The 72,089-nt window shown below is 37.8% G+C and overlaps 2 protein-coding genes and 2 pseudogenes across 2 annotated transcripts in view; 2 read left to right on the forward strand and 2 right to left on the reverse strand.

Annotated features, from left to right (window-relative positions):
• Nucleotides 1-11,242: 11,242 nt before the first annotated feature.
• LOC113774064 lies at nt 11,243-12,161 on the forward strand (annotated as a pseudogene).
• A 10,889-nt stretch (nt 12,162-23,050) lies between these two features.
• Nucleotides 23,051-23,969, forward strand: LOC113774065 (annotated as a pseudogene).
• Nucleotides 23,970-37,466: 13,497 nt separating this feature from the next.
• LOC113774066 lies at nt 37,467-38,408 on the reverse strand. The gene is made up of 2 exons (XM_027318636.1): nt 37,859-38,408; nt 37,467-37,603 (listed from the first exon to the last, which is right to left on the reverse strand). The coding sequence occupies exons 1-2, from the start codon at nt 38,406-38,408 to the stop codon at nt 37,467-37,469; spliced, it is 687 nt and encodes a 228-aa protein (XP_027174437.1).
• Nucleotides 38,409-66,172: 27,764 nt separating this feature from the next.
• LOC113774067 (uncharacterized protein K02A2.6-like) overlaps nt 66,173-72,089 on the reverse strand; it is a 13,443-nt gene continuing 7,526 nt past the window's right edge. The window contains exons 2-3 of the mRNA XM_027318638.1: nt 66,323-66,450; nt 66,173-66,232 (exon numbers count right to left, since the gene is read on the reverse strand). Coding sequence (XP_027174439.1) covers nt 66,173-66,232; nt 66,323-66,450 — 188 coding nt within the window. The remainder of the gene's footprint in view (nt 66,233-66,322; nt 66,451-72,089) is intronic.

Below are 72,089 nucleotides of genomic sequence, written 5' to 3' on the forward strand. Positions count from 1 at the left end.
GAAAGGTGACATTTGGTGATGATGTGAAAGCTAAGACAATTGGAATAGGTGATGTTGGTAAGGATGGTGAAACTTTTGTTCATAATGTGCTCTTGGTTGATAACTTAGGTTATAACTTGCTTAGTGTTAGTCAATTGTGTGATAAAGACTTGAATGTGTTGTTTAAAAAGCATGAATGCATTGTGCTTGATTCCAAATATAATGTTGTGTTCAAAGGTAAGAGGTTTAACGACATATATATTGTGGTTCTTGATAAAATTGATTCATCTAGCTTCAAATGTCTTAAAGCTTCAAATGAAGATCCTTGGTTGTGGCATAGGAGACTTTGTCATTTTAACATGGATTTACTAAAGGAAATTTCGAAAAAGGAGCTGGTTAGAGGCTTGCCAAAAATCAGTTTTGAAAAGGATAAAATTTGTGATGCATGTCAATTTGGAAAGCAAACAAAAGTTTCTTTTAAACCAAAGAAGTGTGTATCAACTTCTAAACCTTTAGAACTCTTGCATCTTGACTTATTTGGTCCTATTCAAATCACTAGCTTGGGAGGTAAGAAATACTACTTTGTGATTGTGGATGATTATTCTAGATATACTTGGGTGATATTTCTTGCTCATAAGGATGATGCCTTCAAGAATTTCACTTCATTGTTTGCTAAAGTGCAAAATCTGCTTGGTTTAAAAATTGTTAGGATTAGAAGTGATAATGGAACGGAATTCAAGTATTGTGGTTTTCCAGAATTTTGTGATCATAATGGCATAACACATGAGTTTTCAATTGCAAGAACTCCAAACAAAATGGTGTTGTAGAAAGGAAAAATAGGACACTACAAGAGGCTGCTAGAACTATGTTAAGTGAATGTAGTTTGCCAAATACCTTTGGGGTGAAGCGGTAAACACTGCATGTTATGTGATGAATAGAATCCTTTTGAGACCCATTTTGAATAAAACATCTTATGAACTGATTTTTGATAAGAAACCTATGGTTGGATATTTCAAAGTCTTTGGTTGTAAATGTTTTATTTTAAATTTAAAGGAACATCTTGGTAAGTTTGAGAAAAAATCTGATGAAGGAATATTTTTGGGATATTATGAGAACAAAAGAGGATATAGAGTCTTTAATGGAAGGACTCTTGTGATAGAAGAAGCCATACACATAACATTTGATGAAACTAATGATGATAATTCCAAAAGTTCGTGTGAGGATGATGATGTAGGTGTTCGTGAAGGAATGGAAAAGCTAAAAATTGGAGATGGAGGAAACTCTAAACCGGAAGCAAAGGAAATGGAGAATGAAGCTCATGAAGATCAAGAAAGGGAAGATGAGGACAAAAATGATGATTCATTCAAAGATCTTCCCAAGGCTTGGAAATTTAGCCAAAATCATCCAAAAGAACTTATAATTGGTGATCCCTCCGAGAAGGTAAACACTCGTTCCTCATCTAAGAAATTGATAGACAATTTTGCTTTAGTTTCTCTTTTTGAACCTAAAAATATCAATGATGCCTTAAAGGATGAAAACTGGATTTTGGCAATGCAAGAGGAACTCAATCAATTTGAATGAAATGAGGTTTGGACACTAGTTGATAGACCTCAAAATCACCTTATCATTTACACTAAGTGGGTATTTAGAAATAAGCTGGATGATAAAGGTGTAGTTGTAAGAAATAAAGCCAGATTAGTTGCAAAAGGGTATGCTCAAGAAGAAGGTATTGATTTTGATGAAACATTTGCTCCCGTAGCTAGATTAGAATTAATTAGAATGCTTCTTGCTTTTGCTTGCTTCAAAGGTTTTAAACTGTTTCAAATGGATGTTAAAAGTGCCTTCTTAAACGGTTTTATTGATCAAGAAGTATATGTGGATCAACCCCCCGGTTTTGAAAATTCAAAATTTCCAAATCATGTGTTTAAACTCTCAAAAGCATTGTATGGGCTAAAACAAGCTCCAAGAGCTTGGTATGAAAGATTGAGTGGTTTCTTGATTGAAAATAATTTCAAAAGAGGAGTTGTGGACACCACACTGTTTACTAAGCAAGTGCTAAATGAACTCCTTATCGTGCAAATATATGTAGATGATATTATTTTTGGTGCTACTAATGAGTATCTATGCAAGGATTTTTCCACCATTATGCAAAGTGAATTTGAAATGAGTATGATGGGAGAATTAAATTTCTTCCTTGGATTTCAAATACATCAAGCCATAGAGGGCATTTTCATAAATCAAGCAAAATACACTAAGGAATTGCTGAAAAGATTTGGCATGGAGGACTCAAAACAAGTTGGAACTCCAATGTGCACTTCAACAAAACTTGACAAAGATGAAGAAGGTAAACATGTGGATGAAAAGCACTATAGAGGTATGATTGGAAGCTTACTTTATTTAACCGCAAGTAGACCCGATATTATGTTTTCTGTTTGCTTGTGTGCTAGATTTCAATCTTGTCCAAAAGAATCACATTTGAATGCTGTTAAAAGGATTTTTAGGTATTTGAAAGGTACATTAGACTATGGTCTTTGGTATGCTAGATCTAGTGAGTTTGCACTATATGGATATTCGGATGCTGATTTTGGAGGTTGTCGTGTGGAAGGAAAGAGTACTAGTGGAACTTGTCACTTTCTTGGTAATTGCTTAGTCTCTTGGTTTAGCAAGAAACAAAATGCAATCTCTTTGTCTACATCTGAAGCGGAATATATTGCCGCTAGTGCATGTTGTGCTCAACTTTTATGGATGAAACATACCTTGAATGATTTTGGATTGTCATATGACTGCATGCCTATATTCTGTGATAATACTAGTGCTATCAATTTGACCAAAAATCCAATTCAACATTCTAGGACAAAGCATATAGATATAAAACACCACTTTATTCGCGATCTTGTTCAAAAAGGTGAAGTATGTGTAAATTATGTTTGTTCTAAAGATCAATTTGCTGATATTTTTACAAAAGCTTTGCTATTAGATCAGTTCATTCATCTAAGATCAAAATTAGGGATAATCGAAAAATCATCTTAAAATTTTTCAAAGCCTTCGGACGTCCGAAAGAAGATGAACGGACGTCCGATAATGTTCTTCAGCTATTTTTCCAGAAAACACCTGTTCGGACGAAGCTGTCGGACGCACGACTTTGTTCGGCCGTCCGACAGTGCAACGGTTCACTTTTTAAAGTAACTTTCTTCCTCATTTGCTTCAAACTCTTCTTCTTCTATTTCCTCTCGGACGAAAACTCTCTCGTTTCTCACTCTCAAATTCGTACCATTCTGAAGCTCTCATTCCCAAATTGACTCAACCAAAACTTTTCCTGATCGATTGCGATTCGTTTCTCCTGATCATTTCACCAAATCGCATAACATTTCGCAAATTTTCAAATTTCCCTCAAAACCCTATTTTCTCATAACTGCTCTGTCCAATCTTCTTCAAGGTCTTTTTGTCCCAAAATTTCTGTGTGATTCACTTCCATACTACTGTGTGCATCATTTGCATCCTTCATTCCACACATTTCGCACAATGGTGAATCTAAGAGGAGGGAAGGTCACTGCTGGACGCAAGCATCCACTCAGGGATGAGGATGATGATGTTCCTACGGTCAAACGATCATCCAAACGCGTCAAGAGGGGAGCGGTAAAGGGTCAAATGTCACGGCCTACACCACAACTTACCCCTCAGCCTGAATCTGGACAGGGAACCTCATCTCAACCGCCTCCAAAATCAACCACAGTCCCTACATTCTTTGATGATGCTGCAAAAGACAAACACTCCTGGATATCCCAGAAAGGTGTCATCCCTCAACGCACCGTAAATTCTTCTGAATTTCGCCAAATAGGTTTAGAATCCATTCTGAGTCTGTTTGCTTTCCAGAAATGGTCACATCTCATTTCTATGCCTAATGTCTATTATCCTGAAATGCTGTTTCAATTCTTTGCCAATCTTAGGAAAGGCACTGATCAAACTGAGATTATGTCCAGGGTTAATGGGGTAGACTTAGTCTTTGATTCTGAAATTGTGAATGATATTTTAAAAACTACTATTGAACCTGGATGCAAGAGTAAAATTGCAAATTTCTTTTCCTATGAAGAGCATCCTACTGCTGATAATCATTTTGATGGGGCTAAGATGTTGACTTATTTTAAAAGAAGTTTTTCTGCCCCTGCTGATGCTAAACTGAATGATCTTGCCCCTGTGAATCTAATTGCCTTTTCAATCATTTCAAACCTGCTTGTGCCTACTGATGGCCATAGAACAGATGCAAACAAAATGGAATTGTATCTCTTTTACTGTTTTCGAGAAAAGATTCGTATTGATTTTGGTTTTGTCATGTGCAAGTTTTTACTTCGCTATGCCACTGATTCTCGTAGAAAATTATCTTATGGAAAATTTCTTCAAAAGATTTTTGAGTTTTACAAAGTACCAATTCTAGGTGTTTGTCCCAAAGAAGCATCTTCTTATGCCTTTACCAAAGGATATTTTGAAAGGAAAAATCTTGTCTTTAAGGATAATCTATGGGCTTATAAGGGGGCATCATCTAGTGAACCTAGGTCTAAGGCTGCACATGATCCACTACACACTCCATCTGTTGCACTCACTTCCATTCATCCCAGGAAGTCTGCCACTAAGGCATCTTCCTCCTCCAATGATGAAGTGATTGAGCTCCTTCGTGAACTCAAACAGCATGTTCTTCTTCTGGAACATGGTCTAATGCTCACCATGTCCTCTGAGCAACAAACAGCCTACCTAGACAAAAAAAAACCTTCTTTTTCCCCCACCTGTGGTTGAGGAAGTTTCCCATGGCAAAGAGCCACGCCCCACTGATCCAAGTTCATCAATTCCAGACCCGAGCTCATTAACTCCCGTGACTCCTCATGGCCCTTCCACATCAGATAAAGGCAAGGCACCAGTTGAAGAAGCTGCTGAAGATGATGAAGAAACTGAAGAGGAGGACCTCTCCCAATATCAGCTTTCTCGAAGGACACATGGATCCACCTAGTTCACCATTTAGGATCACATAGGGTCATTTGCATCTTGTTTGACTATTTCATGTGTTTCTAGTGTTTGTGGTGTTCAACAATGGACATGTAGATGTAATGCTTATGTTTATGTTGTGTTCGTTTAGTACTTTTTGATGGATGATTATGGCTGTAATGGTTATGGATATGTGGATGGATGTTTAAGTATTTTGAATGATGAATGTGTGGATGTGATGAATGTTTTTGTTATTAGTTCTCCGTGATATATGTGATTGATTGGCCTTTTCTGATAACAAAAAGGGGGAGAGGACTGGATTGGATTGATTGATGATTTAATTGACATTGAATTGGTAAAATGTTGGATGTTGGCTGCTTAATTGTTATGTTTTTGGATAATTGATTAATTCGGTAGGGTAGCCAAGTGAGGGGGAGTTTTTCAAATTTTTGCTCTATGATCCACTAAGTAAGGGGGAGTTTTTGTCAATTGAGAAAGGGGGAGCTTATATTGCAATCATCAAATCTCATTTCAAACCATTGTTTTGTCATCATCAAAAAGGGGGAGAATGTTATTCTTGGTTTTGATGATCACAAAGTATCTTGAAATGTTTATCTAACTCTCTTCAAATATAAGTGTTTTTTGCCTATCAAAGAATCAGGTACGAATATGTTAAGAAATGAAAATCAACCAAAAGAAGAAGCAAAAATAGGACACTCATGTCGGACGTCCGAAGGAATCTGTCGGACGTCCGAAAGGATGAAGAACATCAAGAAGGAAACTCTATCGGACGCTCGTAAGGAAGCATCGGACGTCCTGAAGGATCGGACGCATGCTTCGGACGCACATCAATCTCATCGGACGTCCTAAAAATTCCAAAAAGCTTTGATAACTCTCTGGACGACGTTCGGACACAGAAGCTCGGACTATAAAATCCCATCGGACGTCCGAACAACAACTTGACTGATTTACGGATGATGGGATTAGACGATGACTAAGCTGTCGGACGTCCGACAGCCCCAACGGCTAGCTGACTCTTCATCTGCCTTCTATCCGTTGGAAGCATTAATGAAACCCATTTTTGGTCCCCTTCAAATACAAACGATTCTAAACGAAGAAGGGACTTTTGCACACTTTGTTTACAAGATCTCAAGAGATATTTTAGCTTGAAAATAGTCTCCAAGACAAGATTTGTTCTCCAAGTGGTGTGAATTTCTTGTGAGCATTTCTTTTGTGGTTGAAAGTTTTATTAGTGTAGCTTTGTTGAGGGTTATCTGAGTGATTGTAAAACTTCTTAGCTTGACTAAGTGAGGCTTAGGGCAAGGAGGAAGTGCTCCCTCCATTGTACATCTAGTTGATCATCTTTCATCAAAGAGAAGTTGCTCAACCTAGTGATTGGTCTTCAAGTTTGAAGAAAGCTTGGTAGACAATCGGTTTGATATTCTATCTTATTCTTTTGTTTAATAAATTTCTCATTGCTTATCTATACTTGTTTTCTAATCAACATTGCTCTCTTCTTCTAATCTACTTGGTTGATCATTACTAGAAAAGAAGGTAAATTTTTATTAAAGAAAAATTGCATAAATTTGATTAAGATTTTAATCAACCTAATTCACCCCCCTCTTAGGTTGTCTTTGGGCCTTACAACTTTTGGAAGCTGTATATTTTGGGAATGTAAGATATTTTTAGTAGCTTATGATGTAAGACTTGAACGATTATTAAGGAATTGACTTCTTTCATATGTTCGACTTTTAGTATCGATTGGTTATTCTTAAGTTTGAATTTAATTTGTACCGAATCCTGGCGAGAGTTGGGCAGGCGTCCCGCGGATACCTTTGGGTTCGCACTTGGGAGAAGTGTGGGCGTCACAGGTTTGGGATCCCAAGCACTCAGTATAATCGATGAGATAATATTTTCAACAAATTTTCAAGTCATGTATATGTATATCAGTTCACTTGTAAACAATTCACTTGTAAACAGGATAACAAGAGTTTAAACAAATTTAGGTCGGGTGCGATAAAATATACACTTGTCTTTTCATTTGCAATTCAAGATATATAGCAGTATCAATCAACTAGGCGCATTGAGCATCATTTAAGCAAAATTGGGTCGAGTGTGATAAAATATACACTCGTCTATTGCAATAGCAATTCAAGATATCTAGCAATTTCAGGCAACAAGGTACATTTCAATTAACAAGTCACATTGTCCTAACATGCAATTGAAACACTCACCAATTGATTTCAATCTTTCTATTCCAAACCTTGGTTCTCTCTCTTGGACACTCTTGAATCCTGTGAACAGATAATACATCAAGAGTCTAGCAACTCAAAGCGAATAGAAATAAGAAACTTGAAACTTCAAAACTTCACTCAGAAGACACATCAATTTGCCGGTTTTTTCCCGAATATAACTTCCAAAAGGGCAAAATTTTTTTGTTCAAATCAAAGGGTAAAATCACGTGCATACTAAAACAATATTTCAAACATAATATGGAGTAAAAATATGTCAATTATAGTCAAGAATTTGGAAGAAAACTGATCAAGGCTTTCGATGTTCAAAGGTGAAAATTTTCGACTAAAAACCGGTTTAGAAAAAACTCATTTCCTTTTGCTTAAACCTCTTTGTTTTGTCTCAAATCTAACTTGTATGTGAAAATCAAGGGTTTCTCAAGTAATTCGAGTAAAGGTAGATCAAAACCAGCTCAAACCTAAAATTCAAAAGCTCGAAATCAACATACTTGTGAAGATCAAAATATTAGCAAGTATCTTGCAAAATTTATCAAAACCATCCCAAACTTCCAATTCAAACAAGAATTTCCAGCAACTTGTCATTAAATTCCTTTCCTCTAATTTCAAAATTTCAACCTTATCTTCATGGCAAAAATATAATAAATCATGACTAGCATAACATGTGTCATACGGTATATATTCTTGGTAAAAATATCTAATTTGAACCTAGGCTATGCACTTCATGAATCAAAGTTGGAAAATTGATAACATAACTTGAAAAACATGCAAGTTTCCATAAAATCCTTCTTTTTCATCAAAATTGCATATAAAACTCGAAACTAAACTAACTACATTATGCACCAAAATTGAAATTTTTGCAACATAATTTAAAAACCATAAAATCCTCGTACAAGTTCTTCTTTTAACTTCTATTATCTCATTCATCAACTAAATTCAAAAGAAAGGAAGAAAACTAGAAATTCTAGTAAAGTTCTCTTTACCTCCAAACCCAAAGATGGCAAGCAAATCAAGAAAGTTACAAGGCTTTTTCCCTCTAAAACTTCTCCAATAGTTTCCTACCATGCTTGACTCAAGGATTTATGGAGTGGACTAGGATTTTTTTCCTTATTTTCTCACTAATGAAACAAGGAATCAAGGCTTGTTTTCTCTTGTTTTCTTTCTTGTTTTCTCCCTAAAGAAGGAAGAAGAAGAAATGGTGTTGGAATAATAGCTTGGTTTAAGATAAACATTAACTCTTAGTTTTGATCAAGAAGTTGTAGTAGAATGACAAGTGGCGAGTCAAGGGAAATCTTTATCTAATTGGTCAAGAAGTTGTAGTAGAGTGACAAGTGGCAAGCCAAGGGAAATCCTTATCTAATTGGTCAAGAAGTTGTAGTTGTTTGACAAGTGGTAAAATAAGGAGTAATATCTATCTAGTGGTATCTAATTCAAGGATGGATAAGAACTCATTTAAACTTTTGTTATACTTATAAATGGGTAAAACATATTTTTCTTACATCATAAAAATAATGTTCAATTACAACGAACTTACATAAAAGCGGGGCCAAGGGGTTGTAACATCTCTTACAAAAAGATCTAGACCATTCAGCATAACCTTTTGAATCAGAAAAAAAAAATTCTTTTACATATGCAAATTTCACAGAAGGTTGCTGAATTTTACACTACAAACAATTCATTCATTAATATAAAAACAATTTTATTACCAATAATCAAATTTATTGCACCAACTGGACATTGCAGTTAAGATTCATGAGAAAACTTTTACAAGTAAATATCTTTCACTAATTGTATTTCTTCAATAGAATAGTCTATATAAGAGGCATCCTAAGCAAATTGAAAAATATAGAGGCTACAACAAAGGGATCAAGTTTTCACAAAAAGGGTCAAAATTAGTGCAAAAGGTCTTATATCATACAGAATGTGCAAAGTACCTTCAACATCATCATCTTCTTCATCCTCATCATTATCGTCCTCAACCACAGGTTCCTCAGGCTATAAAAGAGCATAGTTATTAAATTATGTTAGGAGAAGTAAGATTTTAGCCAACAACAAGACAGGAATGGAAGAATTTGAATGGCAGATTAACCACATTGAAAAGATCTTGGCCAGTCTCTTGTATTTCTATTGACAACACGATACTGCAGAATCACAACCATACAATAAAAGAAGGGAGGAGTGCATCAAAGACACTGAATTATTAATTGGGTTTCAGGGACCAAGAATCCAGTTGTTTGTTAAATTTGAAGGAGTTTAATGCAGCCCTGAATGAAGTCTGTTATTGACACTTATAAGTTGCATCTATAAATTGACATAAATCTAGTACCCATTATTTTTATTTCACCTAGTCACATAACCTAAAACTACTATCAAGGGACAAACTCTATTGCTCAAATGGGCCAGTGAACTACAAAGTGACATCTGCTAAAGACATTGTAGCAGGTAATCTCCACCAAGTTGGAGATGCATTAAATGAAGTATCGAACCATCACTTCAAATCTTTAGTAGCAAAAAAAAAATTTCAATAAACATGAGACAGAACCGGAACTAAATCGACTTAATGATACCAGGCATCATTGCCTATCAATAAATTATGTATTTTACATCATTTAGGTACATGCGAGATACTTGTAGACAACAATATCTTAAAAACTGCAAGCCTTGGCTAGATTGATTATCAACCTTAAAGTATTATTTTACCTATAAGTCAGTGAGTGTAGTATGTCACCATAGTGTGCTACACAACTAAAATTAGGACAACCCTTTGATAAATCACTCTAAAAAGTTATTAAACTACTAAATTGCAAGCCAATGTTAACAAAAGAAAAGTACTTCTCAACTAATTATTGCCAAGTATACCATACTTTTATGAGTAACGGAGGATATGAAAAATACATCATGAATTGTTCATTATGGATAGTTGCATTCCTCTCAAACAATCATCCAAATTACATAATTGATACTTTAGAAATACTCCTTCATTTCTACCTGCAACAACAAGGAGTTATGATCAACAGGTTTTTTATGAAGCCAATGGCAATTCCATAATCAGTTTTCAAAAAGGTAATTTCATTTTAGTCAATTGCAATGGTTTCATGGAAGCTCCTCGTGCAGTTCCACATGCACACAATTGAAAATATTTTTTCTTTCCATTCAAAAGATTGCATCTTTTTGCCTAATAGTCTTTTTACAATCGCTTGTTCAAAAAATAATTTAAAAACTTGACTCCAGCATTATTCATTAACTAGCCTTCATTTTCAACACATTTTTTGGATTTGAAGTATACATCCTATTCAATCAGTAGCCACAAAATACCAAGAGAGGCTATATCTTTGCGTTCTAATTGAATATAAAAGTGTTCATTCTTGTTCATATCCCAATTCCTTTCATCAAAATTGATCAGTTTCCATCAAAATATACGAAACCACAGAATCACTTAAACCCCAATACTAACTGTAGACACCAAATTTTTGGTGTAATTTCATTTACTTTTAGTTTTTATTTGTAGTGTTAGTTTTATTCATTTTTTAGTTTTAGTTTCTAGTTTTATTTTTATTTTTAAGTTTTATCATAGAATTTCTTGAAAAAAAAAAGGAAAAAAGAAAAAAGGGAAAAAGCATTCCAAAAAATATGATTTAGTCGTTTGTAATTTAAATTCAATGTTTTCTTGAAAGTGAAAAAAAGAAAAAGTGAAAAAAAACGATGAAAATGGAAAATGAAAAAAAGGATTTGGAAATTGCACTTTGTTTTTTCATGTTTATTTATTTTTTCACCCAATGTTAATTAAATTGTTTTTGTTATTTATTTTTATTATTATCAATTTTGTTTTAAAAAAAAATAAAAAAAAATGGAGGATACGCGACAGCAAGCTGCGTTTTTTCGCAGCTTGCAAAGAGGGGCTCGGGCAGGCCTTAGCTGCAAATATAGGAGAGATGGCTGGGGTTTTAGGGTTGTGAGGTTTCCATATAAATAGAAAGAGAGCCAGCAGCCGCAGGGGAGAGGTTCTCGGATGAGGTGAAAAAGAAAACAGCGGAGAGAAAATGAGAGCTTTGGTTGGCGGCGGTAGAAAGAAGAAGGCTGCGGAGGCTTATTGGAGTGAAGGACTGAAAAGAACTAGAAAGCTACTAGGGTTTCTGGGGAGCGATAGAGAGCGGGGGACGGCAAAAAGAAAGAAAAACTGAGAGGAGAGAATGGCTAAAAAACTGGAGAGAGCAAGGAAAGTTTGGGGGGCTAGCAGCGATCCCACCGAAGATGGGTCTGGCGAACAGCAGCGAAGGTTATCTTCATCCCTGATGAGGAGTGCCAGAAGCCCGACCTCCTCGTCACCTCCAGTGACTACCTCCGGGTCGCCGACGATGGAACCCGCGTCGACATGAAGGGCCTCCTCAACAACTACCGCAACAGCAAGTTCTCCGGCCCCCTCACCTCCTTTGACTGGAACGAGGCAGAACCCAAGCGCATCGGCGCCTCCAGCATCGACACCACCTGCACCATCTGAGACATCGACCGCGAGACCGTCGACACCCAGCTCATCGCCCGCGACAAGGAGCACTCCACCCTTATCTACGAGAGCTCCGAGCCCAATACGCCGCTTGTCCGCCTTGGTTGGAACGAACAGGACCCCCGGTACATGGCCACTATCGTTATGGACAGCGCCAAGGTAGTCGTCCTGGACATCCGCTTCCCACGCTTCCAGTCGTGGAGCTGCAGCGGCATCAGGCCAGTACCAACACCATCGCCTGGACTCCCCACAGCTCGTGCCACATCTGCACTGCTGGAGATGACTCCCAGGCCCTCATTTGGGATCTCTCTTCCATGGGCTAGCCCACTGAGGGTGGATTGGACCCTATTCTCGTTTACACTGCCGGTGCCGAAGTTGAGCAGCCACGGTGGTCCTCTTCCCAGCCTGATTGGGTTGCCATCGCCTTCTCGAATAAGCTTCAGATGCTGAAGGTATGACTCGTGTTTCATTGTCTGGATCCCAGGTAATCGCTACCGTAGCTGCAATAATCGTTTTCTTATCCCTTGTTTGGATTGCATGCATTTTTTAGAACTGAGTATGATATTTTTCTGAGTTGCTTGTTCACTTGGATCATGGTTGCTTAATCTAAAGTTGTTAGTTGCTTAATCCTAGTTGAAGTTGTGTATTTGAACTAGAAAATCTGGGTCAGTTTGCAAGCAAAGTGCAGCAATTTCATTCTTGGTTGATTGAAGCTTAATAGAAAATAGCTGCAGAAAATGATATCTGAAAAATGCAGAAATGTTTTCGATGTTCGCGGCTGGTCTTTCTTTTGTTCGTTCATATGTTCCAGTAGCAGTTTTCCTTGCGTTTCTGTGAATCTTGGGGTTTGCTTAAGAGCATGTTTGAGGGGTTTTTGGTTTGGGCAGCATTACGCCAGATTTTAGTTGCTGTTTTTCTTTTACAAGGCATGCGTGTGATTAGCAACTTAGAAAATAACAGCCATCAACCCGGATTTTCCTGATTTGATCTAGCAATGATAGTGTATTATTTGGCTTGGTTGATGATTTGGGGGATTGTCTTATGATCATTTGATTCAAAAGTTGTTATTGGTTGGTAATGTTTGGGTTGGTAATGAAGCAACAGGCTGCGGTTGAAGGTAAACCAGAAGATGAGAAACAAAGGCTTCGTGCATGCATGAAATAATTCTTTAAAATTGCCTCTTAACCCCCTCAAGTTTCACCTTATGCTACTATGACCCACAAAATTGAGAAAAACTAATCAATTGGGTCCCTGTGATTTTTGCAGCAATGCATTATGACCCAACCAATTGAATAATGGCAGCTTTAATTTTTGCAATTGCGTTGCTTGCTTTACTTCAATTAACTACCATGCTCTGTCATTTGCATTTAAGCCATAACTTTAGAGGCTTTACGATCAAGTGAGCTTTGTTTTTGTACATTTTCTTTAATTTTCCCAAATAAATTGGTACCTTGACCATTTCTTTTATTTTGGAGGATAAATTAGTAACTTCACCTCATTAGGGCGTCAATTCAAGGGAGGTACACTCTATCCCTCATTTGCACTTCATTTTTTCCTACGTGCTCCTACGTGTTATGTGAATATGCATGTCTACTTCGCTTTACTTGCTTCCCTTTAATTCCTTGCGTTTATCTCATTTACTTTACTTTTATTTAAGTTATTCATTATGGGGTATGTGTACAGCTCTTGGCTTGTAATAGCTAGGGCTTGGCGAGCTTTCTTGTCCATTTTCCCTTTCCCCCTTTGTCTAAGGTATTCATTATGGGGTATGTGTACACCTCTTGGCTTGTAATAGATAGGGCTTGGAGGAGCATTCGATGAAGACCTATCGAAGACGTGTGCCTAGCTAGCAAATGTAATAGTTAGGGCTTTAATTGCCTTATGTGTCTTGCCTGCTTAGTTGTTACATGTTAATTTGCTTTGTTAGGGCCTTGCATCTAGTCGAGCATGCTAAATGTTATGTGCTACGTGTTTACGAGTGTTTTGGCATGTCTACTTGCTTTCATAACCATGAATGAATGTGATGGATGAATGTACGTCACCACACTAGTCCAATGCTAGTTGTGGCAAGGGCTAGTCCAACGCTAGACTCAATAGGATTTTTCCTTTGTTTTTCATTAATGCATTATTTGCCTGTTCACTACATATCATGCATTTTTCCTTAGTTTTATCATCTGGCATGCTCCTTGATTCCCCTTTCCCCTCACTTTAGGTCTTGCATCTCATGCTAGTTAGGGTACATTTGCCTGAAGAGTCCCCTTAAATATGGGATATAGACGAGTGTGGCTTTTCTAAGCCTTAGCACGCTTATATTCCCTCTACAAAAGGGAAAATTGAGTCACAATTTAGGTCTCCCCGTACCCGTCCTGCTTGCATTCCCTAGGCTCATGCATTCTCAATCCACTCTATCATCACACTTTCACTTTTGTCTCATTTGCACACATGCACCTTTTTATCACTTTCACTTGCACACGAACACTTTTTTATCTTCACTTGCACACGAACACTTTTATCTTCACTTGCACACGAACACTTTTTTCTTCACTCGCACACGAGTACTTTCATCTTCATTTGCACACCGACACTTTCGCACTTTTCTTTAAATTGCATACATGCATTTTTGCCCACTTGCACTTGGAGTATATCAAAGACATTTGCACACCTCCACTTATATCGTATTTTTATCAATCTTCCCACTTCACAAACTCACATTTTCACATAGCATGCATTCCACTCATTTTTACGTCATTTAGGATTACATGTGACCTCTCCAAAGGATCATTATTGGGCTTCACAATTAATGTGATTGGCACCACTCAACCTTTGAAGAGAAATTTCCCCCATGTCCCCCTAGGTCTAGGCTTTTGCATTCATATAGACATATCCAACACGCGATACATACCTTGGGTAGAAAAATTAGGAAAAATTGGTTTAAGTCACGCAACTAGCCTTGGCTAGGTCGAAGGGGTGCCTTGGATTTTTATCCTTGCCTTCCCCTTCGTCAAATGTGACCCCCGATCCCTCTTTTGGTTACGTAGACCCAAAAAGTTCTTTAAAAGGGTTTATTTACTTTTTTCATTCAAAAACAAAAAATCATTTTTGGGTGACTTGGTACACCCTAACTCGATACCAAGTGGCGACTCCATTTTCATTAAAAAAAACCCTTTTTGAACTTCACTTGGCCAAATCGTCGCATTCTTAAGTCCCATGGCCTTTTTACTTTTCATTTCGCACACGTTCACATGTATATCACACTCACACCACACACCACTCACATCATCAAAAAGTGGGGCGCGACAGTTGGCGACTCCACTGGGGACTTCCTAAGTGGGTCCAAGCATTTGATTTAGCCATTCTTTTCCTTTTTCTACCCCTTTTATGTATAGCATGTGGATATTAGGGTTGCATTTCTCATTTTAGGGCTTTTTGTCCTCGTATGCGTATCAAACTACTCCCTCGCTCACGTATGTATGATTGGTTGATTGGATGTATATTTTACTTGTTTCATGTAGCGCTTTGCATTGCATTTGGGTGGGGGAACATACCCTAGAGCCTCGCATTGGTTCTTGATCCCTCCCCTCCAAATGAGCACTAGCATACGTGCATACGCTTTATATTTATCCCTTCTTTATTTTTCCTTTTAGTGGCTTGTCACGCCACTCCACCCTATTAGGATTTTAGGCGACTCACTTGGACTTGTGATCGCGACACGATGTGTGCGTAGCATGATCCAATGGGTCACTCAATTTTCCATTTTAAGCTTGGGTTCATAGCCCTTAGCTTTTAGTGGAAGGTTGAGGATTTTTGATAGATTCACTCATAACACGTAGCCGCGACACGATGTGTGCGTAGCGGTGTTTGGGGAATCGCTCGAGCCACCGACAAAGAACCTTGGGATTGAGGACCCTTGGTTTCCAAGTCTGAAGGCTCGGGGACCTAAAACCTATCGAGTCTAGCTGCATTAGTGAGCCCAACCTCATGCATCCATATTAGAATTGCCTAAGGTAGAGTCTGCCTTACCCTATTAGGGACACGATTCACGAGGGGAGGGATCCAACCCCTCTTTCCCTTTTATTGCTTTATTTCTTTGTATTGATTTCGTTGCTACAATGTGTTATGTGTATTTATCTGGCTGAACTAACTTTTCTTGGTTTTGTGTCCCCATTGCATTCACAAACCCTAGCAAATAAGAGGTCTGGCATGACCTTCTTTTAGAACCTACCCTCGTAGATAGGTTATTGCACGTTTAAAGATTTTGGGATATTGCATTCATAGATTAATAATTGCATAGCATTCTAAGCCTACCTTGGCGTAATAAAGGGTCCCTTAGGTCATGTTTCATTTCGAATTGCATATTTTACTGCTTTAATAAAATGGCATCATGCATAAACCCTAGAAAGGGAATGCCATTTAGGGGATCCCGTGTCAGGAATAAACCACCTTGTGTCTCGGATACTTAATCCAAAGAGACTTGCACGTTTACATTTTGTACCATCCAAAGGGGTATTGCACAAGGTAAGGTAGGATCCGATCGTCTTCATAGAGTGATCTTTGGAATATGAGCATCTAATAATCACTTTTTGGCCATTTTATCAAAAATTGGTAAAAATCCCTTGCGTGAAGGACATTAATTTGAAGAAATTCACAAATGATTCCTCCTATTGAGACGATAAATAAATTGAGGCCAAAATTTGATTTTTAGAAGGTCATAGACTAATGCACCTCAATAATTTTGAAATAACCAATGGCCGGACAATTCAACCAATCCATTTTGCCAATTCATTCAATAAATCATCAATTCATTTGACCAATTTACCCTTTTAGGGTCACCTGGTCGATTTTTGAATAAATCATCAATTCATTTGACCAATTTACCCTTTTAGGGTCACCTGGTCGATTTTTGAATAAATCATCAATTCATTTGACCAACTTACCCTTTTTAGGGTCACCTGGTCGATTTTGAATAAATCGTCAATTCATTTGACCAATTTACCCTTTTTAGGGTCGTTCGGCCGATTTTTGAATAAATCACTAATTCAATTTCATTCATTTGGCCAATTTACCCATTTTTAGGGCAACCGAGCCGATTTTGAATAAATCAAGTTTCGTTCAATCTATTTGATCAACTTACCCTTTTTAGGGTGATCTGATTAATTTTGGATAAATTAAATTTCATTCAATTCATTTGACCTGTTTCCCTTTTTTAGGGTAATCCGGTCGATTTTTAATAAATTATCAATTTCATTTGATCAATTAGGGTTTCAATGTCGAATTTCAAAATGGAAAACCTAGTCGATTTTGAGAAAACATCCATTGCATCCAGCCATTTGATCAGTTGGAGTTTTGACCCATGCTTCACTGAGAAAAGTTGTCAAAACGAATTCCAATCTCTTCGATAGGAGGTTCGTCAAGGTCAAACCCGTGCGTTTTGTAAATTCTTGTATCGATCAAAAGTGATCAATCCATTCGGACGTTGACCTCATTTTGACAAAGTGTCTCTCGTCACTCCAATTGACCAAATTTTTCAAAATTATTTTTCACTCAATGAGTTGATCAGATCCGTCAGGTATGGTATAGTGCCTACCCTAGAGGATTGCATTTTCATGCTAGGCCTACCCTTGGCACAAAAAGGGTTCCCCCATAGGACATGCATACCAATTTTATAGTCTTGATTACTAACTCTGGGTATTTTTCTTTTGTTTTCCCCCCTTCCCTGCATTCATAAAAATATTTCAATAAAGGGAAAATATTTTTCTATATCTGATGGCACTTTCGATCTAATAAAGTGTCAAAACTGCAAGTGTTATTTGATTCTTGGGCAGATCCTACAACGAAAACATAAATGATTTATCTGGAAGCTCTACGCTAAAGCCTCTGAGAGATGTTGTAATTGTTTTCCAAAGGAAAATTTTGTATATTTGATTTGTTAATACATTTTGTTCCCAAAAGAAAAGAGACAAAAAGTGTATATGTGGAGCTCTTTACAAGTCTCTCTCTTCTCATTTGTACCATAATTGAATGAGAAATTTTGTTTCAAACTTTTTCAGCAATAAAATTTTTGGACAATTTTTGTTTTGTGTATATTTATGTACATTTCATTCTTTATTCTTACTCATTGGAGATTTCATGATGAATTTTGACAAATAAGACCAAATTAAGATTTTTCAACCTCCAACCTGAAAATTCACAAGTGTATGCTTTCAAAAATCCTTGTGTACACTAGATTGCTGATCCGAGTTATACAATAAGAGTGGTCAGAAAGGAAAAGGATGAGCGATCACTCAAAAGGCCCAATGAGATACCTTCACTTAACCCCAAAATAAAATCAGTCACATTGATTGATAAATTGCAAATTGGGGCCATCCTTGCTTGAAAAATGCCTATTGGTTTAACCAGATTCAATTCACATCTAAGTGAAAGCAAAAATGTGCATTATTCTTGTTTGTTTTGAAAATTTGGAATGATACTTCGAGCATTCTTTTCTCTACCTATACACATTTTATCATTTGCTCTCCCATTTGAGCCTTTGAAAGAATAATTTCGTTTCAAATAAAAGCCCTAATGATCACTACCCTTCATTGGAAAATTTTCAAATATCAAAAGAGGAATGGATTTTCAATGACCATTTCGTTACTTTGGTTGTCATGAAGTGTAAGAATGATGCTTTGGCCATCATTTCTACAACTTAAACACTGTTTTATCTCTTGCATCCCCGTTTAAGCTAAAATTGGTGGTTCTTTTCAAAGCACCTATGATCGCACCCCATATTGGGGGAAGGAGATTGGGGAGATTTGATTTTTACTTGGGCTTCAATTTTGGAAAAAAAAAGAAAGAAGAAAAGAAAGAAGAGAATGTTAAAAGAAAAGGGGAAAGGGAACCGCAAATTGGGAAATTTGATTCCACTTGGGTTCCAATTTTGAAAAGGAAGAGATTTGTCCGCACGGACCGCTTATGTTTCATAGATATGGATGAACAAGGGTCTTCCTCAGTCAGTAATTCAGATACATGCAAAAAAAAAAAAAATTTCGCATTAACGAAAGTTTCCTTTCAGAGTTATTGTAAGGGACGGAACAAAGGTCAGGCCCTCTTCTTTTCCAATCAAACATTCTATCCCTAGTTATCCCTTTTGAGCCATCAGAATAAAATATTTCGTTTGGCGACCCCTGAGAATCGCAAACCCCACACTGGGGCAAGTTTGAGTTGAAAAGGAAAATTTCAAGAAGTGAAAAGGTGAAAAGCCACAAAATTAAAAGACGAAAGAAGGAAAGAGAACCTCAGTTCAAAAAATAAACTGGGGCAAATTTTGTGAAATTTCAAAGAATGGCAGAAATGCAAAAAAATCAAAGGAAAAAGAAAATGAAAGAGAAAAAGCCTCAATTGAGCATAAACTGGGGCAAAATTCTGATTTAACCCTAAAATAGGGTTGGCGCAACAATGCGATCTCAGATTCTTCAGACCATTTTTAAAATCTGCCTTCAAGCCTTAACTTTTCTAAAACACCATACCTGACCCCATTACAAAAATCGAAAGTCCTGACTTCTGTTCTTTGCAATGGCCCTGTCAAGAAAATTTCTGATGCCGAAAATTTTAGCTGTATTTCTGAATTGCTTGAGTATGGGGGCTGACGCTACTCACCATGGAAAACTCACCAGATCAAAGAAAAGAAAACGGAAAAGCAAAAGGGAAAAATGAAATACAAAAGATTCGATGGTGAAGTCCCTATTGAGTGATCAAACAAAGTTCAGAATCTTCGAGTTCAAAATAGGGGCAATTTTGGAAAAATGCGATTTGTGGTGCAATGTCCTTGAAAGTCTTATCCTTCAACTATCGTTTCAAGCCACATTACAAGTTCATAAAGTCCATAGTTGACTTATTCCTTCATGACAATCCAAAGTGAGGATTATGCTCGTAAGAAATCCATCAATCATTCGTGATCATGGGGGTATAACCAGTTTTCACAGGTTTAGCTATCGCTTCTACCCATTTTGTTCATATGTGGACTAAGTTTCCTTAAGAAATAAGGGTGACAAACTCTTTGCTTTCACTAAGATGTGACATTGAATGGATTACTTACAATTGGGGCACAAAAATGAGACAGATTCTGACCTCCCATTTCCTTAGCCATTTCAAAAATAAAGTCACTTGATTGGTCCTGAAAGATGAGCCAACCAGAAGTGGTGACCCGTTACCCTAAACACCAATGCTAAAAGTGAGGAAGAAATCTTCTTGAATTTGGTGTTACTTCGAGGAATTCATCATGAAATTTCTGCATGAGTTCAAACTTGACGTTTAAAGTTTCTTTACATTGTTGTATATGTGCATTCTTTTCTAAATTTTAGAAAGTGCGGTTTTTCTTTGTTCAAATAAATGGGAAATCATCTGAACGAATTTTTGCAATCAAGGGAGCCCACACTGGGGCAAAATTTTATTTAATAAGCCCATACTGGGGCAAATTTTTTTTGTAATATATTTTGAGGGTTTTGTCCAAAAATCAAATAATAACATTTTTTCGAATCAATCCCGCTGCTCTTTTTCTGGAATTTAAGTGCATGTCATGCTTTGTTAAGCCCCTGTGCAGGTATTCATGGTTCAAAATGACGGAAAGCATCCAGTAAGGCGGAAGGCCGATACTGCAAAGAGAAGCAAGAAGAAGGAGGAAAAATGGACGCTACACTGAGGCAAAGTATTTTGAAAAAATTCTCTCGGAAAAATCCGAAAGGGAGGAAAAACTCAAAAAGAAAAAGAAAGAAAAAGAAAGGAAAAATTAAAGATCCCGTTGGGCCTGGATTTCGTGCCGCCAACCTCACAGGGATCACGTTGGGCCTGGATTTCGTGCCGCCAACATTCCAAAAATCACGTTGGGCTTGGACTTCGGTGCCGCCAACATCTCAAACATCACTACGTTGGGCCTGGACTTGGTGCCGCCAACATTCCAAAGATCAAGTTGGGCCTGGATTTCATGCCGCCAACATTTCAAAGATCAAGTTGGGCCTGGATTTAATGCCGCCAACATTTCAAACATCCCGTTGGGCCTGGATTTTGTGCCGCCAACTTCCCAAACATCACGTTGGGCTTGAATTTCGTGCCGCCAACCTCGCAAATGTCACGTTGGGACCGGGTTTTATCCCGCCAATCTCGGCAGGACCGGGTTTAATCCCGCTGACCGCTTATCTCACATTGGGACCGGGTTTTGTCCCGCCAATCTCGGCAGGACCGGGTCTAATCCCGCTGACCGCTTACTTCGGCAGGACCGGGTTTTATCCCGCTGACCGCTTATCTCGGCAGGACCGGGTTTTATCCCGCTGACCGCTTACTTCGGCAGGACCGGGTTTTATCCCGCTGACCGCTTATCTCGGCAGGACCGGGTTTAATCCCGCTGACCGCTTATGCTCTGGCAGGACCGGCGTTTATACCCCGCTGACCGTCTTATTCTCACATTGGACCGGGTTTAATTCCCGCTGACCGCTTTCTATCTCACATTTGGGACCGGGTTTTGTCCCGCCAATCTCGGCAGAGACCGGGTTCTAATCCCGCTGCACCGCCTTATTCGTTGGGACCGGAGGTTTATCCGCAATTCTCGGCAGACCGAAAGTTTATCCCGGATGACCGCATCTCACATTGGGACCGGGTTTTGTCCCGCCAATCTCGGCAGGACCGGGTTTAATCCCGCTGACCGCTTACTTCGTTGGGACCGGGTTTCATCCCGCCAACCTCGGCAGGACCGGGTTTTATCCCGCTGACCGTCCACACCCCGTCAGGCTCAGATGTTGTCTCACTGACCAATTCATCATACTGGGGCAAATTTTGAAAAGATTTCCTCAAAAGATCAGAAAAATCAAAAAATCAAAAATCCAAAAATCTGAAAAATCAAAAAATCAAAAAAATCCAAAAATCAAAAATCAAATCAAGTTCTCACGACAGGTTCGGGTTTGATCCCACTGTCTGATTGTCAAGACATTTCATTTTCACCGCCACTGGAGCGTGAGGTTAGTCCCGCCAGTGCGCCTTTCATTTTACCCCGCCGCTAGCCGTGGGTCAGTCCCACTAGCATGCGTCCCGTTTAAATTCCTGTTCGGGTCAGTCCCGTTTAAATTCCTGTTCGGGTCTATCCGGTGGGTCTATCCCATTTACTTTTCAGTCCGGGTCTATCCCGTGGGTCTATCCCATTTACATTTCTATCCGGGTCTATCCCGTGGGTCTATCCCATTTACTTTTCAGTCCGGGTCTATCCCGTGGGTCTATCCCATTTATTTTTGTCCGGGTCTATCCCGTGGGGTCTATCCCATTTACATTTCTGTCCGGGTCTATCCCGTGATTTCCCACATTTCTGTCCGGGTCTATCCCGTGGGTCTATCCCATTTACATTTCTGTCGGGGTCTATCCCGTTTACATTTCTGTTAGGGTCTATCCCGTGGGTCTATCCCATTTACATTTCTGTCCGGGTCTATCCCATTTAAATTTTTGTTCGGGTCTATCCCGTGGGTCTATCCCATTTACATTTCTGTCCGGGTCTATCCCGTGGGTCTATCCCATTTAAATTCTTGTTCGGGCCAGTCCCGTTTTAAATTCTTGTTCGGGTCAGTCCCGTTTTAAATTTCTTGTTCAGATCAGTCCATTATAAATTTCTCGTCCCAGTCAATCTCGTCAAAATGGGTCAGTCCCCATCGTTCGAGTCATTCACAACCGAATAACACAGGTAAGTATTCGGTGTCTACTTCTTTGTCTCAAGTTTTTTCAAAACTCAGACAAAGAGGGGCAAACTGTAGACACCAAATTTTTGGTGTAATTTCATTTACTTTTAGTTTTTATTTGTAGTGTTAGTTTTATTCATTTTTTAGTTTTAGTTTCTAGTTTTATTTTTATTTTTAAGTTTTATCATAGAATTTCTTGAAAAAAAAAAGGAAAAAAGAAAAAAGGGAAAAAGCATTCCAAAAAATATGATTTAGTCGTTTGTAATTTAAATTCAATGTTTTCTTGAAAGTGAAAAAAAGAAAAAGTGAAAAAAAACGATGAAAATGGAAAATGAAAAAAAGGATTTGGAAATTGCACTTTGTTTTTTCATGTTTATTTATTTTTTCACCCAATGTTAATTAAATTGTTTTTGTTATTTATTTTTATTATTATCAATTTTGTTTTAAAAAAAAATAAAAAAAAATGGAGGATACGCGACAGCAAGCTGCGTTTTTTCGCAGCTTGCAAAGAGGGGCTCGGGCAGGCCTTAGCTGCAAATATAGGAGAGATGGCTGGGGTTTTAGGGTTGTGAGGTTTCCATATAAATAGAAAGAGAGCCAGCAGCCGCAGGGGAGAGGTTCTCGGATGAGGTGAAAAAGAAAACAGCGGAGAGAAAATGAGAGCTTTGGTTGGCGGCGGTAGAAAGAAGAAGGCTGCGGAGGCTTATTGGAGTGAAGGACTGAAAAGAACTAGAAAGCCACTAGGGTTTCTGGGGAGCGATAGAGAGCGGGGGACGGCAAAAAGAAAGAAAAACTGAGAGGAGAGAATGGCTAAAAAACTGGAGAGAGCAGGGAAAGTTTGGGGGGCTAGCAGCGATCCCACCGAAGATGGGTCTGGCGAACAGCAGCGAAGGTTATCTTCATCCCTGATGAGGAGTGCCAGAAGCCCGACCTCCTCGTCACCTCCAGTGACTACCTCCGGGTCGCCGACGATGGAACCCGCGTCGACATGAAGGGCCTCCTCAACAACTACCGCAACAGCAAGTTCTCCGGCCCCCTCACCTCCTTTGACTGGAACGAGGCAGAACCCAAGCGCATCGGCGCCTCCAGCATCGACACCACCTGCACCATCTGAGACATCGACCGCGAGACCGTCGACACCCAGCTCATCGCCCGCGACAAGGAGCACTCCACCCTTATCTACGAGAGCTCCGAGCCCAATACGCCGCTTGTCCGCCTTGGTTGGAACGAACAGGACCCCCGGTACATGGCCACTATCGTTATGGACAGCGCCAAGGTAGTCGTCCTGGACATCCGCTTCCCACGCTTCCAGTCGTGGAGCTGCAGCGGCATCAGGCCAGTACCAACACCATCGCCTGGACTCCCCACAGCTCGTGCCACATCTGCACTGCTGGAGATGACTCCCAGGCCCTCATTTGGGATCTCTCTTCCATGGGCTAGCCCACTGAGGGTGGATTGGACCCCATTCTCGTTTACACTGCCGGTGCCGAAATTGAGCAGCCACGGTGGTCCTCTTCCCAGCCTGATTGGGTTGCCATCGCCTTCTCGAATAAGCTTCAGATGCTGAAGGTATGACTCGTGTTTCATTGTCTGGATCCCAGGTAATCGCTACCGTAGCTGCAATAATCGTTTTCTTATCCCTTGTTTGGATTGCATGCATTTTTTAGAACTGAGTATGATATTTTTCTGAGTTGCTTGTTCACTTGGATCATGGTTGCTTAATCTAAAGTTGTTAGTTGCTTAATCCTAGTTGAAGTTGTGTATTTGAACTAGAAAATCTGGGTCAGTTTGCAAGCAAAGTGCAGCAATTTCATTCTTGGTTGATTGAAGCTTAATAGAAAATAGCTGCAGAAAATGATATCTGAAAAATGCAGAAATGTTTTCGATGTTCGCGGCTGGTCTTTCTTTTGTTCGTTCATATGTTCCAGTAGCAGTTTTCCTTGCGTTTCTGTGAATCTTGGGGTTTGCTTAAGAGCATGTTTGAGGGGTTTTTGGTTTGGGCAGCATTACGCCAGATTTTAGTTGCTGTTTTTCTTTTACAAGGCATGCGTGTGATTAGCAACTTAGAAAATAACAGCCATCAACCCGGATTTTCCTGATTTGATCTAGCAATGATAGTGTATTATTTGGCTTGGTTGATGATTTGGGGGATTGTCTTATGATCATTTGATTCAAAAGTTGTTATTGGTTGGTAATGTTTGGGTTGGTAATGAAGCAACAGGCTGCGGTTGAAGGTAAACCAGAAGATGAGAAACAAAGGCTTCGTGCATGCATGAAATAATTCTTTAAAATTGCCTCTTAACCCCCTCAAGTTTCACCTTATGCTACTATGACCCACAAAATTGAGAAAAACTAATCAATTGGGTCCCTGTGATTTTTGCAGCAATGCATTATGACCCAACCAATTGAATAATGGCAGCTTTAATTTTTGCAATTGCGTTGCTTGCTTTACTTCAATTAACTACCATGCTCTGTCATTTGCATTTAAGCCATAACTTTAGAGGCTTTACGATCAAGTGAGCTTTGTTTTTGTACATTTTCTTTAATTTTCCCAAATAAATTGGTACCTTGACCATTTCTTTTATTTTGGAGGATAAATTAGTAACTTCACCTCATTAGGGCGTCAATTCAAGGGAGGTACACTCTATCCCTCATTTGCACTTCATTTTTTCCTACGTGCTCCTACGTGTTATGTGAATATGCATGTCTACTTCGCTTTACTTGCTTCCCTTTAATTCCTTGCGTTTATCTCATTTACTTTACTTTTATTTAAGTTATTCATTATGGGGTATGTGTACACCTCTTGGCTTGTAATAGATAGGGCTTGGCGAGCTTTCTTGTCCATTTTCCCTTTCCCCCTTTGTCTAAGGTATTCATTATGGGGTATGTGTACACCTCTTGGCTTGTAATAGATAGGGCTTGGAGGAGCATTCGATGAAGACCTATCGAAGACGTGTGCCTAGCTAGCAAATGTAATAGTTAGGGCTTTAATTGCCTTATGTGTCTTGCCTGCTTAGTTGTTACATGTTAATTTGCTTTGTTAGGGCCTTGCATCTAGTCGAGCATGCTAAATGTTATGTGCTACGTGTTTACGAGTGTTTTGGCATGTCTACTTGCTTTCATAACCATGAATGAATGTGATGGATGAATGTACGTCACCACACTAGTCCAATGCTAGTTGTGGCAAGGGCTAGTCCAACGCTAGACCCAATAGGATTTTTCCTTTGTTTTTCATTAATGCATTATTTGCCTGTTCACTACATATCATGCATTTTTCCTTAGTTTTATCATCTGGCATGCTCCTTGATTCCCCTTTCCCCTCACTTTAGGTCTTGCATCTCATGCTAGTTAGGGTACATTTGCCTGAAGAGTCCCCTTAAATATGGGATATAGACGAGTGTGGCTTTTCTAAGCCTTAGCACGCTTATATTCCTTCTACAAAAGGGAAAATTGAGTCACAATTTAGGTCTCCCCGTACCCGTCCTGCTTGCATTCCCTAGGCTCATGCATTCTCAATCCACTCTATCATCACACTTTCACTTTTGTCTCATTTGCACACATGCACCTTTTTATCACTTTCACTTGCACACGAACACTTTTTTATCTTCACTTGCACACGAACACTTTTATCTTCACTTGCACACGAACACTTTTTTCTTCACTCGCACACGAGTACTTTCATCTTCATTTGCACACCGACACTTTCGCACTTTTCTTTAAATTGCATACATGCATTTTTGCCCACTTGCACTTGGAGTATATCAAAGACATTTGCACACCTCCACTTATATCGTATTTTTATCAATCTTCCCACTTCACAAACTCACATTTTCACATAGCATGCATTCCACTCATTTTTACGTCATTTAGGATTACATGTGACCTCTCCAAAGGATCATTATTGGGCTTCACAATTAATGTGATTGGCACCACTCAACCTTTGAAGAGAAATTTCCCCCATGTCCCCCTAGGTCTAGGCTTTTGCATTCATATAGACATATCCAACACGCGATACATACCTTGGGTAGAAAAATTAGGAAAAATTGGTTTAAGTCACGCAACTAGCCTTGGCTAGGTCGAAGGGGTGCCTTGGATTTTTATCCTTGCCTTCCCCTTCGTCAAATGTGACCCCCGATCCCTCTTTTGGTTACGTAGACCCAAAAAGTTCTTTAAAAGGGTTTATTTACTTTTTTCATTCAAAAACAAAAAATCATTTTTGGGTGACTTGGTACACCCTAACTCGATACCAAGTGGCGACTCCATTTTCATTAAAAAAACCCTTTTTGAACTTCACTTGGCCAAATCGTCGCATTCTTAAGTCCCATGGCCTTTTTACTTTTCATTTCGCACACGTTCACATGTATATCACACTCACACCACACACCACTCACATCATCAAAAAGTGGGGCGCGACACTAACACAAATTTATCTTCTAAATATAACTATACCTCAACTTTCATTGATCAATCTGGCAAAACACACACACACACAAACACATACATAAACCAAAAGATACATTGAACTAAAAATAATGAATTTTTGTGCAACTGAATGAGCAAATAGATAACTAGTTTCCTTTAAGAAAAATTATAGATAGTAAAAATTTATGCCAAAAAAATGATAGATATAAGAGTGATAAGGATTACATTGATTTTTCTTGCACGAGATGAGCAGTCAAGAGTTCTTCCTGAGTCTGAGTAGTCATGCTGTCGGAGAGGATGTGTCGTTTGTGTGTGTTTTAGAGAGAGGATTTGGGGTGAAAGAAGAGAAACCCTCAAAGAACTCTAAACACTAGCAGTAGAAAATTTTGGCTTGTAATTTGTATCCTCAAACTATTACTGACTTTCAATTTGTAGCCCTACTTTATCAATTTTCACAATTTAGTGAGAGTTGCATTATCAACTTGTAGGACATTGCTCTAATTAGCTGAGAACCAAAAGAGTTCAAGAGTTATCTTTGAATTTAAAAACATAAATAGCTCTAGATGGATAAGGATATTTTTAGATTACAAAATTTAAAGCTTTTCTTACTAAAATAATAGAAGAATCAGTAATCCTCAGCTTAATTGAACAATCCATCATTTATTGAACAAATAAGATATTTGTTTTGACCCAATCTGATAATTAGACCAATTAGTTGTAAGAGGAATGTGAGTTACGTGTAACTACTTTATAAGCTGAATCCATATATAGAAAATTTGGGATGCAATGAAGATCAGCTTGAATGTGAATTGTAATCTTCTCTCCCAAATAATCAATTCTACTCTGAACTCTATCTTCCCTATCCTTTCTGCTCTGTTTTCTTCTTCCCCGATGGTTCTTCTTTTTCCTCTCCTTTTATCTTCCTCAATTCCTTAATTCTTCAGCCTTGATCATTACAATTGGTATCAGAGCTTGCGGTCCTCGGATTGCAAGTTTCGATTACCTCAAAGATATCATTATTTTTTCGAATCTTCTCTCTGTTCCTCTCTCATTTCTGCTCTTCCTTGTCCCTTCTTTTCCTTCAACTCTTCTATTAATCTGCATTCTTCTTTTATTTCCTTTATTTTCTCTCTTTTCCTTCTTTTCAAATTGATTCTTGCTTAATCAAATGGGGGCACAAGAATCTGAGTTTCACAATTTAATGGAAGTAAATGCAGCAGAATGCAAATCTAGGCCAGACAAGATCGATTCGGAGTTAAGGAGTAGGATGATTTCATTTGCAACTACATTTAATGAATTCCTAAGAACCCTAATTAGAGAGGGGCGATTAAGAGAGGATTATCCAATTTTGGATGAAAATGAGTGGCTTTCAACTGTGTCTAATCAAGCCAAACGGATGGAAGGAAATTTCATGAATCAAATTCTTGAAGAAGTAGAGGAATCAAATTCCGAGGAGGTCCCTCTTTCAACATCTACCCCAATCAAGAAGTGGACTAATGCACATTTGGCAAAGGTAGAAACAGACGAGTTTGAAGTCCTCCATGGTGAAATGGAAGAATATTTGGAAGGTGACTATGGTTTTGCAATTGAAGAACACCACCTGTTTGGTGAAAGTTCAAAGCTTCCTTCTTCATCCATTTCAGTTCAAAAGGAGTTGGAACATTTAACATTGAGCAATGAAAGAGAATTAGAATTCAAGAATCAACTTCTCGAACTTGAGACCGTGAAAATGGATGAGCAATTGAATATGGAGGAAAATAGTATTGTTGAAATGCCCTTCATTGAGGACGATGGAATCTTGAAAAATCTGGATGAACCTCCAGTGGAGGATACCAAAGAGGTGGGAATAGGGGATGGAGAGAATGAAATCTTTCAAGAGGAATAACCATCCCATGTTTCTTACTGAAGGAATAACCTTGAATCCTGGGTATCAAGAGGTAAAAACAGATTGTAGCTTTGAAGTCTTCTCCCCTTCAAGAAGTGCACAGGATGAATGTTCTTCTTATGTTGGAGTTACAGGTTCTGTTTTGGGGATAGTTGAGAACTGGGATCCTAATGCGAATCAAGTGACTGTTGAAACCGATTACAGCAATGAAGGCAATGATGGAATGATTTATACACACAATTTGCAGGCTAATGTTTCGTTGGAGACAAAGTTGATCAAGCCAAATGGGATTTTTTATTTGGGAGTTGCAAAATTCCAAGATGAATCCAAACATTGTTCTGATGATGATGAAACTAATAGGTATGAGCTTTTCCTTGAACCAAGTGAAGGCAAGAATCATTCTGATTCTGTAATGGAAACGAGTCATATTGAATTGAGTGAGGATTTTAATGATAAACTCCATATCTTGATTCATCATTCAAAGTTACTGCATCATGTTCTTGATGAACTTGCATCTTCCATCAGTTCTTATAGAGGTTCGTTAAGCATGAATGAGGATTGTTTGGGTCTTCTTGATGATGTCTCTGATTTTCATGATCTATTGAGTAAAACTAAGGTTGATATAAGGCTCATTTTCTTGTTTGATGACATTTATGGAAATCATGCTGCTGTTGATATAAGAAAGATTAAATGCTTGGCTTTCATTGATACTGACTCACGAGGAATTGATCTCAAGCCGGAGATAGAGATGATTAGTTGGATTGAGTATCAAGATTTAGGGAAAATCCAGGCTGAAATTTTGACGAATCTGCAGAAGTTAATGAGGGTTGGAGATAATGCTTGTAATCCCAGTTATGGGCCATTCAAGATGTTATGGTCTAGATTCTCCAAAATATTACTAGTCATACCTGAAGAGGAGGATTGCTCAAGAGTTGTTCCAAGGTATTTGGGTTTAGTTTTTAGTCACCTATGAAGATGGGACTATAGTTGTATGCTGCACAATGATGAGCAGATTACTAAGAAATGGCATAGTGAAGATGGTCTAGCCAAATTACAGAGGATGTGAGTGCTAGCTTATTTGTCCCTTGCTAAGATTGAATTTAGTGTAAAGGGGTTCATGGAAGATAGAAGTAATGGTCAAGGAAACTCTACTCTTGTAACTCTGCATTTACAGTGTTTAAACCAGACAATGCACAAAGATGTTGAGTCAGGTCATATGATGCTTTATGCTCAGTCCAGTATTGAGATTGGAGATTTTATTCCAGTAGGAGTTTATGAACTTAGTTCCAGAACAAAAAAATGTCACTATACTAGCTAGAACAAGGGAAAATATGGTTGCTGAGTGTGCCTTCTCTACTCTTACAAATCTAGAAAGTGATCTTTCTTGCCTTGTTGTCATGATATTAGAGGTTGCATTGGGTAAGAGGCCTATTGAAGACGACATAATCTTGATCATTAATTGGGACCGGGACTTGATGATGACAAATGACAGCTTTTAAGTCACCCAAGTGCTGATTCTATTGCATAATTCTGTCTTAAAGTTGGCCCAGTATAGAATTAAATAGAGGCATGACGACTTGGGTGAAGTTTTTGGGCTGAAAATGATTTGGACAGTTGCTATTATTCCAATTGGAAAATTCCAGTGCTACAGAGCTTGCAAATCACATTTTGCATGGGATCCAGGTGGTGGTGAATTAACTCAGATAATGGAAGATGAGAGCATAGTTACCATGTTTTTGCCTTGAAGCTAAGACTCACGATCAACTTTGCATTCACTAGACTCGTGTTCAAGGGGATCAATTTGTTTCTAGTTTAGACTTTTCAGAGTTCAATCCTAGAGACTAGGATGTTTAACGGGGAGGCATTGTTATGACCCAATCTGATAATTAGACCAATTAGTTGTAAGAGAAATGTGAGTTACGTGTAACTTCTTTGTAAGTTGAATCTATATATAGAAAATTTGGGATGTAATGAAGATCAGCTTGCATGTGAATTGTAATATTCTCTCCCAAATAATAAATTCTACTCTGAACTCTAGCTTCCCTATCCTTTTTGCTCTGTTCTCTTCTTCCCCGATGGTTCTTCTCTTTCCTCTCCTTTTATCTCCCTCAATTCCTTAATTCTTCAACCTTGATCAGTACAGTATTAAAGTATTAAAATTAACTGTTGAAGAGAGTATAATAGATAATAGTTAATAGTTCAAGAAAGTATTGCAATTAACACTAAATTGGCGATGGGATTGAAAGGTGTTAACAATTACTCTAGTCTTGAACTTATATGAGTCAAACTAGAGCTCTTTGAAAATACAATCAACTCTAGGTTGGACTTATTATTGGGAGCTCGTCAAACTCGAGTTCAAGTAGTGTCATTTTTAGATTAATCAAACTCAAGTATGGCACTATTCGAATTTATTTCGGCTCATTTACCCCATGCGTTAGTAAAAAATATTTTAAATTTGAGAATATATATATTAATAAAGAACTATGGCTCCTAAGTATATCAAGAATAAAGAGTTATGGTAATGGAGGAAGGGTGAAAAAAAAATCTGACTGTTTGATGGAAAGGGGAAGGTGGGAGGGTAAAGAGGAAAAAAAACTATGGCTCCAAAGTACACTTAAGATGGAGTAAAGACGGAAACATCATATAGTTATTCTAGTCAAGAAAATTTTACTTGAAAAGTGTACAATTTGATTTAAGAAACTATAAAAAATAATGATGCAATATAACAAAGAACTATGGCTCATTTAGGTTGGGTTACTAATTTCTGATTGATTCGTGTCAAGATAAAAGTCATCTTGTGTTTGTCATCTTTTTAAGATTATAATTTCCATTAGATAGCCATGTTTGGTATTCCCTTGTTTGGTATGCTGAAAAAGCCTGAAATGGAAAGGCTTTTCCAACTTATAGATTCTTTTCCAATGTATGGTATGTCACTTTTTTGTTGGAAAGGCCTTTTTTTTCCTTAAAAACCTATTCTAACATTTTTCAGGAATCCCATCCCCCAGCCAAATATAGGGAGAACTCAATCCTACTCTGTTCAAGAAACACCTAAATTATAGTAAGATATGCCTAAACTATAGGGGTCAAATTTTCTCTTCCATACATCTCTACCTTTTATATACGTGTCAAGTTACGTTATTTTGTAAGTTAATAATGTTTCTCATTTTTTAGTCATAAATAATTTTAATTCTATTAAATATTGACATCTTTTCTCTTTGTTAACATCTTTTAGTTTACAAAATTGGATTATGTGATGACATTTGTCAATATGTATTCAAAAAAGAAGAAGAAAAACACTACTAGTTCATCTGCTAAGTCACAAGAATACTTTTTTATTTATAAATAGAAATGAATCACGAAAACATAATAATTGACACGTATACAATTTGAGCATTCAGTTTGGCTAAATTGGTAATAAACTATTATAATCTTATGTTATTAAAAAGTTATTTTTTTATTATTAAGTCATATATCTCTAAATCAACTCTTGTTTGGTTGTGTAGTTGCAAATCAAACTCACAAAAAAACTACCAATTTAGCCTAGGACGCTAGTGCCGAACAAAATGAAAGAAGAAATGTTTTATGTCATATTTAGAGTAGCTAAGTCAACATAATAAATTTTCATTCTATTGGACTTTCTCAATATGATTATATCAAATGTTAGAAATGAAAAACACATTTCATTCTAACTTCAAGTATCTAACACTAGAATGATAGATAGTTTCTCATCCATTCTGATAGGAAAAAAATTCTAGTTAGAAAGACATTTCCATTTTGAACCTTTTACTACATATCAAATTGGAGACGGAGGGAGAATTAACATATTGTGAATATAGTAATTGGTTTGTGGAAGAATTCTATTATCTAAACCAGTCTTACTAGTGTACTTTAAACCATAATTGATCCATGGTTATACAATACCTAGTCATGTTGATTTGGAATCTTTATGTATCTCACTCAAGAAAGAAAAAATATCATATTTTGATAATTGACGGTTGGGAATCGACTATAAGTCTCACTATCTCATCGTAAGTTCATATTAATAGGACTAAACCATCACCAAACCACCATTTCTCATAGATCCAGAATAAACAAATGTTCAAAACAGCACCCCTTCACCCTAAAAAAATTACAAGTTTAACAAAGCTACCAACTCCTTCACAAAAAAAGAGAAAATTGTAAAGCTAATAACCTAACATCATAAACATGATATTAGATTATCATTATTTCAAGTATGGGAATTCAAAGAAAGAAACTCAGACCCTACAATATTAGTTTTTATCTATAATAGTCAAAATTGCTAATCTATCCTTACCATATGGATTGGGTTAGCATTCACATATAGTATTTTAATAACATAGTCAAATTTTCAATTAAATGTGTAAGTTATATACGTTACATAGAACAAATTGGTAATGATTTTTTTAGTTTTATTGGTGTTTAAATGATTTCTTTCTTTGAGGTTTTATTATATAAGATTATGAGTTTTTAATTTCAATAAGTTTTGGAACCTAAAATTCTAATTGGAATACAATTAGAATAGCTAATAATTTTTAGCATTTATTTAGTGTATTAGTAGTGTAAGTTATGTTTAGCTAACTTTTCATTGCCAATGAATATGTATAGCTGAAATAGAAAAACTATTACTACAAATATGTTATGATAGGTACAATTCATAAGAGAAAACTATTCTATTATTTTCTATTTCATAGTTAGGCAAGAAAAAGTAGGTACTTGTATGGATATACTTTCTTAGTTATGCAGATTAAAGAGAGTGACGACAAGTGTGGTTGGACTGTTATATTCTCGAGGTGAAAACTAGAGAACCTTTAACACTAGAGTAAATTCTTCCATAGAGGTTTGAATCACCTCAAAAGAGCAAGATATCTATGCCTCAATCCTTCACACTTGTGTAATATTATATTGTTATTGTCTAACTTTTTCTATTTAATATTTAACCTCTTGTCTAGCTGAACAATAATTTTAAGGTGATTCACATCAAAATGGTGGAGGAGAAAAGTTCTCTTCTATCTTAATTTGATGAAGATGATGTACATTGTAATGGAGAAAATCCCAAGAAAGTCTCAACCAATAAGAAGAATGATGAGAAAAGAAAAAATTCATGAAAAAAAAATCAAGAAATAGGAAAACTATGAATTCCATTACAAGACTATTTATCAAATTGTCTTTTTGATGAGTTTTGTGATTTTTATCAGAACTCCTATCCTTCTACTAAAAAAATTTGGAGAGTTGTGCATAAAATATATGATATTAAAAAAGCAAGTGCAAAGAAATATGTTGCAAGCACCTATTTCAAATTTCAAATGTTGAATGACAAATCAGTGGTAGTTCAAACTCTTGAACTCCAAATGATCTTACATAAGTTAAGGTTCAAAGGAATTCAAATTGATAAACAACTTCAAGTTGCTGCAATAGTGACAAGCTTCCACCATTTTAGAAGGAATTCTGAAGGAGCTTGTGCCACAAGCAAAAGGAATTTCTTTTGGAGAGTCTCATTACCTGCCTAAGGATTGTAGAAAAAATTATAAACCAAAATGCCAAAGGTAGGCAAAATGGTAATGAAAATAGTACTGCCAAAGTGAATCCCATTGCTTCCAACAACATATCCAACAAGAAGAATGCCAAAAATAATACCCCACTAAAACCAAAGAAAAAGAATATGAAATGCAGGCATAAGAACCATTATTCAAACCAGCATAGAAATAATTTCTACCACAAAAACTAAAACCAAGGAACCCCTTCCAAATTTGCTCCTTTCCAATTTATAGGTATTTTGTGTGTGGAAAGCAAAGACATTTTGTTAAAGCATACAGATACTGAAAATGTGGGACTATACTGCACACTAACGTTATGGAAAAATCATTTGTGCCTATGATTGTAGAACTCAACATATTTGGAGATTCCGATGGTTGGTAGGTAGACACAAATGCTTTTAAACATGTGTGCTTTGACCACGATTGTTTAAAGAGTTACACACCGATTGAAAAGAAAAGCAAGTTATGCTTAGTGGCTCGCATACTATTAAAGTTTTAGGTGTTGGTGTAGTTGAACTAAATTTTATTTTTGACCAAATACTTCTTAAGGATGTGCTTCACACTTATGAAATGAGAAAAAAATTTGGATTTCTTCTATATGAGGTTGGCTCAATTGAATTATTGAGTCTGATAGTTATGTGATTATAAAATGGTGCTTTTATTTGTAAAGGATATGCATGTGATAACATGATAAGTTAAATGTTGTGAACATCAACAAAGATTCTTCTAGTTTTGTTTACATGCTTTTTCTCTGTGAATTTTTGGCATGCACCACTATGTCATATAAACAGCATGTAAAAAGTCTTTTTTTTTTTTAAGAAGAACACTAAGATTTTATTGATAAAACGACAGAGTACATAGAGCTACAGTTATCATCTATGCGTGAAGCAGCAAAAGGAGAGCTACTCTCTCGCAGATTGCCACCACAGGGAAGTGAATTCTTGGCTGTCCAAGTATACTGAGGCTCACATTACAAGCGGAAGTTGTTGAAGTGAAGTGCAAAACAACTCGGATGCCAGACGGAACCCCGCTAATTTATCTGCTGAAGAGTTTTCTTCTTTAAAAACGTGTGACACGGGCTCCGACAAAGAGGAAAGCAACGCCCTTATGCGTCTTAACGTATTGCATAGGGGCCACTGGGACGTCTCTCCCGCATTAAGTAAATGAACCAAACTCTTAGAATCTACCTCCACTAGCAGGGGACCCCTGACTAGATCCTTACACAGCTGAAGACCATACAACAATGATGAGCTTTCTGCCCTCAAGACATCCATCTCCCCAAATTTCTTGTAATAAGCAAAAATTAGGCAGCCCTCGGAGTCCTGGAGTAAGCCAACCCCGTGAGCTCGATTGTGCTAGACACCAGCTTCCGTATTCAACTTGACATAGCGCGCCGGAGGACGCTTCCAGGACACTGCATGTGCACTTTTCCTCCTCGCCACTTGGATGCACAGCTGCGCCCAAGGGTCTGCCGCGTCACCCCTAAAGTGGCACACAGAGAATTTTCTTGCCATCCCCAGCTGTTGCACAAAACCATCGAAGTGCGCCTTGTTCCTAGACTTCTAAAGGAACCACAGTATTACTATCGGGACAACAGTCCTTATGTGGTCTCGTGTTACTAGTGAGGTCGAGCTAAACCATGACAAGACCACCGCAGACATTGAAGAGGAGTGAGAATCAAGAATTCCAAACCTCTGTCGAAAAGAGCTCCATACTTCCATTGCTATTGGGCTTGTCACGAAGAGGTGAGCAAGTGATTCTTCCTGCGAAAGACAACATGAGCATCGTGATGCCAGGGAGACTTCACGTCGTTTCAAGGTCACATCCAAGGGAACCAGATTTCGCAACACCTTCCATGCGAAGAAAGACAGCTTCAGCGGCGATAAGCTGTTCCAAAGGAAACCGTCTATCAGTGAGGTGTTGCGTTTTTGTCGGTTAATCTCCCAAGCAGACTTGATTGAGAAATCCCTAGAGGTTGAGCCCACCCAAACCATATAGTTGTACTGATCCGGGAATAGATGGATTTCCTGGATCTGGTTAAGCAGGTGAGCAGACACCCAGTGTCTCAGCTTCTCGACATTACAACCCCTGTCATCAAAGAACTCGGCGAGCAGCATGTGTGACGGGTCATTAATGGAGAGCAAGTCAACCAGAGGAACCTCGAAAAGCCAACGATCATACCACAAATCTACAAAACCTTTGCCCACCTACCATCTAATGTTGCTCTCCGCTACCCTTCTAATTCCCTCCAACCGCCTCCATACAGGGGAGGGTCTGGTTACCCGAACTTGGAGCGGATGTTTGCCCCCAACATATTTGGCGTGCATAAAATCTGCCCATAACGATTCATTTTTCCGCAACCGCTACCAAAGCTTGCAAGCAAAGGCTGAGCACATGTCCTCAAAGGAGCGAAAACCCAGTCCACCTTCATCTACTAGGTAACAGATTTTTCCCAAGACATCCAGTGAATGCCCTTCGATCCAGCATTTTTATCCTACAAAAATCATTACATATCCTTCCCAACTTGAGAAAAACTGCCCGGGGAGGATCCAACACTTGCAACAAGTACGAAGGCATTGAGGTAAGGACATGCCGCAGTAACACTAATTTACCTCCTGACGAAAGGAGCTGCGAGCTCCAATGGAACAGCCAGCCTCGCATTCTAGCCATGAGGGAATCGAACAGAATACACGTAGTTCTTCCCTTGAATATAGGGGCCCCCAAATACGTGAACGGGAGGTACTGCTGCTGGAAGTGTAACTTTGAGACCACCACTGGCCCATGTTCAGCGGAAGCTCGAGCAGACAGAATGAAGGAGCTTTTGTGAGTATTAATTTTCTGACCCGAAAAAGCCTGGTAGGAGTCGAGGAACAACTTCAAAGAGGCCAACCCATTCTCGGAGTAGCGAGTAAAGATTAAGGTATCATCCGTAAATGCCAAATAAGGAATACGCGACCCAAAGGAGACAAAGAACCGACTCTCATCTTGACAAAACAAATGATGCAGTCCCCGACCCAAGAATTCTACCACCAATAGAAACAAAGCTGGAGAAACCGGGTCTCCCTGACGAACCCCCCTTGAAGATTAGAAGAATCCCGCTGGAGAACTATTGATTAGCACCGAGAACCAATTGTTTGACAAAGTTTGGAAGATTAGATCCACCACCCACTCCTGAAATCCAAATTGCCGGAGCATAAAAATAAGAAAAATTCATTCTACTCTGTCATACACCTTCTCCATGTCCAACTTCAACATCAAGTTCGGGCATTGCAACTTCCTATCAATATCCATTGCCAGTTCCTGTGCTACGAGAATGTTGTCAGTAATACTCCTGCCTGGGACAAGGCCTGATTGCTAAGGTGAGATCAGTTTGGGGAGCAGGTGATTGAGTCGATTCGTCAAAATTTTAGAAATAAATTTGGAGCTTTGGTTACACAAGCTGATAGGTCTAAACTCTTGCCATTTGATCGCCCCTGGCACCTTTGGGATTAACACTAGCAGTGCACTGGAAAATCCACTGGGTTGAGAAGCCCCCTTGAAGAATTCTTGAACCGCTTATAATAACTCATTTTGAATTATTGGCCAACAGGCTTGGTAGAAACCCGCCCCAAAGCAGTCTGGTCCTGGAGAACTATCTTTAGACATCGAGAAAACCACCTCTTTCAATTCCTGTAGGGATGGCAGCTGTTGGAGCTTCATATTGTCCTCATTAGTCAATGAGGGGAGCGAGAAGTCAAAGCATGGAGCAGCCCGGCCCTCCCGTTCTGCCATAAACAACTTTGCAAAGAACTGCTCTACTGACGCTTTGACCTCCTCCTCATCTTCAAGCCAATGACCCGCATCATCCTTAATCCTCAATATAAAATTGACACTCCGCCGCCGCTTAACGAACGAGTGGAAGAATTTGGTATTGACATCTCTTTCCTGAATCCATTTAATTGCCGATTTTTGCTTACAATAATCACATTCGACGCCTAGTGCATGTGCATATTTTGCCCGAGCCTCCTCGAGCTTCATCCTGGATAAGTCATCACGGGCCGCGTCAAACTCTTCCTGTCGTTGCCGTAAATTCTCTTCAGTATCTTTCACTGCTTGGAAGATATCTCCAAACGACTGCCTGCTCCAGTCCTGAAGTTTACTTTTAACATGCATCAGTCATTGAAAGAAACTGAGCATGCCCCCTGCGTGGACAGGTAAGAGCCAAGCGTCTTGCACCACTCCCATGAAATTCAAGTGTTTAGTCCAGACATTGAGGAAGTGGAACGATGAACTTCGCATCATATTCAATCCGCATTTGATCAACAACAGAGCATGATCAGATCTACCCCGCAACAGATGGGACACCTTTGTCACCTCAAACGTGTCCGCCCAAGCCTTATTTGCTAAAACCCTATCCAAACGTTGCCAAACCGCTCCGTTAGTCTAGGTGAAAAGCGGGCCATCAAAGCCAACATCTGAAAACTCACAAGCGAAAATGGCCTCATTAAATTCTTCCATATTGCGCCCGTTTGGCGAGACCCCACCAGATCGTTCACTAGTATTGGAAACCACATTAAAGTCTCCCGCCACCAGCCATGGACCTGAAAACCTCCCTTGGACTTCCTCCATTACTTGCCATAAACCCCGTCGACCCACTCTTGTACATTTGGCATAAACTATCGACACTTGTAGAAAGAAACCCACCCATGATATCACCATATGAACCAGCTGGTCGCCAAGCTCGCGAAATACCAATGATAAATCATCATTCCAGAAGACCCAGATTTTGCCTTCTAGGAATGACTGAGCATTAGAGTAATTCAACTTTCTTCCAAGTAAAGGCAATGTATCAATATTCGCCATAGGCTCCAACAATACCAATAGACGAATACGATTTTGGTAACACAGTTTATGAAGATAATGTTGAGAATATGCCCGGGCAACGCCCCTTATGTTCCAAATAAGAAAATTAATGGGACTAGTCATAAGGGACTAGAGATAATTTAGCTTGAGATAAGTATTGCTATAACCTTTTATTATAGTTAATTGGCCGTCCATATTTTTTGGAGAGATTGTTGAGAAGCTCAATGTTCTTCGTGTCAATCACCGCGCCTCGCAGTAACATAGGATCCAGCAGTGCAGCCTTGCGCAGGTGACATTCGAAACCCGTCTGAAGTTGCTGTAACCCAGTAGCGAGAATAGTCTCCCCCGACTCACGATCCAACGACTTGCTCCAACGTAATGGCTTGGTGCTTGTACGAGTTGAGCGGGTCGAAACGCCAGCTGAACAACAATCTCCAGTCAGCCTTGAATGATCAGTGTTGTCCACAGCACCCAGTGCTTCAAAGGAGTTGAAAACAGGAACTGGTTCCGAGACCCGAACGTGAACTTGCTTGACGAGATCATGCTGCACCAGCAAACCGGGATGTTCTACGCCGGCCTGGGACTCCTCTCCTGACATCACCACTGGTTCCTTATCAGTGTTATCTAGTTGACGGGAAGCTTCCGCAGTGAGAATCATCTCCCCCAACTCCAGCAGTGACGCATGCCGTTCTGTAGGGCAGTGTAGCTTCTGCGACCCAGAGTGCGGCTTGTCATCATCACTACTCCCTTTTTCTGCTAGCTAGTGCCGCGTGCTGTTCCCCTTGAGAAAGAATTGGACACGACATCGAATCTGAAACTGGTACTGGCATAATTCGCTGGGTCTCGTTCAAATGAATACCTCCTGTGCCGACCTGCAGAAACTAAGCAGATGCCTCCAAATTGCTATGTTGTCCATCATCCACAATTTCCTTACCCTTATTGTGCTGAGACTTGGGGCGGTATGCCTGGACAAGTCTATCAAACATCTCCTTCCGACGACCTTGCTTGAGTGATGGATTCTTCATGTAGCAGTCTGCCTCACGATGCCCAATCCTTTCACAAAACCCGTAGAAATCTGGCCAATCTTCATACTCAAGTTTCTGCTATTGCCCCACCTCATCGTCCCCTATCCAAATTCTCCTAACAGGAGGATTCGCCACATCCACCTTGATCAGTAGACATGCAACTGACGGTCGTTTAAGAGTGAGGGTCGCAGAGTCCACCTGTAGTGGTCTTCCAATCAATGACCCAATCTTGAGTAGGTATTTCTTCTCAAACAACGGTAATGGTAACCCTGACAAGGAAACCCACACTGGTGCAATCGAGGATTCCTTATTAATCATGAAATCCATTGTCCACTTGGAGATTGTCATGGGCGAGTTTTGGACAAACCATGTTCTCCTAAAGAAGATCCTAGCGTAGTCCTCTTCCGTGGAAGGCCGAATGAGGACATGTTTTGAGTCAAGCAAACCCACCTCGCAAGAGCTTTTCAATCCGACAGACGTGAAGAATCTCCTGATGTTCTCCATTGGTGGCTTAGAATAATGTAGACACCAAATTTTGATTTTTAGACTTATTTGATTCAATTTTAGGTTTTTATTTTATTTTATTTTGTTTATGTTTCGTGTCTCTCATTTTATTTTAATCGATTTAAGAACATTTTACACTAAATTTTAGGGAAAAAAAGAAAAAGGAAAAAAAGGAAAAGGGAAAAAAGAAAAAAGGAAAAAAGAGAAAAGAAAAAGGAAAAAAATAATAAAAATGGCAAGTGGGGGGGAATGCATTGGGACAAGTGTCCCTTTGTATTTTGGACAACACAACACCTAAGGGATTAGGTGTCTAGACACTTGGTGGTTTAAGGAATTTTGGGGGAACAAAAATCAAGGAAAAAGAGGAAAAGGGGCGGCGGATGGAGCGGGTGAAAGGAAGAAGAGGGGAGAAAATTGAAAGAGGGGAAGGGAGCTTTGGCTATAAAGAAAAAGGAGAAAACAGAGAGAGAGGTTTTTCGGCTGGGCAAAGAAAAACAGAGGAAGAAGAGGATAGAAACAAGAATAGGGAGAAACATCTGAGGGAAATTGGAAAAATCTGGGGGGGGAGCTTCGTGAGAACGGAGCAAAGCGAAGAAAAAACAACGAAAAAAAAAGAGGAAAAAGGGAATGAAGAAGAAAAAGGCTTCGGTCGGAAGAAAGAAAGACAGGGAAATGAAGGAAAACGGAGAGAAATAAAGGGAGGTCTGGGAAAAAATGAGAGGGGGGGAGGAAAAATGAAAGGCGGAGGAGAAGGGAAAGGGGGCTTCGGTGAAGAAACAGAAGAGAGAACAGAGCAAAAAGGAAGGAAAAGAGGAGCGGCGGTCTGAGAGCGGAGAGGAAAGACAAAAAACAGAGCAAAAGGGAAAAACAAAACAGGGGGCTTCGTCTAATCAAAGGGGAAGAGAAAAACAGAGCGGAAGAAAATCAGAAACCAGAGAGGAGGGAACTTCGACTGGGGGCTTCGGAAAAAAAGAGGAAGAACAGAAAAAAGATAGCTTCATCGTGGGGGGCGGCAGACAGGAAAAACAGAAGGAGCAGGAAGGGAGGCCGTGAGCTGCAAAACAAGAAGGAAAAGCAACGAAAAACAGAGGGATTCGGCGGAAAAATAGAAACAGAGGAGAAAAGGAATCAGTAAGGAATTGCTGCTGCCGCCGCCACCACCCCAACTTGCCATTACCGCCTGCGAAGCTTCACTAAGAACATTGTAAACCATTTTCTTCCTTTAAATTTCAGTTTTACTTCTTCAAGTGCAAATTCTGGAAATCCCCAACCCCAAGCATGTTTCTGTGAATTGGTTATTGCGACTTTCTTGATTGATTGTCCGTCATTTTTTGATCGTACGTGCTCTTATGGGATTAATTGGACTGAAAATTTTATTACTGAACAATTTTGGGCCGATTATAGTTCCAATATATCAAAGATTGGTGAAACTTCTAATGCCCCCAATCTGTTCGATGAAATGTCTAGCCGAAAATTCTTGTTGAAAGATGTTTTGTTGCATTTCATGTGTGAAGAAACCGGCTAAGTCGGCCAACCCGTTTCCTCAAGTTTGAGAAATTTTGATGCATTGCTGTCTTCCATTTCTCTATTTCTCCTGTTTCTGGTTGAATGAATTCGAATTGAAATGGTATGAGAAGAAGTTTGTGTGATTTTTGTGTTGATTGGAAAGGGCTAGAATTAAAACTGGTTTTTCGGGTATTGCTTGGTTGTAAGAAAGACGAAAATGACGGTACTGAGGCTTAAACCGTTTGGAGAAGATGATCATTTGACTAGGTTTATAATTTCAGCCCCTCTATCCTCTCTTTCTTCGTAATTTAACCCCAAAGTTTTTAGGACTTCATAATTTGACCCCAAGACTTTTATAAAGGCTTTCAATTGGGTCCCTGTTACAATTTGCAAATTGGTCCTTGAGTTTTATCTTTTCATCAATTTTTGCCCCAAAATTCTAGAAATTAAGATTAGACCCTAAAAAATTTCTGATATTTGCAATTTAGTCCTTGGCAGCTTTAATTTTGCAACTTCATTGCTTGTCTGCTTCAATTAACCACCGTGCTTGGTTTAAATCGCACTTAATTCATAATTTTAAGGGCTTTATGACCAAGTGAGTTTGCCTCTTGCATATTTTCTCTAATTTTCCCAAATAAATTGGTACCTGACATTTTCTTTGATTTTGGAGGGTAAATAAATAATTTCACTCCATTAGAGCTCCAACTCAAGGGAGGTACACCTTATCCCTTATTCTTGACTTTATTTGACCCTATGTGTCTTATGTGACTTTATGTGCTCAATTGCATGCCTTTTGAATGCTTTCATTTTATTTATTCATTTATTCGCTTTATTTGTTTTAATTTAGAATATTTATTCTATTTTAGTTCAATTTGTAATTATTTGAAAGGCAGTTGAATGCCACAATTGTAATAGTTAGGTTTATTTTAATCATTTATTTTCATTTCCCCTTTTAGATTGTAGTAGGCCCCCCCTCAAATGTAATAGTTAGGGCTTGTTTGCTTTGTGTGTTTTGCATGCTTATGTGCTATGTGTTACCGCTTTCCCTAGGTTTCTACATCTAGATAAGCATGCTTATGTGCTACGTGCTATGTGAAAATATGTGCCTTGCATATCTATTTGCTTTTATTATTATATCTGATTATGTAGATGGAATGCACGTTACCGTGGTTGGTCCAATGCTAGTCATGGTCTTCCCCTCGAGCTCTCACAAGTCCAATGCTTGTGAGAGAGCGTTAGTAAAGGGCTAGTCCAATGCTAGACCCAATAGGGTCGTCCCTCGCTAGTACATATTCGCATGCCCTCACTACATTTTCATGCATTTGCATGATCCTTTCCCTTTTTCCACATGCAAAGTATGATCTTTAGGATTTTGCATTTCACTCTAGTCATTAGGGTCATTTGCCTGATTAGGTTATGGAGTCGCCCTTCTGGTAAGGGGAATGGACGAGTTTGGCTACACCTAGCCTTAGCACGCTCATTCTTTTTTTCTAACCAAAAGGAAAAGCAAAAGTCACGATTTAGGGTCTCCCCGTACCCGTCTTGCTTGCATTCCTTTAGGGTTCATGCATTTCATTTATCCACTATCACTTTACACTTTTACTTCACATTTTATCCCTTGTTCCACATTTTCACTTCACACAACTCTTATTTTGCACATTTTCACTCTGCCACTTGCACTTTATATATATTACCACTGAGCACACATGTACTTCACGCTATCACTTTACATACCTCACCTTGCACCCCTATTTGCACACTCCCACCTACACGCTATTATTTTTATTATTACTTTTTTCACTTCACACAAGCTCATGTTTTAAACATTGCATACATTCATTCCATTGGCATTACTCGTGACCTCTTGGAGGGCTTATCCTTGGCTATCACAACTCATGTGATTTAGTCCGATCGAGCCTCTAAGAGATATCTGTCCCTTTCGATTCCTCATTAGGTTTAGGATTGCATTCATATTAGTTACATCCAAATGCGATACATCTTTTGGTTAGAAATTAGGAAAATCATGACTAAATCATGCAACTAGTTTAGGCTAGGTTGAGATGGTGCTTTAGACATTGTCTTTGCCTTCTCTCTCTTCAACTGTGACCCCCGAACCATTTTTCTCTGATTTATCGTAGATTTTGGAGTCAATCTAAAAAGGTTTTACATTTAAATCCACATTTTTTGGGTGACTCGGTACACCCTAATTCAATACCAAGTGGCGACTCCTACATTTTACCAAAACCTTTTTAGATTACTATTTTTGGCCAAACCGTCGCATTTCAAAGTCCCATGGCCTTTCCCTTTCATTTTCACACACATCACCATTTTTCAAACCATACCTCACTCACTTATCATTCTTATTTTTATTAAAAATGGGGCGCGACAGCTTGGCGACTCCACTGGAGACTTCCTAAGTGGGTCCGAGCATTTGATTTAGTTATTCTTATCCTTTTCTACCCTTTTCATGTATTGGATTTGGATGTTTAGGGTTGCATTTTTCTTTTTTAGAATTTTTACATTTCACGCGTATCAACTCACTCCCTCACTATTGGCGTACGATTGTTTGGATGGATGGATGGTTTATTTATGTGATTCCGCGCTTTGCATTGCATTTGGGTGGGGGGATATTACCCTAGAGCCTCGCGTTGGTTCTCGATCCCTCCCCTCAAAAGAAAAGCACCTCATACGTGCATGCATAATTTTATTTACCCTATTTTTTCTTTATCGTGGGCGTTTCCCACACCACCCTGTAGGATTAGGATTGATTTCCTTAGGTAGACAGATAGTGTGCACTGCGCCCATAGCGATGCGTAAGGGATCACTCGAGCCACCGACCGAAGGCCTTGGGAGTGATGACTCTTCGCCTTTAGGTCTGAAGGCTTGGGAGCCGAAGCCTTATTGTGACAGCCCCACTTTCCCCTAAGGCGAACCAAAGGGGTTAGCGGACTGCCTGCCCAACTCTCGCCAGGACTAACGGTGCAGTTTAGAGCCATCTATTGCGTTTCGGAACTTATAACGCGCGCAAACAAGTCAAACTGGCAAAATAACCCAAAATAAAAAAAATGAAATCCGGAGTCGGCCATGAATAGTAACCGACCCGTCAGAACCCAACCGAAAATCAAGCAAACCTTCACACCTTGAAATTTAGCATTTACAAGCCAAAATGGCATATGAAAATTACTCAAAATTAATACATGTACGGTTGCCAAAATAAAAGTGAAAACGGCCCCAATGGCACATTTAGGGTTTCAATTCATAAACTATACAAAAGAGATATTCATCTAGTTCATTCGGCAACCAATTATCAAAAGTCATTCCAAAAGCAGTCAGATTCCTGTAAGGAAAACAAAAGGAACGGGGTGAGCTAATTGCCCAGTGAGAATACTATCACTCAAGCAACCAAGTACATTTAAGCATCAAGCTTTTCATTCAATACATTAAAAGTAAGCAAAGGCACACATCACATGTGGTGATAAAAGGATACGGGTGGCTCTCAAGAGCCATTTTCCCTCGTTTGCATTTCTTGATCGAACTTCATTGACTCTCCGTCAATTCAAAAGTAACCAACCGTAGACTCCACTTTACTTCCATTCCTTCCACCCAACATACCCCTACCGGGCCCGAACTCCAAACACTTGCACTTTGGTATTACTCGAGTAAACCGGAATCGAGAGTCTCTCATACTACAAGATTCCATATAACATTTCCCCAAGGCACATCAATTGGCACGAACAAGCCCTCGCCGGCTCGATGCAATCAACTACCAATGGGGTTGAGTTCAAAGATAACAATTGTAGTCGTTGGATACTCGTCCAAACGACACCAAGCCATGTACTTTCATTTCATGTAACATGTCGTATAACATTCCAATAACATGGTAAACAATAAGTGAGAGTGATAAAGTACGCTCTCACTTCAATCAATTCACATTCAATTCACTTCAAGCAATTCACATTCAAAGCCATATAGTAACACACAAGTGAGTAGTACACTCACCAAGCTTGCAAATGAGGTTTCATGCACTTCCGTCAGAAGAACGTCGTGCACCAACGTCACGCCCTAAAACATGCAAACAAGTACAATGAGACTCGATAACGAGTCATAAACCAATGCCAAATACGACCCCAATAGGGTTCCATAAGCATATACAAGCATTAGAGAAAACAAGAAAATCCGGAAATGGATTTAGCTTTGCCCTGAAAAAAATAGTTTTTGACCTCTTTTTACGGTAATGGCACCCAAGGCACTACGATTACCGGATGAAGGTTTAAGATACACCGTTTCGAAGCTAAAAGACAGGGCTACAACATTACAGAAGGTCACTCAACCCAGTTTTGAGTGCAACCATGTCAAAAATGCAAGATACTACACCAAAACCGTAAAACAGATTCACAAAATGCATTCTAGCGGAAACATCATAAATCAGGCTATCCAAGTCCAAATCCAGAAATTCCAAAACCAGATGAAATCTAAGAAACAGGGTTACATTTCATCAGAAGGCTTAAACAACCAATTCTGAAGCAATTCCAACCAAAACAATCAATTACAGGCGCAATTCTTACATTCGGATAAAACCAGGACAGCAGGGGTAATTTCGAATTTTCTCATCCTACACTACTCCGATTGACCTGAAATTTTGCAGGCACCTCTAAAATATCATTCGATACAACTTTCATGTTTTAAGCCAATGCCAATTCGGCCTCTAAATAGGAGCTACAAAACCGGGCAGAATGTTCCCAAGAAAACCCTAACTTTCTACAATTTCTTCCAAACCAGAAATTGGTTGCAATTATCCACTTTTTCCACCTTCTAGAGTCATTATACATCATTTCCAATCATTATAGATAGCCACACAATCATGTTCATATTAAAACAGAAAATCACCAATAAATAAAAAACTTCACTAATTCAACCACAAATCAAGATGTAATCCATAAAGTTTCATCACATACCACCACTAATCATAAATTAGGCATCATTAGAGGAAGGAAAGTGGTTCTTCACAACTCACCTTAGAAACAAGAGAGAGAGAGCAATAGGTCCTCTTAGCTTTCCAAATAACTCCACAAATCAACTCACTAACACTTCCTTAAGTGTTTCTATGGAGCAAAAACAAAATCTAATGGTTGATTTAGAAGATTGGAGCAAAGATTGAAGCAACTTGGAGAGTTTTCTTTCTTTCTTTCTTGAGAGTAAGAGCCGGCCACTAGAGAAGAGAAAATGGTGAAATTTTGGTTAATTTTGTGATTTATTTGGTCAAATAGAAAAAGGTGAATAGTGGTCTTATGTAAGAACCAATCCTATGGTGACACTTGTCACCTCATTTAATGCTTGCCTAACTTTTGTCTCCCTCATACCAATCCACTTAGCATCCTCTACTTATCTCTTAACACCCGGTAAATTAATTACAGTATCCAAAACTTAACCTAGTTGGCCGAATTTTTCCGAACTTTTCGCACTAGTGGGTCCCACGTCCGGTATACGCTCTTAATTTCTCAAAACCTATTCGATACTAGAAAAATCATCTAAAAACTATATCTGCTCCTTAAAAATATCTAGAAATTTTTCCTACTCACGAAAATGCAGAAAACAAGCCATGAAAAATAATAAAACCTAGAAAATGGAAAATTACGGGTTCTCACACTTATCGAGTTTAGATGCATTAGTGAACCAAACCTCATGCATCCATAATAGAATTGCCTAGGATAGAGTCGATCTTATCCTGAATTAGGGACACTAGGCACGAGGGGAGGGATTCCAACCCTCTTTCCTTATTTTTGCTTTCTATATTTATTATTTGATTGCCACAACGTGTTATGTGTTGAACTAACTTTCTTTGTTTCTTGTCTTTTGCATTCACAAACGTTGGGAAATAAGAGGTATGGCATGATCTCCTTTTAGAACCTACCCTTGTAAATAGGTTATTGCACGTTTAAAAATTTTGGGTGTATTTCATTCATAAATTAATAATATCATATCATTCTAGGCCCACCCTGGCGTATAAAGGGTCCCTTTAGGTCATGATATCGTTTAAATTGTATATTTTATTGCTTTGATAAAATGGCATCATGCATAAACCGTAGAAGGGAATGCCATTTAGGGGATCCCACGATAGGAATAAACCACCTTATGTCTCGGACATGTAGTCCAATGAGACTTGCATGTTTATGTTTCTTGTACCTTCCAAAGGGGTAGTGCGCAAGGTAAGGTGGGATCCGATCTTCTTCCGTAATCGTAGAACGAATTTTGCACATTAGAATATGAACATCTAACAATCATTTTTTAGCCATTTATCAAAAACTGGTAAAAATCCCTTGCGGAAAGGACATTAATTTGAAGAAATTTACAAATGGTCCTTCTTTGTTGAGACGATAAACATATTGAGGCCAAATCTTGATTTTAGAAGATTCATAGACTAATGCATCGCAATGATTTTTTTTGAAACTACCAATAGGTAGACAATTCAATAAACCATCATTTCCATTCAATTCATTTGATCAAATTATTCATCAAATTCATTCGATTTATTTGGTCAATTCATTCATTTTAGGACAACATCGTCAATTTTGAATAAATCATCCATTTCATTCTTTTGACCAGTTTACCATTTTTAGGGCAATCCGGTCAACTTTGAATAAATTATCAATTTCATCTAATTCATTTGACTAGTTTACCCTTTTTAGGGTAATCCGGTCTATTTTAAATAAATTGTCAATTTCATTCAACCCATTTGACCAATTAGGGTTTCAATGTCGAATTTCAAATTGGGAAACCTAGTCAATTTTGAGAAAACCATCCATTGCATCCAGCCATTTGGTCTGTTGGGGTTTTGACCCATGCTTCACTGAGAAAATTTATCAACGAATTTCATTCTCTCTGATAGGAAGTTCGTCAAGGTCAAACCGGTGCGTTTTTGCAAATTCTTGTATCGATCAAAGTGATCAATCCATTCGGACGTTGTCCTCATTTTGACAAATGTCTCTCGTCACTCCAATTGACCAAATTTTTCAAATTATTTTTCACTCAATAAGTTGATCGGATCCATCAGGTATTGTATAGTGCCTACCCTAGAGGATTGCATTTTCATGATAGGCCAACCCTTGGCGCAAAAGGGCTCCCCCATAGGACACACATACCGATTTTATAATTTTTCTTACTAATTCTGGGTATTTTCTTCTTTTATTTTTCCCCCTCCCCTGCATTTATAAAAGAGATTTCAATGAGGTAAAAATATTCTTTCTATATTTAATAACGATTTTGTCTAATAAATCCTGAAAATTACAAGAATTACTTGATTTTTGGGCAGGCCCTACAATGTAAATTTGAAAATTCATCTGAAAGCGCTCGTGTAAAACATTTAAGAGATTTTATTGCTCAAAGGAAAAAAGGGGGCTATTAAGAGAGAAAAGTGTGTATACATGTGTAAAGGAGTTTTTTAGAAATTTTCTCATATGTATTGCTTTTAAAAATTTTCAAACATTGGCAATAATGAAGCTTTTATTCAGATAATTATTTGTTTTGTATATACTCGTCTACATTTCATTCTTTATTGAGCTCATTAAGAGATTTCATGATGAATTTTAAGAAATGAGCTCAAATTGAGATTTTTTTCAACCTCTTGCCTGAAAATTCACACTAGATTGGTGATCTGAGCTATACAATAAGAGTGTTCGAGATTAAAAGAAATCATTCAAACTGATTGGTCTGCTTCGAAATATCCAATGCAATACCTTTTCTCCTTCACTACACAATCCATATTTTGCCCACTTCTATGGACCCCAAAAAATCAGTCACATTGATTGACAAATTGTAAATTGGGGCAATCTTTGCTCGAAAAAATGCTCACTGGTCTAACCAGATTCAGTCACATCTAAGTGAAAGCAAAAATGTACATTATTTTTATTTGTTTTAAAACTTTGGAATGATACTTTAAACATTTGTTTTTCTATCTATACAGATTTTATCATTTGCTCTCCCATTTGAGCCTTTAAAAGAATAATTTCATTTCAAATAAGAGCCTTAATGATCATTACCCTACATTGGAAAATTTTTAAATATCAAAAGGGAATGAATTCTCAACGAGCCATTCGTTTACTTTGGTTGTCATGAGGCGTAAGAATGATATTTTGGCTATCGTTTCTACAACCTAAACACTGCTTATCCCTTGCATCCTCATTTGAGCTAAAATGGGTGGTTCTTTTCAAAGGTACTTATGATCGCACCCCACAATGGGGAAGGAGATTGGAGAATTTGGAAAAAGGGAAAGAAAAAGCATGAATGCTAAAATTAAATTGGAAAAACTTGATTCTACCATTACTATCTGGGCTTCAATTTTGACGGAAAAGAAAAAAAGAAAGAGTTTTGTCTGACGAACCACTTACGGATGAGCAAGAGTCTTCCTCAGTCAATTAATTCAGATACATGCAAGAAATTTTGCATTAATGAAAGTTTCCTTTCAGGGTCAATGTGAGGAATGGAACGAAAGTCAGACCGTCTTCTTTTCCAATCAAACATTTTATCTCTAGTTATCCCTTTTGAACCTTCAGAATAAACTATTTCGTTTGGCAACCCCTGAGAATCGCAAACCCCACATTGGGGTAAATTGAGTTTTGAAAAAGAAGGAAAAAGAAAAACTCCAAACTGGGGCAAATTTAATTTTTTGAAGGAAGGCCGAAAGAAAAGAAAATGAAAGAAAAGAAAACCTCGGTGAATGAAACGACCGAAGGCCAGAAAAGAGAAGAAAGAAAAGAAAAGAAAAGGAGGAAAATGAAAGAAAAAGCTTCAATGGAGAATGAACTGGGGCAAATTTTGATTTAACCCTAAAATAGGGTTGGCGCAACAATGCGATCTCAGATTATTAAACCACTTTTGAAATCTTCCTTCAAGCCTTAACTTTTCTAAACACCCCACCAGACCCCATTACAAAAGCCGAAAGTCCTGACTTCTATTCTTTGCAATGGCCCTGTCAAGAAAATTTCTGATGCCAAAAAATTTTAGCTGTATTTCTGAATTGCTTAGGTATGGGGTTGACACTACTCACCATGTGAAAACCCACCAGGTCGAGAAAAAGAAAAAGAAGCAAAAAGCAAAATAAGAAAAGTAAATGCAAGAAAAATGCAAAAAAAAATTCGACGCTGAAGTCCCTGGTGAATGATGAGAAAAATGCAAATAAAGTCCGAAATCTGAGTACGAAATGAGAGCAATTTTGAGAAAAATGCGATTTTCAGTGCAATACCCTCGAAAATTTTTTCTTTAACTATCGTTTTCCAGCCGCATTACAAGCTCATAAAGTCCATCGCTGACTTATCTCTCATAACAACTCAAAGCAAGGGTTACGCTCCTAAGAAATCTACCTGTCACTCATGATCATAAGGTTATAACCTGTTTTCGCATGTTTTGGTATCGTTTCTACCCCGCTGTTACAAGCTTACAAAGCTTATGTGTTGACTAAGTCTTCTTAAGAAATAAGGGTGACAAACTATTTGCTTTCACTAAGATGTGATATCGAATGGGCACAAAATAAGACAAATCTTGACCTCCCATTTCCTTTAGCCACTTCCAAGTCAGAAATAACGCCCACTTGATTGGTCCTGAAAGATGAGCCAACAAAAAGTGGTGACCCGTTACTCTAAGCACCGATGCTAAAAGCGAGGAAGAAATCTTCTTGAATTTGGTGTTAGTCTGAGGGATTCATCATGAAATTTCTGCATGAGTTCAAGCTCGACGTTTAAATTTCTTCACATTGTATATATGATTATTCTCTAAATTTTGGAAAGTGTGATTTCTCTTTGTTCAAATAAATGGGGAATCATCTGAACAAATTTTTACAATCAAAGGAGCCCACACTGGGGCAAATTTTTATTTGTGAGATTTCGCGAAATAAGCCCACACTGGGGCAAATTTTTGTAACACATTTGAGGATTTCGCCCAAGAGTCAAGTAATATACTTTTGATTTCAATAACACTATTTTTCATGAGGAATAGTTGCATGTTGTATTTTGGTAAGCCCCCTGTGCAGGTGTTTATAACTGAAAATTGATGAAGAAGCGCGAGAGTGCTACTTATGAACTTTACCCCTGGCACAAAGAAGTGTCACAAGATTCCCAAGGTCTTCAAAATATCAGTATGCATGAGATTAGGTGGGCTAAAGCAGCAAATCGACTTGTTGACAAGGTCGAAGATGATGTGAGATTGATGATGGATCACTGATGTTTAACACCAAAAGAAGGCTTGTCTTGACAACACAGCTTATGCAAAAAATTACTTCGCCTTCCATCAGCAGCAATACTGTCTGTGGATGCTAATTTAGAATATGAGAGTGTGGGTTACTCAGATTAGCATTAGGTGATAACATCAGGAAGTATTAAAGATCAGCATCTGTTGAAAGTCATGGATGATTTCATAGCAAGACCAAGAAAGCTTGAAGATGAATTTTTGCGGTTGGACAAGAGAGTATCAGTTTTGGACTTGGTCATGGAATGTCAAAATCTAGAGAAGTTTTCAGTGATCAATCGTTTTGCTAAATTTCATGATCAAAGGCAGGTTCGGGATTCATCCCACTGACCCAAATAAAGGCAGGCTCGGGTATTCATCCCACTGACCAAATCAAAGAGCATTTGGATCTGTTCATCCCTGGAAAAGTACGATGAAACAATGAACAGTTAGCCATCTTGATTCCAGACAGAGAGGTTTATCTCAACGGAATGTCAGAAATCGAAAGTCTCAAAGTGGCTTGATGTCAAAACAGCTTGCCGAACAAAAATGGACATCACGGATGATAAGATTTGGAAAGGTCACATGAAGACTCATGTTTACACGATTTTCAACAAAAGTTTCAAGTGAAAATGATAACACATCACACTGGGGCAAATTTTTGGATAATTTTCCAAGCTTCACAATATGGCAAAATGCATACCTGAAAAATTTCATGCATGAACGAAAACAATCACACCTTGCACTAGAGTCGGTACTGGAAAGAGTTCTCCAGTGAACAAAGGCGGATCGAAAAATGCTGCAAGCAAGTTTGATCAAAAGGTGCAACAACATGGCAATGCAGAATCAACTATTGGCTCAGATGCAAAAACTTAACCTCTACTGGGGCCAAATTTTGGGCTATTTTCAAGTAAGTATAATAGAATGTTCCGTTTAAATTTTCTGTTCGGGTTGGTCCCGTTTTAAATTTTCTGTTCTGGTCAGTCCCGTTTTAATTTCCTGTTCGGGTCAGTCCCGTTTTAATTTCCTGTTCGAGTCAGTCCCGTTTAAATTTTCTGTTCGGGTCAGTCCCGTTTTAAATTTCTTGCTCGGGTCGGTCCCGTTTTAAATTTTCTACTCGGGTCGGTCCCGTTTTAAATTTTCTGTTTGGGTCAGTCCCGATTTTTAAATTTCTGTTCGGGTCAGTCCGTTTTAAAATTTCCTAGTCCCGTTTAAAATCCTTGTTCGGGTCAGTCCCGCTTTAAATTTCTCGTCTGGGTCAGTCCCATTTTTGAAAATTTTGTTAAAGAGGTCAGTCCTCATTTCAAAAGCGTCAGTCGTTCGAGTCGTTGCAGACCGAATAACACAGGTAAGTATTTGGTGTTTACTTTTTTGTCTCAAGTTTTTTCAAAACTCAGACAAAGAGGGGCAAACTGTAGACACCAAATTTTGATTTTTAGACTTATTTGATTCAATTTTAGGTTTTTATTTTATTTTATTTTATTTTGTTTATGTTTCGTGTCTCTCATTTTATTTTAATCGATTTAAGAGCATTTTACACTAAATTTTAGGGAAAAAAAGAAAAAAAAAGGAAAAGGGAAAAAAGGAAAAAGGAAAAAAGAGAAAAGAAAAAGGAAAAAAAACAATAAAAATGGCAAGTGGGGGGCATGCATTGGGACAAGTGTCCCTTTGTATTTTGGACAACACAACACCTAAGGGATTAGGTGTCTAAACACTTGGTGGTTTAAGGAATTTTGGGGGAACAAAAATCAAGGAAAAAGAGGAAAAGGGGCGGCGGATGGAGCGGCTGAAAGGAAGAAGAGGGGAGAAAATTGAAAGAGGGGAAGGGAGCTTCGGCTATAAAGAAAAAGGAGAAAATAGAGAGAGAGGTTTTTCGGCTGGGCAAAGAAAAACAGAGGAAGAAGAGGATAGAAACAAGAATAGGGAGAAACATCTGAGGAAAATTGGAAAAATTTGGGGGGAGGGAGCTTCGTGACAACGGAACAAAGCGAAGAAAAAACAACGAAAAAAAAAAAGGAAAAAGGGAATGAAGAAGAAAAAGGCTTCGGTCGGAAGAAAGAAAGACATGGAAACGAAGGAAAACGGAGAGAAACAAAGGGAGGTCTGGGAAAAAATGAGAGGGAGGGGAGGAAAAACGAAAGGCGGAGGAGAAGGGAAAGGGGGCTTCGGTGAAGAAACAGAAGAGAGAACAGAGCAAAAAGGAAGGAAAAGAGGAGCGGCGGTCTGAGAGCGGGGAAAGACAAAAAACAGAGCAAAAGGGAAAAACAAAACAGGGGGCGTCTAAGCAAAGGAGAAGAGAAAAACAGAGCGGAAGAAAATCAGAAACCAGAGAGGAGGGAACTTCGTTTGGGGGCTTCGGAAAAAAAGAGGAAGAACAGAAAAAATAGCTGTGTTGTGGGGGGAAGCAGACAGGAAAAACAGAAGGAGCAGGAAGGGAGGCCGTGAGCTGCAAAACAAGAAGGAAAAGCAACGAAAAACAGAGGGATTCGGCGGAAAAATAGAAACAGAGGAGAAAAGGAATCAGTAAGGAATTGCTGCTGCCGCCGCCACCACCCCAACTTGCCATTACCGCCTGCGAAGCTTCACCAAGAACATTGTAAGCCGTGTTCTTCCTTTAAATTTCAGTTTTACTTCTTCAAGTGATAATTCTGGAAATCCCCAACCCCAAGCATGTTTCTGTGAATTGGTTATTGCGACTTTCTTGATTGATTGTCCGTCATTTTTTGATCGTACGTGCTCTTATGGGATTAATTGGACTGAAAATTTTATTATTGAACAATTTTGGGCTGATTATAGTTCCAATATATCAAAGATTGGTGAAACTTCTAATGCCCCCAATCTGTTCGATGAAATGTCTAGCCGAAAATTCTTGTTGAAAGATGTTTTGTTGCATTTCGTGTGTGAAGAAACCGGCTAAGTCGGCCAATCCGTTTCCTCACGTTTGAGAAATTTTGATGCATTGCTATCTTCCATTTCTCTGTTTCTCCTATTTCTGGTTGAATGAATTCGAATTGAAATGGTATGAGAAGAGGTTTGTGTGATTTTTGTGTTGATTGGAAAGGGCTAGAATTAAAACTGATTTTTCAGGTATTGCTTGGTTGTAAGAAAGATGAAAATGGCGGTACTGAGGCTTAAACCGTTTGGAGAAGATGATCATTTGACTAGGTTTATAATTTCAGCCCCTCTATCCTCTCTTTCTTCGTAATTTAACCCCAAAGTTTTTAGGACTTCATAATTTGACCCCAAGACTTTTATAAAGGCTTTCAATTGGGTCCCTGTTACAATTTGCAAATTGGTCCTTGAGTTTTATCTTTCCTTCAATTTTTGCCCCAAAATTATAGAAATTAAGATTAGACCCTAAAATCTTTCTGATATTTGCAATTTAGTCCTTGGCAGCTTTAATTTTACAACTTCATTGCTTGTCTACTTCAATTAACCACCGTGCTTGGTTTAAATCGCACTTAATTAATAATTTTAAGGGCTTTATGACCAAGTGAGTTTGCCTCTTGCATATTTTCTCTAATTTTCCCAAATAAATTGGTACCTGACCTTTTCTTTGATTTTGGAGGGTAAATAAATAATTTCACTCCATTAGAGCTCCAACTCAAGGGAGGTACACCCTATCCCTTATTCTTGACTTTATTTGATCCTATGTGCCTTGTGTGACTTTATATGCTCAATTGCATGCCTTTTGAATGCTTTCATTTTATTTATTCTTTTATTCGCTTTATTTGTTTTAATTTAGTATATTTATTCTATTTTAGTTCAATTTGTAATTATTTGAAAAGCACTTGAATGCCACAATTGTAATAGTTAGGTTTATTTTAATCATTTATTTTCATTTCCCCTTTTAGATTGTAGTAGGCCCCCCCTCAAATGTAATAGTTAGGGCTTGTTTGCTTTGTGTGTTTTGCATGTTTATGTGCTATGTGTTACCGCTTTCCCTAGGTTTCTGCATCTAGATAAGCATGCTTATGTGCTACGTGCTATGTGAAAATATGTGCCTTGCATATCTATTTGCTTTTATTATTATATCTGATTATGTATATGGAATGCACGTTACCGTGGCTGGTCCAATGCTAGTCATGGTCTTCCCCTCGAGCTCTCACAAGCCCAATGCTTGTGAGAGAGCGTTAGTACAGGGCTAGTCCAATGCTAGACCCAATAGGGTCGTCCCTCGCTAGTACATATTCGCATGCCCTCACTACATTTTCATGCATTTGTTAGTATTTTTACATTTTTGCATGATCATTTCCCTTTTCCCACATGCAAAGTATGATCTTTAGGATTTTGCATTTCACTCTAGTCATTAGGGTCATTTGCCTGATTAGGTTAGGGAGTCGCCCTTCTGGTAAGGGGAATGGACGAGTTTGGCTACACATAGCCTTAGCACGCTCATTCTTTTTTTCTAACCAAAAGGAAAAGCAAAAGTCACGATTTAGGGTCTCCTCGTACCCGTCTTGCTTGCATTCCTTTAGGGTTCATGCATTTCATTTATCCACTATCACTTTACACTTTTACTTCACATTCTATCCCTTGTTCCACATTTTCACTTCACACAACTCTTATTTTGCACATTTTCACTCTGTCACTTGCACTTTATATATATTACCACTGAGCACACATGTACTTCACGCTATCACTTTACATACCTCACATTGCACCCCTATTTGCACACTCCCACCTACACGCTATTATTTTTATTATTACTTTTTTCACTTCACACAATCTCATGTTTTAAATATTGCATACATTCATTCCATTGGCATTACTCGTGACCTCTTGGAGGGCTTATCCTTGGCTATCACAACTCATGTGATTTAGTCCGATCGAGCCTCTAAGAGATATCTGTCCCTTTCGATTCCTCATTAGGTTTAGGATTGCATTCATATTAGTTACATCCAAATGCGATACATCTTTTGGTTAGAAATTAGGAAAATCATGACTAAATCATGCAACTAGCTTAGGCTAGGTTGAGAGGGTGCCTTAGACATTGTCTTTGCCTTCCATCTCTTCAACTGTGACCCCCGAACCATTTTTCTCTAATTTATCGTAGATTTTGGAGTCAATCTAAAAAGGTTTTACATTTAAATCCACATTTTTTGGGTGACTTGGTACATCCTAACTCAATACCAAGTGGCGACTCCTACATTTTACCAAAACCTTTTTAGATTACTATTTTTGGTCAAAACGTCGCATTTCAAAGTCCCATGGCCTTTCCCTTTCATTTTCACACACATCACCATTTTTCAAACCATACCTCACTCACTTATCATTCTTATTTTTATTAAAAATGGGGCGCGACAAGTAAGCAAACCTCCCAATCAACACGTTGCTGTAGGGTGCGGCCAGGGACGCCAACTCTTGTTTCGAAAGCACAACAGCTGGTTCGCCTCGATGTTTGCCCAGCAATCCCAGGGCTGGTGCCGAAGAGCCCACTCCAGACACTACATCCGCAAAGGACTTGCCCGAAAGGTGGGGAAGGCTTTTAGAAGAAGGTTTTGGCAGCAGAGATGCCGCCATGGCTGGCAACGGCAGCAGCTAGCCGTCACCTGGACCCTAACCGGCGCCTGAAACCCTATAGGAAGAGATAGTTTTCAGATTTTGTTAGTATCAGGCTCAAGGACTTATAGCGCATGTGAAGAGTCTAAATAATCTTGGTTTGATACCATGAATTTGAAAAATGTGAGTCTTGCAATAAGACAAATCAAAAGAAATCTCCTAAAAGTGTTAAAACAAACTCTCAACTTCTATATTTAATTCATAAGTCTTGTGTGAATTTGAAAGAATTTTAAACTGTGGTGGTAAAAGGTACTTTGTAACTTTTGTTGATGTTTTTTTTAAAAGTATACTTGTATTTACTTACTAAAAAACAAGAGTTATGTTTTTGAAATCTACATAAAAGAAGTAGAAAATCAATTTGATAAAAAATCAAGAGATTTAGAAGTGATAGAGGTAAAGAAAACCAATCACTTTGACTTTAATTCATATATTCAATCATTAGGAATAATTCATGAAACTACATCTCCCTACTTTCTATCTTCTAATAGGGTAGCAGAACGAAAAAATATAATTTTAATTGATTTGACTAATAGTATGGTTGTTAGTTCTAATGCACAATCTAATCCTTGGTGAAGCAATTCTGACCACTTGTTATATTTTAAATGAATTATCTTATAAACATACTAAAGTAACTCCTTTTGAGTTGTGGAAACATTATAAGCCTAATTTAAATTATTTAAAAGTTTGGGATTGCTTAGTTTATGTATGATTAAATGATTCTAAAAGACTAAATTTAGGTGCCAGAGCTTCTACATACGTTTTTGTTGGCTATTCTTTATCAAGTAACGCCTATAGATGCTTAGATTTGGAAAATAATATGGTGATTGAATCTTGAAATGCTATTTTTCATGAAGATAAATTCCTTTACATGTCTAGAAATAGTAAGGGTCAAGAAATCAAGAACGATAATACATGTGTCAATATCTTCTATGGAAAACCAAAAGATGGATGATATTGAGCCTAGAAGAAGTAAAAGAATTAAAATAGAAAATCATTATAGTCAAGATTATTATGTTTATAATTTGGAATAAATTTATAATTCCATTGAAGAGGTTTTATCATCTCTTGACTCAAATTTTTGGTGAGAAGCTGTTAATGATGAGATTGATTTTTTAATAAGACTTACAAATTAGTAGAATCACCATCTAGTTGTAAAATTATTGGCCATAAATGGGTCCTTAAAAATATACATCATAAAAAAAATACTAAGTAAGATTAGTTGCTCAAAATTTCAAGCAAAAAGAGGATAATGATTTCTTTGGTACTTTTTCTCCTGTTTCAAGAGTAGTATCAATATGATTTTTAATTGCTATATAATGAATTTATTCACCAAATGGATTTAAAAATAGCTTTTTTGAATAATGATTTAGATGAAGATATGTGTGTGTGTGTGTGTGTGTGCATATTTACATATGTATTTATTAGCCAACTAGACGGATTTGTTATTTGTGATTAAGAAAATAAAGTGTGTAAATTTAATAAATTCTCATATAACCTAAGACAAGCTCATAAGTAGTGGTATGATCTAAATGTAATTAAATGGTTTTAAATGTGGTGAATGTGATAGATGTTTATATGCTAAAAACATGGATGATCTACATGTGATTATTTGCTTAGATGATTTGTTAATATTTGGCTCCAATGTAAGTGTTGTTGAGAAAATAAAAATATATCTAAAAAGCTATTTTATCATGAAGGACTTGCGTAAAGCTAATATTATGCTTGGAATAAAAATTTTTAAATTGAATAATGGTATTCTTTTGGATCAAACACATTATGTTGAAAAATTGTTAAAGAAATATAACTATGGTGATAGTAAATTTGTAAATGCGCCCTTTGCTCTTAATGCTCATTTATTTTCTACTAAAAATGAAAATGATGTGTGTAACCAAATGATTATGCTAATATAATTGGAAGTTTACGTTATGCAACTAATTGCACACGATTTGATATAACACATGCTATAGGAGTACTAAAAGATTTACTAGTAGACCAAATATTATTCATTCGCATGCAATTGACCATCATATAAAATATTTAGCTAAAATAATCATATAATTTATTCTATGCAAATTTCCCCTACTGATAATGAAGAAATTTGTGATGCAAATTGGAACATATTGTCTAGAGATTCTTTATTAACTACTCTATATATTTGTATGTTAGCTAGTGGTGCTATATGTTGGAAATGAAAGAAGCAATAAATTATCAAAATTCACATAGAAGTTGAGTCAATTATTTTGACTTTTGCTAATGAAGAAGCAAGATGGCTAGGGGATCTTACACATGAGATTCCATTACGAAAAAAACTAGTGCCACCAATGTTGATACATTGTGATAGCATTGTAGCTATTGTCACAGCAAACAATCAATACTACAATGGGAAATCAAGAGCATTAAGGAGAAAGTATAATATTGTTGAAGCATAGGATGGAAATCAAACCATCAATGTGAATTATATAAAGTCAATGGATAATATTACTAATCCCTTGACAAGGCCTCTAGTCAGAGAAAGAGTTTGGAATACCTTCAGAGGGATGGAACTAAAGTTTTTAAATACATAAATCACATGTAAGGATACACAATTCAATGATTAGAAATCCATGAGTTAGGTTCAAAAGGAAAAAGAATTACATGGAGATTTGAAAAATAAAGGTATGCACAACTTTTTATATTTATAGTCCATCCTTATAGTATATGTGCATACATCTTGTAATGTAACTACAATTGAGCTTTATTGCTCTTAATGAAATTTAAAACTCTTATGATTTTTCTTTCTTGTAAGTAAGAGGTCTTGGCCCTCCTCCCCTTATCACCCAATTCAGGATTTTCTACTTATGATCCTAAAAAAACACTTTTAGATGCTAAAAGTACTTTTAAAATATTTGGTGAGTATCGTCCCATAAAATTAGGAGTAGAGTTTTTGGTGTTAAAAACACTTTTAGCAAAAGCTCAAATTTGGTGCTTTTAGAGAAGCTTTTGTGATTTAAAAAATAAAAACATCAAATTTAATTATCTTATCCTACATTATGAACCAAATAAAGAGATAAACACTTTTAAAAATTTTTAAATTACATATTATCTAATACAATAAGTACTTATTGAACTATATTTCAAACAATATATTTAAAAGCACTTGAAATATTAATAAGTAGTTTTATTAAAAGCTTTATTAGGGAATTACTTTTCAATAAACTACCACAATCCCAAACGGGCCCTGAGTTATAATAGCACTCTTAATTGATTTTACCACTATGAGTGTTATGAGTGGAACTGCCCTAAAGAGAATTGAGACTTGTTCTCTTTTACACTCATAAAAGAATTGACATTGAGCAAAGGGCATAAAGTGCTAATTTCAAGAGCTTACGAGGACATCTGACTATCATATATAAATGGTAATATTTAATATTCCAAAAGCACCTATAGTCCAAGACTGTAGTTCACTACTAGATGCGGTATCAGAAATTACTATAACATTATCGTTCCATATAAAATATTATAATATTCTCTCTTATTTTATTCAAATAAGTGAACAATTATTGTAGTATTTTAATGAAATAGTCAAATCCTCAATTAATTGTGTCAGTTACATAGATTACAAGGAGAAGAAATTGGTAACAGGTTATGGGATTTATTGGTATTTGAATGATTTTCTTTGACTAAAACTTTATTATATGAAACTAAGAGTTTTCAATCTCGATAAGTTTTGTAACCTACAATTATAATATGAATATGATTTGGACAGCCAATCAATTTTGGCATTTATTTAGTGTATTATTAGTAGTGTAAGTTATATTTGACTAACTTTTCATCACCTATAAATATGTGTAATTTAGATAGAAGAATTACCACTACAACATATGTTATGAGAGTTACAATCTATCTCATAGTTAAGCAAGGAAAAGAAGGTATTTATAGGGCTATACTCTCTTAGTTGTGCAGACTATAGAGAGTGATAATAAGTATGGTAGGGCTATTGTATCCTGAGGTGACAAACTAGAGAATTTGCCGCATCGGAGTTAATTTTTCCATAGAAGCTTGAACCATCTTAAAGAGAGCATCATTGTATGGTAGGGCTATTGTATCCTGAGATGAAAAACTAGAGAATTTGCCACATCGGAGTTAATTTTTCCATAGATGCTTGAATCCATGCCTCAACCTCCATATTCAAGTATCATTGTATTATTTTTGTCTAACTTTTTCTATTGATTATTTGATTTTTTTTGTTCCTATTGAATTTCAAAAAATGCAACTGATACGTGACCTGCAATCTTATCTGTCTAAATTGATATTTAGCTTACATATAAAAAACCAAAACTGATTACCCTCTTCGAGTATTTACAATCTCATCCAGATTACACATCAATCAAGCAACAAGTCCTAACATGCAGTTAGAACACTCACCAACCGATCAAGATCTATCACCGTCAAGCACAGGATCTGCCTCCTGGCCGCTCTCGAATCATACGATCATATATAGTATAGCACGAAACCATCAAACTTCCACTTGCACACCACACATATATACTCCCAGCATAACAGTCACAAATCATAACTTTTACTTGTAAAAATCAAGGGAAAAGCCACGTATATGGTAGCTCAATTCTTCAAGCATAGTATGGAGCAAAATTATGTTAAGTATAGACAAGAATTTTGAAGAAAAACAGTAAGAGTCTTGGGGTTCAAAGCTGAAAATGTCCAACTATCAAACGTTTTGGGGCAAACATCATTTTCCTCCGTTTAAACTTCTTTGTTTTTGCCCAAAATCAACATGCATGTGAAGATCAAGGTTTTCTCAAGTATCTCAAGCAAAGGTATGTCAAAATTGCCTTAAACTTAAAACTCAAACACTCCCTCTCTCACTTGACCTACAAGGAAAAATTTCCCAGCAACTTGCCCAAGTTTTCTCTAATTAAACCTTCAACTACCACCCCTATTTCCATAGCAAATACAAATCAAACTAACATGTCATGAGGTGTACAATATATCTTCTAGGCAAAGAAATCCATCAAAATATCACATAGATAAAGCTTTAAACTAAGCTAAAGAGATTATTCACCAATGCTGGAAATTTGCAACATAACTTGCAACAACATGAAATCCTTCATAAAAGTCCTTCCTTTACCTTCTATAACATCATACATCAACTAAACTCAAAGATAAGGGAAGAAAACTAGGGTTTCTAGCCAAGTTCACCTCTTTGTCTCCAAAACCTAGGATGGCAAGCAAATCAAGAAGGTTGCAAGGCTTTCTTCCTCCAAGTACTTCTCCAAGAGTTTCCTTCCAAGCTTGATTCAAGGTCTGATGGAGTAGATTAGGGTTTGTCTCTTGTTTTCTCACCAAATAAACAAGAAATCAAGACTTGAAATTGAGATTTTTCTCTCTCAAAGTCGGCCAAGACAAGGGAAAAAGATGAAGGAATAGTGATGCAAGAAAAGCTTAAATTAGATAAGTATTACCTCTAGTCTTGGTCAAGAGTCTTTGGATACTTGACAAGTGGCAAAACAAGAGCTAATAACTATCTAATAACCCAAATATCTCTCTTTCTCTTAATTATCTATTAACACCTCTTTCCAACAATCCCTTTTTGCATAGAATTCCCTCTAATTCATCAAATTTATTGCGCACACCTCACTAGTTGGTCACACTAGTATAATGCACTACGAAACTCAACATGCACCAAATTAAATAAGGCAAAAGGATAAAAATCATGACTCAACCATTAAAGCAATCAAGAATTTAGGGCAAGTAAGTAAAAGATAAAAAAATATAAAAATAACTTTCGAATCCTCACAGTGCCTGAAGTTTTTTTAGGACTGTTAATATCATTTCTCCTAATAACTCATTTTTTTCATCACTTTTTATAACTTCAAAGATCATGAGTAGTCAATGCATGCAAAGCTAAAAATTGATCTATTGAACAAGCTCTCGAGTTTGAAGAACCAAAAAAGAAAAAGAAAAAAAGTAAAGAAACGGAGCAAGAAAATGAGAGCAACAAAAAGTTCAAAAATACAAAGAACAACATGGAAAGACTTGCTAGTTTGTTTGCTCCATAATGGCAAAGACAATGTCACCATTTGCAGACTTGAAAGCTTTGACAGCTTTTTACCCTACACACCCTACCTTGAGTCATTACCAACCCTATGTCCTTCGTCTTTACACCAGTCTCATGTACTTCTTCATCATGTCATGCTTTTGTTGATGGCTTAGGTCTTGATGCCACATTATTGAGATTAGGAGCCTTGAATTGTTCAGCATCATGAGTTGGCAATTGTGAGCTCAAATCCTCAATCTTGGCCTCGCCAAAAATAACATAAGCGTCTAAATTGTGACTCTTAAACACATATAGCTTTGAGATGACAAACATTTACTGACAAATATGTGTATTTTTGAAAAAAGTATTGGACATACTACTATCTGAAATGATATCTATGAACTTACATGCTTACTCTTCTTAACAGTTACTCGACTAACCTTTGTTATGACCTTCATCCCAGCTTTAGCATTGCCTTCTAACTCTATTTTTTCACTTCCACTCTGTTTTGACCTTCGATTTGCATAGCCTTGTCTTGCTAATTGTAAAAATTTTTCGATTATCTTCAAATCTATGCCTTTTCAACTAGGTTAATTAGACTGCATTGCCTAAAATCAACTATGAAGTTCACTAGACTTTCTTAGTAGGGAAGAATTTCATCCTCTTCCCCACCTATACATCCTTCTAGTATCTTGCCTTGCAGTTTTTTATTTTCTCTTGATTTCTCTTTTTTCTAGTTTTTCATCTTATTGACAATTGACAAGCTAGTTTTGATATGTTAGCAGCCTGCCTAGGATCCCTTTCGTTCTTGCTTCTAGGGGCATCCTACTTGAATTGATAGACAAGTTCTATATCTAGAGTTGTTCTTGCACCAAGTACAACTACATTTAGTTTATGGTGGCTTAAGCATCCAAATATATCAGTGATTCATTCACTATTATAAAGAGTGCACCATTGGTTATAAACTTATAAAGAGAGTTCATAGTATAATAGTAAGTTATAAAGATAGTTCATGGCAGTCTCTATGAAGGCAATGTTCTCTAGATTTTTCTCAATGTTTCCAGTTGAAATTCAGTAAATGATGATATGTCAAGAGCTCGCTCTTAAATCCCTTTATGATACTTCCAGTCTTTAGGACTTGAAGCAAAGGATTTAGCATTAGTCTTAGTTTATTTCCTACCTATCATTCATTACTGCCTTTAGAGTCTAGATAGCCACAAACGTACAACTGCACTATCATCAGTCATTTGCCTGATTTGCTTGCCAATTTTTGTCTTGATCCAAATAACACTTTAAGATGGATATAGCTTCACACTCATCATATCACAAGTTTTATTTACTACAAGGAAATACATATTGAATGTCCTGCATCGAGATGAAACAAGAGAAAGGAATGGTATATAATTTTTGATTCATGGGTTATTGAATAACTTGGGTTAATTATTTTGAACCCATGGTATCCGTTCAAAAGTTACTCATACCTGTTCGTGGGCTCGGGAGTTACAAATGGTATCAGAGCGAATCTTGCGTTGTTTGTACACGGGGTGAATCTGTGACTAGTGCTAAGTGCTATATTCGACGGGGTAAGCATATGACCAGTGGTCTTATGGTTCTGACCTTGGAAGAAAATGCGAAGAAGATAAGTGTTGTGTGGGTCTAAGTGCCACATGAGCGGTCTTATGGTTCTGACTATGCAAAATTATGTAAGGAAGTTCAAAGAAATCAAGTGCAGTATAGGGCTAAGTGCCACATTGATGGGATGAGTAGTGCTGTTACTCGAGTCGAATCGAGTCTTGTATTTGACTCGTGCTTATATAGAGCTAGGCTCAAGCTCGCTTGACTAAATAGACAGCCTTGAAGTGTGCTAAAACTTGACTTGCCAAATGGGACATGTGAATCAAATTCGAGCTTGGGCTCGACTTGTTTATCACAAACTAGCCGAGCTTGCACGAGTTCGAGCTCGAGCTCGAAATATCTGTCAAATAGTTTTAATGTCAATTTAGGAAACAAACGCCACACCTGTCCAAAAGTTAACCAAACTACAGCCAAATAACTATATAAAACAATGCTAGATAACTAAAAATTTGACCAAGAAAGGTCTAGCTTCACAAATCGCAAGAAAGGTCCAGCTTCACAAGTCTAGCTCCACAAACCACAAGAAAGGTCCATCTTTATTTCAGGAAACAAATTCAACAAGAAACAAAATCACATATTCCAGAAAATAGCCTTTAGATGTTAGGAAGATCAATTTCTTCAATTGTAGATGATTCAGGAACATTGAATGGTTCCTACAAAATGAAAACAAGAAAGGTACAACTTCTAACAAGGTAAAATGAGGTACCAAAATAAACCAGTAATAGAAGACATATTTTACTTACACGAGACTTGTTTTTTAACTCATGAAGATTGCGGATCAAATCATTGCCACAAAGTAGCATTTGCACATTTTCAACCGACATAGAAGCACGCCGATCATTGATTCTATATGAGCTGCTAACTCTCATACCTTTGCATGATTATAGGAAAAATTAGTGATAGAAGTTATATCGTCCAAGGGTCCTTCGGTGAAGGATAAGACCTACTGCCTCTTTCTAATTTCCTTCCCAAGAGCCAACTTCTTTTGTAGACAATTTTTTAGGTGACACTTGTGTTGAAAAGTGGCTCCAGATGTACTTTTGGCAAACAGCTCCTTGCAGTGATTGCACTGCACTTTCAATGTTCTACTGGCCTGCTTTACTATTGTCATATCCTCCCATATTGTTGACTTCTTTTTCCTTTGCTTTTTGTCAAATGGTTTTGCTCCTTCATCAGAACTTTTTTGCTCTGTTTCTGCTCCTTCATTTGGCTGCTCTAAAATATCTCAATCTAGCTCTTCTTCGCTCATCTCATCAGCACTTTTCTCCATCTCAAGTTCTTGATCTACAACTTCTTTTCAAACCTCCATAACAGGATTTGATGATGATCCTTGGTGTGAATGAAATGAAAGACTGTACATACCTATTTTTTTAAACGAAAAAAAACCAATCAATTTTTTGTTAGCATGATCCAAAAAAGAAAGGAAAATAGCTGTGTATTGTCATTAATTATGAATTGCCATTTTAGTCACATAAAATTATGCATTGCATAACTGAGTTAGACTTTCTATGGTAGACAAAGTAGCTGTAAAGTAATTGGCCACAAAATGAATAGTATAAAAAAGTTTGCATAGCCAACATCCTCAAAATAGAGGAACATTTATGAAATTCCACAAAATGAGTGGAAGGAGCATAAAGAACAGCAATAACGAACATTTATGAAATTTCACAAAATTATTTGGCTAAGTAAGAAAAGATTATATAAAGTCCAAAAAAAATAACCCAAATACTAACCCTGATGAGATTTCGGTTAGAAAATAACTTGTCATCCTTAAAAGTCTAAGGCCTCTAGTTATCAATGTTCATAAAAAGCTCATCTAAAATTGCAAAAGGGATATTTAACATGAAACTTTCTTGTGCCACGCCTGGGAAAACTACTATTAAAATTAAAATGCTACTTCAGACACCTAGGCATCACCAAAATTATGTAGCTTCAAAATTCATTTCTATCCAACTTCATGTCTACTAAAAACTTTTCCAAGCACCATTGAATAGTAGAAAGATTTTATAGGCAACTTGATGTAGTCAAAAATTTTCAGTAATGAGGACTAATAATAGAACTAAAGTTAAAATACTGTAGGCTATAAAAGAAAGTCAGGTAGAGCAAATATGCTAGGCAAACACACTAGGTGTAAGTATGGAACAAAACTCATCAAAATCCTGGAGGCAATGATGTAGGAATGAAGTTCAAACAATTTATTAGGGACACCTTCTCAACAAATTGCAAATCATGCTAGATAGTACATTTAGGGAGGAAACTCGAATAAGTTATGTAAAAATTAACACTCAAGGCCTTAATCATTAGCGTGCACACACACGCACACACATATATGTGTATATATATGAAAGATTTAGATTTGTTATGTGATATAATTTATTTATACAAATGTTCATTAACACTCAAAGCACCATTGTATCCAAAAATTCTACTTACTAGAAATCTTGCATAAGTAAGAAAATTTCTACTTATCAGAAATCATGGTGGTTTTGTGAACCAGCCAAATTGGACTGGTTAGTGGTCACTGGTCAATGGTTGCTTGCAGTGATTTTTGTTGGAGATTGGAAAGCAAAAATGGCTAGAGGTCCAAGGTTGCAATGATTGGTCTTGGCAGTGAAAAATGGAGGACTTCACAGTGGTTGTGGTTACCATGACAAATGGAAAACTTCCTTAGTTCCTCGTGATTGTTTTTGGTGGAAAGCAGAGACGACTGGGCATCCAAGGTTGCGGTGATGGATAGAGGTGGCTGCGACTGGTGGTTCAGTGGTGGTGCAGATTGTTGGTAGTTGTGGACTGTGACGGATAGGCGAAGATGCGGAGACTGAGTGAAATCGAAGAAGAAGAATGATGAAACAAAACCCTAAATCTGAGTTTCTATTCCTTTGACTTATGAAATGACATATATATCCTTCCTTATCGAACCCAAATGAACTACTTGAATAACAAACTATTCAAGCTTGCTCGACTCGTTAATGAATCGAGTATATTTCTAGCTTAGACTCTACTCATTTACTAAAACTGATGAGCCGAGTTTGAGTCTTATCGAGTTGAGCTCAATCAAGTTTTCGAGCTGCTCATTCTATTTAACAGCACTAGGGATGAGTTTATGACCAGTGGTGTTATGATTTCAACTATGCAAAAAAGTGCCAAGGAACTGAATGCTATGTAAAGCTAAGTTCCACATTCCACCAGGCCATGCGAGTTAAGTGTGACGTTCCACCAATGGTATTATGGTTCCAACTATGCAAGAAAGTGTAAAATAGTTAAGTGTTGTGTAGGGTTAAGTGCCACATTTGACCAACGATGTTATGGTTCCGACCATGCAAGATTATGCGAGGATGTGCGAAGGAGTTGAATGCCATACAGGGCTACGTGCCACATTCGACAAGGTGAGTCTATGACTAGCAGTGTTATGGTTCTAACTATGTAAGAAAGTACAAAGAAACTAAGTGCTATGTAGAGCTAAGCGCCATATTCGACTAACAGTGTTATGGTTTTGCCTATGGAAGAAAGTGCAAAGGAACTAAGTGCTGTGTGAAACTAAATGCTGCATTCAATTAGGTGAGTCTATGACCAGCGCTGCTGCTATGGTTCCCACTATGCAAGATAGTGCAAACAAACTAAATGCAATGCGGGGCTAAGTGCTACATTCGACCAGATGTGTTATGGTTTCGACTATGCAAGAAAGTGTGAAGGATCAAAGTGCTGTGCAGGCCTCATTTGACCAATGGTGTTATGGTTCTGATTATGCAAGGAAGTGTGAAAAAGCTAAGTGCTATGGGAGACTAGGTGCTGTCGCACCCCATTTTTTGCGATGGAAAATAAGGTGTTTACAAAAGATGTGATTTTTATTTAAGAATACGTGAAAAGGACCTAGAATAGGACTTTAAAAAATGTGACAGTTTGGGTCCAAAATTTAGTCTAAAAGGGTTTTTAAGAAAAAATAGGAGTCGCCACTTGGTATTGAATTTTGGGTGTACCAAGTCACCCTAAAAATATTTTTGACAAAAATAAAATAAAATAAAACCCTTTTCGACAACTCCAGTTTTTTAAAAAATAAGAGAAAATGAGTTCGGGAGTCACGGTTGAAGAGAGGGAAGGTAAATGTCACGACCCCACCTCCCCCTAAGGCGAACCAGAGGGTTCGGCGGGCCGCCTGCCCGGCTCTCGCCGGGACTCAGTCGTTCACTACAAACCTCAATTAAATACAAGATACGATCTCAAATAAAAATCAAATATCCCAAAACTTTACATATCAAAAGCGAAGCGTCCACGCTTCCACTGCGCCACTCTGATCCTTGATCACAATTATTATACAGGAGGAAGTCCAAAACTAGACTATTACACATCCAATCAATTCTAAACGTTCAATACAATCCCCATATGAATGATTACACAAAAGGAAATCCAAGTTCAATCCATACATGAGATAATCCATGAATAAACACTACAAGCCCTTCCTTCGCCTTGAGCCCTGTGGAGGGGAATAAAACATTTTGGGGTGAGCTAGAAGCTCAGCGAGTAACCAGTAAAATCAGTTATCAAATCAGTTTCACAATCGTTCATTTCAATAATGTCATTTCAATATGGAGTATCAATAATTCAAGAAACATTTACAATGGAAAGCGATAGTAACATTCATGAAAAGGATACGTTCGTTCTCCTGTCATTTCATTGCATTTTGGTTTCATTCGTGCATTCATTCACCCCGTCCCTGGTTTTTGGCCAGGCTCCACCAACCTACAAGGTAATACTCGAGTATACCGAAACGTTCACCCAAGTTCCTAGTCGCCCGACCGAGTCCGCTTCTGGCTCGAGACGACCGGTAACAAGGGGCAATGGCCAGTTCAGCCCAAAAGGCTTACATTCATGCGCAAGTAGCATTTAATCATTAATCATTAAAAGTTTCATATTTATTTAGGTCGAGTGCGATAAAGTACACACTCGCCTAGAAAACTCGTTTTAACAATCATTGAAAGCAAAATCAATAATAACAAGACACTGATATGCAAGCACGCATGATATGTAAGAAAACAGTTCCAAAATTAACTTTGAAAACAGTTCAAAAGTAAATAATGCGGGAAAGCGGTTCAAAAGTAAATTTGGAAACAGTTCAAAAGTAAATAATGCAAGAAACGGATCATAAATAATTTTAGAAATAGTTTGAGGTCACTCACCTCCATGGCTCAGAAATCATCCATTAAATATCATTGCCTTACTCAAATCCAAGTCTTAAATCACAAACTCAATGCAAACAAGTTCCTTCAAAGTTTGGACAGCACTTCCCCTGAATTTGCTTACTTTTCCAGCCATCATGGCTTCATTATAACCTCAGCCAGTCCCAAAGGTACACACACAACAACAAGTTCATCCAATAGCCATTCAGCAAGCTCCAAGTAGTACTAGTACAAGTCAAGCTAGGGAAAAGTCCGGAAATGAAAGTTAAACGCAAAACCAGAAAAACAGTTTTGACGTCATTTTGCGGTAATAGTGCCAAAAGCACTACGATGGTCGGATGAAGATGCAAGACCCACCATTTCGAAGCTAAGAGATAGGGCTACAACAATGTAGAAGGCCACTCAGTCCAAATCCTAGCACAAACCAGAACCAAACCAGAACCGTAATTGCAGGTTTACAAATTACACTATGCTGTAATTAGTCCAACTCAGTCTATACAGGTCCGAATGCAGAAATTCCAAAGGCATATGATAGATAGGAAATCAAGCTACATTTCATCAGAAGACCTCAACCACCAAATCCAAAGCAATTCCAGTCAAAACAGACGATTACAGGCGCAGTTCGGCCATCCTAAAGAACCCAGAACAGCAATAGTAAAATCGACATATCTCATTCTACACTACTCCAATTGCCCTGAAATTTTACATACATCTCAAACACATCAATACCTACAACTTTCATGTTTTAAGAAAAGGCCAATTCGGCCTATAACCATATGATCCAAAACCGGACAGAAAAGGGGGTTATGAAACCCTAACTTTTCACATTTCAATCCAAACCCAAAATTGGTTGCAATTTCCTATCATACACACCTACTAGAGTCATAACCCCTCATTACCAACCATCATAAATAACCACAACACCATGATCACATTAAACCAGAAAATTCCTCAAAAAAATAAAAACTTCACCAATTCATTCCAAACCAAGAAATAAACCACAATTCTCAACACTATAGCCACCATTAGGCACAAATTAAACATCATTAGGTGTAAGAGGAAGTGTAATCATCACTTACCTAGTAAACAAGAGAGAGGGAGTTGTAGAACACCTTAGCTTCCTTAAAAAACTTCACCAAACAACTTACTAGCACCTAATGGAAGACTTTTATGGAGTAGAAACTAGTTGATGCAATTGGTTTGGAAGATTGAGCTAAATGGAAGCTTGAAAATTGGAGAAATCTTCTTCCTTCTTGAGCTTATGAGAGTCGGCCACCAAGGAGTGAAAAATGGTGATTTTTAGTCAATTTTTGAGATATTTAACTTAAGGGTAAAA

This window comes from Coffea eugenioides, chromosome 6 (assembly GCF_003713205.1).
Source record: "Coffea eugenioides isolate CCC68of chromosome 6, Ceug_1.0, whole genome shotgun sequence".
NCBI lineage: Eukaryota > Viridiplantae > Streptophyta > Magnoliopsida > Gentianales > Rubiaceae > Coffea > Coffea eugenioides.

Bases quoted from the DNA above. Each gene is read 5' to 3' on its own strand.
- LOC113774066 (XM_027318636.1), bottom strand. From the start codon at position 38,408: ATGCATGTTAAAAGTAAACTTCAGGACTGGAGCAGGCAGTCGTTTGGA. The intron at 37,604-37,858 runs GTTTCTACCAAG...CTTAGCAATCAG, and splicing joins ACCAGACTGCTTTGGGGCGG to GCCTTGTCCCAGGCAGGAGT.